Source organism: Xenopus laevis, chromosome 2L, assembly GCF_017654675.1.
Source record: "Xenopus laevis strain J_2021 chromosome 2L, Xenopus_laevis_v10.1, whole genome shotgun sequence".
Lineage (NCBI taxonomy): Eukaryota > Metazoa > Chordata > Amphibia > Anura > Pipidae > Xenopus > Xenopus laevis.
The window spans coordinates 153,798,085-153,870,173 of NC_054373.1; the positions used below are offsets into that span (position 1 = coordinate 153,798,085).

The 72,089-nt window shown below is 37.7% G+C and overlaps 1 protein-coding gene across 1 annotated transcript; it reads left to right on the top strand.

Moving 5' to 3' along the window:
* The first annotated feature begins 40,095 nt into the window (after positions 1-40,095).
* Positions 40,096-48,878, top strand: smug1.L (single-strand-selective monofunctional uracil-DNA glycosylase 1 L homeolog). The gene is made up of 3 exons (XM_018244926.2): positions 40,096-40,337; positions 43,939-44,228; positions 45,933-48,878. The coding sequence occupies exons 1-3, from the start codon at positions 40,310-40,312 to the stop codon at positions 46,458-46,460; spliced, it is 846 nt and encodes a 281-aa protein (XP_018100415.1). The 5' UTR covers positions 40,096-40,309; the 3' UTR covers positions 46,461-48,878.
* The last annotated feature ends 23,211 nt before the right edge of the window (positions 48,879-72,089 follow it).

A 72,089-nucleotide genomic window follows, 5' to 3' on the forward strand; every position in this document is an offset into this window, starting at 1 on the left:
ACACTTGCTTCTTAATATCGTCACCTGGATCTTTGCAGACACATGCTTCTTAAAGCATCCAACTAGGTGGTTATAAGTAATGATAGGCAAATTTATTCTGCAGGCATGAATTCGTGGCAAATTTCCACTGACGGTGAATGTTTTTGCGAAACTGCTGCGAAAATTCACCTTGGGAGAATTCGATGTGACAAAAAAATGTTTAGCTCGTCAAAATTGTCTCATGTCAAAATTATTTGGCGCCCATTGACTTTAATGCATTTGGACAAAAGAGTCGCGTATAAAAATGACTGCTTTGGTATGTGGATGGTCCCCAGACAAAGACTTTACACATATCAGGGTCTAAACAAGCTAGGAAATTTTTTGCTATGAAATAAATGGTGTAAATCCTACCTTTTGTCACTTGATCACCCTGTTATCAGTTTACTTGCTAATAAGGTTGTGTAATAATACAGACGGGGCGCTACTCCTATCTGTTGAGATCCATAGGCTGTAAAATATAATCAGCTCTTTTACTATGGACAGCAGATTCACTAAGGGGCAGATTTATCAAGGGTCGAATTGAAAATTCACATTTTTTTATGGTCAAAACTGTCAAATTTGACTAGGGAGTTATTCGAATTCGATTTTTGAGATTTATCATACTCTGGCCCTATAAGAATTTGTGTATTCAGCTATTCCCACCTAAAACCTGTCAAATTGCTGTTTGAGTCAATGGGAGAGGTCCAGGGTAGAGTCCTGCAGGGGGTCGGGTACCCGCAAAAAACCTGCGGTACCTTGCGGGTTGAGGGGAGAAGTTCTGGGTGCGGGTAAAGACGTGGGTCGGGCCATGGGTCTTCTCAATAGCGACATTTACTCCTTTTTTCTGGTCACGGCAACTTCCGATGACGTCACTTCCGGTTTACATTGACAGCACTTCCTGTTTTACTCCTCTTTTTCTGATCATGTCTACTTCCGATGATTTCACTTCCGGTTTACAATGACAGCACTTCCAGATTCTTGATGATTAGCAGGTCGCGGGTCTGGGTTGCAGATAAGGTACTTGCGGGTAGGGTCGGTAGCGGTTCCTAGTGGGTAAGAATGCGAGTTGCGGATTACAGGTTGCGGGTATGGGTCGGGTAAGGGTCCCAAAAAATGGACCCGCACATGACTCTACACCAGGGATCAATTTGGAGTTGTTTGCAGCCTTCCTGACATTCGAGTTTTCGGGTCGATTTAATTCATAAATTTATATTTAAATATATTAATTTAATATATTTAATAAATTTCAGTTGGTCGAATCTATGGAAGTTTAGGGGATTTTTTGATAAATGTAAAATGTAAAAGTTGGAAACAGACCTTTGATGGAGCGAAATAAGAACATGCAGCAGCTGCACAGCTGATGCTATAATTTAACCTTTTTCCTCAACTTAAGTGATTCTGGAGGAGCAACTTAATAAAGATTGACATAGCCATCCTCTTAAATTACCCACAAAATTAATTGACTCCTAAATGTCTCTCTTTTTTATAAGTCTCTTCACAGTGGGAATTCCTATATCCTTCTGCCCCCTCTGTACAGCCAAGAAACTCCTCTGGACACTGTGCAGACCCACACGGAGCCCCCGCCCATGAGTTCATCCCACGTGGCCAGATAATGGAAACCAGTTAAATTTTACAGAGCAATAAAGTGTTATGAAGACACTAAACATCAGTTTATTGTTAAAGATCAGAGAAGAAGAATAAATTGCAGTTTAACGAAAGGCTAGAGACCGACAGAGACCAGAGAGGTGACCAAAGGGGAATTGAGATGACCCATATAATATACACAGTGGAAATCACTCTGTGGATACTGGAGGGACGGCCATAGCAGATTGGAAGTTGAATACAGACTTTCTTCAAGGTCCTGCCACTGTATATTAGAAAATATAGATGCCGTTTCAAATATATTGAAACCATAATAACATATATCGGTTTAAGTGATATTTACTTCACAACATTTTTGAGAGGTCAAATTAAGCTTCTGTCCATCGATATGGCACCAGATTCTGGGGGCTGAGTAAACAACCATCTATCTGTATTTCTCCGTGTGTGCAGTTCAAGGGAAAGTTCAATGGAAATGTAACTTTTAGTGTGTTTATTATAAAACGTAATCTGTATTATAGAAATATGGCCAAGCTTTACAGAGACATTTAAGGTGCACCCTATGATGCAAGGGTGGTCCCACAGTATGTTCAAATATCCAGGACAAGGACATCCCTATGCAAATGCATACAGTTTAAAAAAATTTAGATTTTAGATACAAATTTCTATACAACTCCTAAGCCACCATACCCACGTCCAGGCCCCATATGATGGGTGTAACTATTTACATTTGGACATATTACTCATAGGCCGCTACCACTCTGCCTGTTTGCATTATTATTTCATTGACCAATGTCTATTACTGAACAGTGGTTTCTGTAATCCCTGGATAATGATAAGTCTATATGTACAGTATATACATATACACACACACTCATAATATATAGAGCCAGCTTGCAGCACTTTACAGAGATTAATCCTCATTTACATTTAGTTACTGCCCCAAAGGAGTTTACAATCTGTCACACATACACTTGGGTCCACAACTTAACTAGGCCTGTAAATTGCTGGAACGAGGGAGGAAACCAGAACAAGGGGAGAAATGATAAATTCTATGCGGATGAGGTCAAATGGCTCCCACAGTCTAACAATAACATCATTAAATATCTGTATTTGCCACAATTTTACACAGTGGTGTAAAATGTAGATCAAACGCAACCAAGATAAATATAAAAGATTTTTATATAAGGGGAATCTCTATTTTGAGTATTTCAGAAACCTGAGACCTGCCTAAAGGCCTTTGCTGAGAAGAAGATACCATCGTTTGAAACAAAGGTTTGTATGAAAGTGTGGGGAGTAGAGTTGCCAACTTTTCACCGCTGAGAACTCTGGGAGAGGGGCGGGCCAATTATGTAGTGGGGCAGAGCGACAATGCTGTGGGCGGGGTGATGACTTCACGTGGGTGGGTCAGAGCTACGACGTGACGATTGGCCAATCACCGGGTCAATCTAAGGGAATCCTGCCCGGTTTTCCAAATTAGTTTTGACCCGGACAGCCCTCCCAAGACCGGGGCAAAACAAGACAGTTGCCAACCCTAGTTGCCTATAATTGAAAGTTTTGATTGATCCACCGCACTCCTGCTGTTTACCTCACTGCAATGGTGGTGCTGGTCATCCATCTACCCGGCAAGGCCACTCCGCAACAGCAATCTCGTTTAAGGATCCGCACACACACTATTTATATACAGTATGTTCAAATTTATTTCAAATACACCACTGTATCAACGTTTCGGGGGGATTTAAGCTCCCTTCATCAGGCAACCCTAGTTGCTTGACATGGGCTAATAATAATATCTCTCCATGTATTGCCTGATGATATTAGTGGGAGACTGTCACTAGTATTTGTTGGACATAACTTTCATATTATTGTTGTCTATCAATTAATGGCCTGAGCATCGTGTTATTTGTTCTCTTTACTAATTTATATTAATCTGAATGGCTAATTGCAGGTCGGAAGAAGTTCATTTGTCTGACATAAGATAATAATCTGTACGTCTATGGCCAGTTTAAGGGAAGCGGAGCAGTGTATAGTATCTGGGAATTAATCCCATCGTTCTCTATGCATTGGGCAGTCATTTTCAGGCACTTTGCTATGAGTGGATTTTGAAAGAAGGCATTTCGTGTCACTTGCCTTTGTTCATATAACTCTACAAACCTTGCATTACCTTGACAACGGGTATTTTATGTACGTCTGTGATGTCACGTAGAGGGAATTGCCAGAGAAACTGAAATACCGTCTCCGGCTGCGTGTATTTGGGTTGCCTGGAAACGCTTGCAAGAGAATTTACATCTGGTTTTGAGCTCGGCATTTTGTGCCACTGGCGATTTTCTGCAGGTGTTTGGTGTCACTGAAGAGAAATTTGTACAACATGCCATTACTAGCTGTACACATGTGGAGCCATGGAGACTAGTGTTACACAGACACATGCACGGCAATTCAAATACAACACAAGCTATGCCAGCAATGCATGTAACTGATATTGAAGCTTCTCCCAATTCAGCATGCCAAGTGCAGAACAGATGGGTGAAGGGCAGAGCATCCCGTGTACTGCACAATTATACACAACCTGTATGCAAGTGGGAACACGGGCAGCTTCTATATTAACTATCGTATAGGGAGATTTAGCTGCACTTAGGTAAATTCATGAACAGAGATACAATGTAGCATTTGGTTTTTTAGATGGAGTCAGTGACCCCCCATTTGAAAGCTGGAAAGAGTCAGAAAAAGGCAAATCATTTATAAACTATAGAGAATAAATAGTGGAGGCGAACTGCTTAGAACTGACCATTGTATAACATAATAAAAGTTAACTTAAAGGTGAACCACCCCTTTCAGTAAGGACTTCATTTAACATCAGCTGTGAAGTTGGCAGGCACTATTGCCCTGTATATCGTCTTTAGCTTAAACTAGACCAGACAAGACTAGTCAATATATGATTTTGAAAGGCTGCTGCCATATATCTTAATAAATTCATCTGGATAGCAACATAGATTATATGAAATGTATTATGTGCACATTCTCTTGACTCCAGTGCACTTCGTGCTGTTAGACAACAGCTCCTTCTCAGCTGTTGCCGCTCCAGGGGTCGGTTCCCGGCAAATACATATTAGGGGTCTTTGGGAAGCTGCATAGTTTAAATTAATCACACCAGCTTTCAATATCATATAGACCTGCAATTTGATTTTTCAATTAAAGGGGTTGCTCACCTTTCAAACACTTTTTTCAGTTTAGTTGTTTTCAGATTGTTCCCCAGAAATAAAGACTTTTTTTCAATTACTTTCCATTATTTATTTTTTACCATTTTTCCAAAATCTAAGTTTAAAGTTTAATGTCCCAGTCTCTGTTGTTTGAGTCACTATTAACTGTTAGAATTTTGCAACATTTAGTTGATACATTTAGTAGCATGTCTGGAGTATTAGCAACTATTGTATTCATTCTAGCAGCTGCCTGTAATGAAACCCAGGGATTCTGCTCAGCAAGGACAAAGATAAGAAATGTATCAACTAAATGTATCAATTTAGAACAGTTTACAGGGTCGGCGACCCCCCTTACTGAGCTGCTTATGAAGGTGAAAAACGACATTGTACACTTCAATATTAGAAAAATGGTGATACATAGAAAATAGAAAGTAATTGGAAAAAGTCATTATTTCTGGTGATCTACCAGAAAACAAATAGTTGTTTGAAGGCGAACAACCTCTTTAATGTGAACAATAAATGCCCTTTAATATACAAACCAATATTGTGCTGAGAGGAATCTCCAGTATATTCAATCCCTTTTCTTTCTCTAGGAACGCAATCAGTCCTCTGTATTTGTTTCGATCCCCAACAAAAAGGCACCACCAGGGCAGAATAAAACCCTGCATTAAATGTCAGAAACCCGATTCATATGCTTCTTGCATTTGACACAGCCAAGAGCATAAAATAAAAGAAAATTATGCTAATAAGAAGTCTAGTGAACGCTGTTCAGTATCTTTTCCATTAGAGAATGGTAACAGCTATTGCCATCTAGGGAATAATCACACACCAGGTAGTGCACAGTTAACAAACCACTGAATTTTGTTCAAGGGAACAACCATTACTTTGCTGTTAAATTTATGTCTCTTTTAACTGTATTGGGGGGGAAAACGAATTACTCTGAATATGCTTAGTGCAGGTATGAATACTTTAACAGCTAGGCATACCTAATAATACTTCATACAGCAGTACAATGTATTATTGCTTAATATATATAGTATATAAAGGCTCCAACATGATCCACAGTGCTGTACAAAAGGTGAAATCACTAACATACAGGCTGGTAGTCAAATGCAGTGAATTATAATTATTTAGGCATCCTGTTGAGAAATGAAGCTCATTTGCTGCACAATTTGGTTTTGCTGAAAGCTTAGCTAAAATGATCCGTTGGTGCATAATGTTTGGTCCTGGTCGACACATGTGAAGAGTTCAGAGCTGTCAGAGAACTATATGTTATGTGTTTCTCTTTCCCCCTCACTCACCTCTGCTCAATAACCTAATGCAGACAAGCAAAGTCAGGCACCATGCAATACAGATGAGCTTCAATGGAGGTGGATGGATACAACTGATAAAGAAAAAGGATCTGATCCATACACTGCAGTAAGAGTGATTCAAGAGAAATGAGTTAAAAATAAATCACCTACAATCAGTACTTGTTTTGTTAATAAATAAATCAATATATAGGTAACTGTGGGATCCATTTTCCAGAAACCCGTTATCCAGAAAGCTCTGAATTATAGAAAGGCTTTCTCCCATAGACTCCATTTTATCCAAGCAATCCAAGTTTTTAAAAATGATTTCCTTTTTCTCTGTAATAATAATACAGGTCCTTGTACTTGATCTTAAGATTTAATTAATCTTTATTGGAAGCAAAACCAGCCTATTAGGTTTATTTAATGTTTACATGATTTTCTAGTAGACTTAAAGGATCAGTAACACCAAAAATTAAAGTGTATAAAATTAATGAAAATATCATGTAGTGTTGTCCTGCACTGTTAAAACTGATGTATTTGCTTCCCTATAGTTCATATAAACAAGCTGCTGTGTAGCAATGGCGGAAATTGAAAAAAAAGGCTATATGGCACATAGCAGGCTATATTGCTACACAGCAGCTTATTTATATAAACAATAGTAGTGTTTCTGAAGCAAACACAGCAGTTTTACTAGTGCAGGGCAACGCTGCATTATATATTTATTACTTTAAAACAATTTCATTCTTTGATGTTCCTGTTCCTTTATGGTAGGGAGATCCAAATTATGAAAAGATCCGTTATCTGGAAAACCCCAGATCCAGAGCATTCTGGATAGCAGGTCCCATACCTGTACTAAACAATGATTTCAAAATTAAATAAACGAAATAAGATTGTTTTACCTCCAATAAGGATTACTTATTTCTTATTTGAGATCAAGTTCAAGGTAATATATTAAATCAATTTAATAAAATTACAGAGAAAAAGGAAATCATTTTCAAAAATGTGAATTATTTGATTAAAATGGAGTCTATGGGAGATGAACTTCCTGGTAATTCGCAGCTTTCATAATCTAGATGGATTTGGAAAGTCACTGGCAGTACATAGCATTATGAACTACTTTTTACATGCATAATGCAGCTATAATGTAGCAATATACATGCCCATGAATACCCATACAGGTAGCTGGATTTCACCGACAAGACATCCATAGTATAAAAAGATTGTTTAACCACCAGGGGGCAGCAAGTACCATGTTTGCCCAGAAAAAGTTCACGTTTAAAGAAATTAATGCCTACATCTTTTTTAAAAATGTGAGAATTGTATATATTTCTTGTTATATACATATAAGAGCCTAAAATCTATATTTACACTCAGGGCACTGATTAAGTACCAGTATGACATTTTTTTTTTTTTACCAAAAAGAGATAAGACGAGAAAGGAAATTTCCTGTGCTGTTGTATGATGCCACATATAGCATCAAATTACAAGCATAACAGAAGCAGAATAATGTTTTACTAGCATAACTTCCAACTTCCTCATATGACAATGAGATGCTTGTGCAGAAATATGAGTGGAGCCTTGGCAGACTAAATTACATTAAGCATAAATGCATTTTGGCTGTGCACCTATCCTTGTTGCCCTACTGCTTCTATAGCAGTTGATGTTGTGGTCTCCCCTTTTTCTTGAGCAGTTGATATGGTGTGACTCTGTCTCTGTAACATCTAATGCAGGGGTCCCCAACCTTTTTGTACCAATTAGCCACATTGAATTCTAAAAAAGAGTTGGGGGCAACACAACCATGAAAAACGTTACTGGAGCTGCCATAAAGGGCTGTGATTGGCTATTGGTAGCCCCTATGTGGACTGGCAGCCCACAGGAGTCTCCATTTGGCAGTACACCTGGTTTTTATGCAATCAAAACTTGCCTCTAAGCCAGAAATTCAAAAACAAACATTTATTTTATAGTCACTGGGAGCAACATCCAAGGGGTTGGTGAGCAACATGTTGCTCGCGAGCTACTGGTTGGGGACCACTGATCTAATGTGATGACTCTCCTTTGTCTCAGTAGCATTTGATGTTGTACTTGGTCCCTGTCTCTGTATAACAGTTGATATGATGTGCCTCCTCTGCCTCTGTTGCAGTTGATATGGTGTGCCTCCTTTATCTGTTGCAGTTGATATAGTGTGCATCCTCTCCATATATTGCAGTTGATATTATGTGCCTCCTTTATCTGTCACATTTGATATGATGTGCATCCTTTATCTGTCACATTTAATATGGTGTGCCTCCTTTCTCTGTCGCAGCTGAAGTTGATATGGTTATCCTACTCCTCTGCCTCTGTTGCATTTGATATGGTGCGTCTCCTTTATCTGTCGCACTTGATATGGAGTGCCTCCTCCTCTGCCTTTGTTGCAGTTGATATGGTGTGCCTCCTTTCTCTGTTTCAGTTGATATGGTGTGCCTCCACGTCTGCCTCTGTTGCAGTTGATATGGTGTGCCTCCACGTCTGCCTCTGTTGCAGTTGATATGGTGTGCCTCCACGTCTGCCTCTGTTGCAGCTGATATGGTGTGCCTCCACGTCTGCCTCTGTTGCAGTTGATATGGTGTGCCTCCACGTCTGCCTCTGTTGCAGCTGATATGGTGTGCCTCCACGTCTGCCTCTGTTGCAGTTGATATGGTGTGCCTCCTTTATCTGTCGCAGTTAATATGATGTGCATCCTTTATCTGTCGCAGTTCATATGGTGTGCCTCCTCTGCCTTTGTTGCAGTTTATATGGAGTGCCTTTTTCTCTGCCTCTATTGCAGTTGATATGGTGTACCTCCTCTCCATTTATTGCAGTTGATAAGATGTGCCTTCTTTATCTGTCGCACTTGATATGGTGTGCCTCCTCTCCATATATTGCAGTTGATATGATGTGCGTCCTTTGCCTCTCTTGCATTTGATATGGTGTTCCTTCCATGCCTCTTTGGTAGTGATGTTGTGTGCCACTGTTTCTGTATCAGTTTAATGCAATGAACTGTCTTAATTTGAGCTGAAATCTTCTCAGACCAAATGAACTGATACAGAAACAGTTTAGGGTCTCCACACCACTGCTTCTGCTCACAAATGAACTGATACAGAAACAGCGGAGGGTCTGCACATCACTGCTCCTGCGAGTCAACTCTACCCATCTCTTTTTGCCATTTGAAAGCAATTTCACCCTATCTCAATCTATCAACCATGCACAAAGGTATCTTTCTCAGAGTTATATTTGTGCCCTGCAGCACTGCGTGATTACACACTCAAATGTGAACTTGAACACTGCTGTGCCATTTTTTTTCATTTGTTACATAACCAGTGAGCAATTAAGATGCAATTACATTGACATGTCAAAGGCAAAAAGATGATAATGAGTAATTACCAGCTATGTTTTGTAATCCTCCAAGCTCGATGAAGCTTAAGTGATGATGAGATCAAATAAGTGCTATTGACATAAATATATAGTAGTTTCCCCACTAATAAGAATGCCAAGGCTGACTCTTTTCTTGTCTGAGAAGATTTTGGCTCAATTTAAGACTGTTCATAGCATACTAAAAGCATGAAGATTACTCAGAGCTGGAACTAATCTAAGGCTTGTTCTATTAGAGGTTTCACCCCAGATGAGGTCTCTTCCTTGTGCTTCCCAGATGGGCACCCTCCCTAGTTATCTACCAGGGTCCTCTCTCTATGCTGGAAGAGAAGATAAAGCCGCACATTCTCCTCATCCATCTGGACTACCAAGTCTTGTGCTGACTTTGGTACATTTGTTTGATCACCGACTTTGTGGTCCACTAACACAGAGTTTACTTTAACTAAAAAAATAGAAGGATGTCTGCAGCTGTGGCAGGGCTGGGAGATGGTCCAGGCTGTGCTTGCTGCTGTCTTGCATGACTTTTTTGGAATTTGTAAATTAAACCCAATAAACTCACAATAAGGGAAAAATGGAAAACTGGATTATCATTTCTAGCAATAATCTCATCGTTCAAATCAGTTACATGCATTCTTCAACCTTAAAGAGAGACGAATAATTTGATATTTCTTCCTAAACAGCTTTTCCACATGTAGAATTTATGATACTGTTCAGTACATTTTGCTGGTTACAATCTTCAAAACTGATCTTTGGTGACCTTGGATTCTCAATAGTGACTTTGTAGCTGTGACTTAGTTGCAGCAAGGTTTTGGAGCGGTGACAAACTACAGATGTAAACACTAGTTACACAAGCTTATGTTTTCAATGCAAAGCCAAAATTTCTTATGGTAATAAAAAGGCTAATGCGTACATCCAAACATTTCCACTGTAAAAATCAGGATATTTTTGTCAAAAACCCATAACCAATCAGATCAGACCAAGCCAAGTACCTCATCTTGCCCCTGATCTGCACTAAAACTCTACTGGCCTTCATTTTTTCTTTTGTATAGATAGTTTTTCAATTATTTGCTTACTTCTGACTCTTTCCAGCTTTCAAATGGCCCCATCTAAAAATAAATGCTCTGTAAGGCTACAAATGTATTGTTATTGCTACTTTTTATCACTCACCTTTCTGTTGAGGCCTCTCCTATTCATATTCCAGTCTCTCGTTCAAATCGGTGCATGGTTGCGAGGGTAATTTGGACCCTAGCAACCAGCTGAAATTGCAAACTGAAGAACTGCTGAATAAAAAGAAAAATAATTCAAAAACCACAAATAATAAAAAAATGAAAACCAATTGCAAATAACACTCTCTACATCATACTGAAATATAATTTAAATTATAATTTAAAGGCGAACAACCTCTTTAAGGGGAACATCTACGTACACGTATGGGATCCAGTTTCTTGAAACCCAGCAAGGCTTTTATTAAATAATTCTAATTTCTAAATTCTAAATGATTTCCTTTTTCTCTGTAGTAATAAAACAGTACCTTGCACTGGATCCTAACTAAGATATAATTTATCTTTGTGGGTGTAAAAACAATCCTATTGGGATTATTTTGTATTTAAATATTTTTTTTAATACAGCAGACATAAGGTATGGAGTTCCAAATTATCCAAAAAAAAACCCTGTTCCCAGGCATTTTGTATATAAGGTCCCAGAGACGTATTAGGCATTTTCAATAAGAGAATAACCTGCAGGAAAAGAGACAGATTGTTCTGAACAATAGCACAAACTGCACATATTCACCTATAAATGATCATCATATAGTTCTCTTTTGTATTTCCCATAACTGTTTTCTAGACAAGGGAAAACAGAGAAAGGAAATAAAATTTAACTTTTATTGTTTGTATTTGTAATGTAGCTTCCAAATAGGCAGTTTATGTAGATTTCCCATAAAGACACATTTCCATATTTGCCACGTTTATGATTTTTCTCCTCCAGAAATATACATACATATAGCAAGATTGATCCAAAGAAGTGTTTTTAAGCCTTGCAGTTCTTACTCTACAATAAAATAATTGAGCTAATTTAATTAAATAATCACATAATGCCACATTCCTTGAGATCCAGTTGCATGAGCTCACAGTAAAAGTACAGGGTGCGTTTAGCAACAGACATGCTCAAAAACTCCATTGTATACACTGCTTAAATAATGTTTATCAAAGGGAAAGAACTGCTTAAATAATATTAATCAAGTAGGACATGTTCTGGCACAGCAGTAACAGTCTGTACATCAATGTGCTAGATATATTTGGCCAAATCTGCGTATTTGTAACACAGAAATACATTTGTCTGAATAAGGAGCCATAAAAGCTATTAAATATTTTCAATATTGTGTAAAGTGCATTATCATCGAACATAATTTACTTTATTTAATTCGAAAAATAATGAAAAATCTCAATTATCTTTACATATTTGTTACTTCTCCTTTGTTTGCCGAAATTGCTGTGAGATTTCACAGAAGACAATAGCAATGTTGTTTCTCCCTGTCATATTGCACATGCAGTTTCGAATTTTTATTTCCAAGCATATATGAGTTGTTATGGGCATGCTAAATATAAAAGTTTTCTAGCTGTGATTCCTTTCTTGTGATGATGATGTTCCTGTCCATTCCTGCTGCTGAGCATCACCCTTACTTTTTATTCCCTAGGCTACCTAACAAAGCCTGCTTCTTTTTGTGATTGTTCGTTTGGTCCTTTGACTTTCAGCTCCTGTTAACTTTCTGCTCCAACCTGTTTCCCATGACCCCAGCTACAAGCCTGCTCCTGTAATTTGACTGCTTTGTTCATATCTTTTTCTACCCAACTTTAAGGGGCCCATTGAATAAGCTCGAGTGAAGGAATAGAGGAAAATAGAGGGGGAAAAAATCGATTTTCAAATGTTTTTTCGGCTACTTCGACCATCGAATTGGCTACTTCGACCTTCGACTACGACCTTCGACTTCGAACGTTTCGAACTAAAAATCGTTCGAATATTCGACCATTCGATAATCGAAGTACTGTCTCTTTAAAAATTTCTTCGACCCCCTAGTTCGCCACCTAAAACCTACAGAGGCCAATGTTAGCCTATGGGGAAGGTCCCCATAGGCTTTCCAAGGTTTTTGTGATCGAAGGATAATCCTTCGATCGATGGATTAAAATCCTTCGAATCAACGATTCGAAGGATTTAATCGTTCGATCGAACGATTATTCCTTCGATCGTTCAATCGAACGAATTGCGCAAAATCCTTCGACTTCAATATTCGAAGTCTAAGGATTTTAATTCGGCATTCGAATATCGAGGGTTAATTAACCCCTAGTTCTTCTACATCCCTTTCTGCCCTTTTCTTCCTTATTATTTATATTAAACTTGCCAGCTATTGTAGGAGTGAAAGATCATCAAGCATCTGGGTAGCTGGGTGCTTCTTCTGAAAGGTGGCTGTTACAGGCTGGAAACCTTGATGCTTCCAATGGGTTCATGTAGCCTTCATTGACTTTAATGCATTTGGACAAAAAAGGCGCCATAAGAAAAATGCCCATTGACTTTAATGCATTTGGGCAAAAAAGTCGCAGAGACAAAAAAGATGCCACAAGAAAAAAATGGCCTTGACTTTAATGCATTTGGAGAGAGAAAAATTGATGCTCGCATAAAAAATTGTCGTTCATAAAAAAAAAAATGACCCGCTTTGACTCCCGCCATTCAGCAATTTTTTTCTCATTTTCGCAAATTTTTTGGCAAAACGTGACAGATTCATCACTAGAGACGGCCTTTCCTTAATTCGGAGCTTTCTGGATTATAGGCTTCCAGATAACGGATCTCATACCTGTATTTGTATTTGCAACACACTCCTTGCACTTCTGTATAGCTGCATTGAGCAGAATTGTGCCAGTCCCGCCTCTTCCAATTAATAAAATGTGGGACGACCCTGGAGCTACCACAAGTGTTACTAATGCAGAAGTAGTTGGACCAGAACTGCGTCCAGTGAACTGGATGCTAACGCTATTATCAACATGTGCTCCAGAAGTAATACAATAGAAACACTGAAGACAGTAGACACACCTTGCACCCAATTCGCAGGGTTATGCGCTTGCAAATGCGTCATCCCATTTACTGCATTAATGCTGTAATTCTGAGTAAAAAAGCTACATTGTGGGTAAACAAAGATGGCATACATCATCCAAAAAATGGACTATGAACAGTCGCTGCTGCAGATAAGTAAATGCCCCTTCTGTTTTACTGTCAATAGATAAGCGGATTTTGAATGGGAAAAAGATTGGTTGTATTTTAGCACGCATGCCCACAGCATTGCCCATTAATGATGTCTTGTGCCAGTTGTGCAGGATGTGTAAACGATCAACATTTTGCAAATGGTTTTGAACAGTTCCAATAAATTGGATTGCAATAACATCTAGTTATTTCCCTTTAATGTAAGCATTGCAATAAAGAGTATGCTAATACCGCGCTGCTTCAGTGTTATAGAATATGTCCCATAGAGAGAACTGACTGAAAACACAGTTAACAGTGACTTAATATTGCAAAAAAATGGGTAACAGTTCATTAACTTCCACTCAGAGCTGCAGGCTGCAAGTTGTATGCAAAATAATGTTTTCTTTTTTCCTATTGTTAAGCTGCATCTGATTTGTTACAAATGGCAAATAATCACTGGCCATCTGACTTCTAGGAACATCTACCAATTTCAGATTTAATTCATTACTCCGGTTGTGTTAATTGTCCTCTTTGTCACACTCCATAGGTTACAAACTGGTAGGCCAGGGAAACAGGCCTGACATGAGACTTAAATTCAGATGATATGTGTGTACTTTCCACACGCAAAAGCTGCAATAAAGACTAGAGCAATGAACTGAACAGGCTTCTAAGAAGGTCTGAGGCTATAAAGGAGGCTTTTACACAGTAGACACAACTTCCAACAGTTTTTCATGGGTTACTGATGCATCGAGCAGCAAATAAGGGCAACCAGAAAAGGGGCAACATTAGGTATATCAGACCTGATTGAAAAACAGCAAGGATCCAGTTTGAAGGACTTTCATTATCCAATCTTGAGTGTAGAAGGTATACAGTGCCAAAATACCACATTTTTCAAAATACTATCTAGAATGCTTGGGACCTGGGGTTTTCCGGATCTTTCTGTAATTTGGATCTTCGTACCTTAAGTATACAAGAAAATCCTTAACATTCAATAAACCCAATAGGCTGGTTTTGCTTCCAATAAGGGTATCCGAGTTGGGATCAAGTACCAGGTACTCTTTTATTATTACAGAGAAAAGGATAATCATTTTTCAAAATTTGGATTATTTGGATAAAATCGAGTCTATGGGAGACGCCTTTCCGTAATTCAGAGTTTTTTGGATTACTATGTTTAAATTATTTTCATTGATCCGTCACATTTAGCCAACCAAATTCAGTGATCCCTATAGGCCAAAAGTGCTGCACTCCACACCCATGTATGGGCAGATATGAATACTGAATGGCCTACAAGAAAATACACAGAGAACAAAGATTAAATATTAACCGAGCCTCATGCCTGCTTATTTATCACTCTTTCCATTTCTTGTCTATGTAAGAGCACACACTGGACGCTCTCTTTACCCTGGTCGACGGCTCTTTGATGAAGCAGCACTTGTATCCACTTCACCACTCAATATGTTGCTAATGAGGACATTTAATTCATCTTTTGTCTGATCAGCAGAGCAGAAAAAGAATGAGAAATGAGGCATTTATACAAGCATTTCTCTAGTTTCCCAGTTGCTGTTTGTATTCACATACTGTCGTAATCTATCTACATATGTTTGCACCTTTGCATGTGCCTAATCACGCCTATTCACATTCTGTGCCACGTCTGAATTTATTAGACCCTGGACCATTACTGTGTAGTGGGAGTTTATTTAATTCTAAACAACACTGATTGGGTCTGATCTGTTGTGTAGAGTTCTTGGACAATTATAACCCAACATTTATCACCCATTTACTCTTTACTAAAAAGTCCATACAGCAGAGCAAAAGAGCATTTCATGTGTACAGAAAATTATTTTTCTGCCGCTTTGAATTTATACACTAAGCAGCCGATTCACTAACTTCGAGTGAAGGATTCGAAGTAAAAAAACCTTGAATTTCGAAGTATTTTTTGGGCTACTTCGACCATTGAATGGGCTACTTCGACCTTCGACTACGACTTCCAATCGAAGGATTCGAACTAAAAATCGTTCGACTATTCGACCATTCGATAGTCGAAGTACTGTCTCTTTAAAAAAAACTTCGACCCCCTAGTTCGCCATCTAAAAGCTACCGAAGTCAATGTTAGCCTATGGGGAAGGTCCCCATAGGCTTGGCTAACTTTTTTTGATCGAAGGATATTCCTTCGATCGTTGGATTAGGAATAATCCTTCGATCGTACGATCGCACTATTTGCGCTAAATCCTTCGACTTCGATATTCGAAGTCAAAGGACTTCAATTCCCAGTCGAATATCGAGGGTTAATTAACCCTCGATATTCGACCCATAGTGAATCAGCCCCTAAGCTTCCATATTGCTGTCCTCCTTAAGCATAATCTCAACAGCATCCATTAAAGGTCTGTAAAGAACGCATTCAATGGGGTAAGCAAGATAAACATTTCTCATTTCACAAACACAGTCCTGGCATCAAAACACAATTTCCAAAATTCATGAGTCTAAAAATATTTATATTTTATGTAATGCATTCTCAGACAGAAAGTGATTTAACGTGCTTTTTGAGGGGCCTGCTGAAAATCACAGTCTGAGAATTAGCCCCTACTCCGGGGCCAGGTGCACCTAGACTCAATAGTTCAGGGTGTAGGAGCTGAGCTGGGGAGAGTTTTTTTTCTAAAGTCAGAATTTATTTTTTAAATAAAAGAACATGACCAAACTCTAATATCTGATTTTACCTTATTTATTATTAAAAAAGCTTGATTTAATTGGTTCGGGTAAAAACCTCAATAAAATTAAGCAAAAACCCGAATCAAACCCGAGGTTTTTCCTAAATTTCATTTTCCCGAAAAGCACAACATTTTCAGAATTTTGGCCGAAAAGGTTGGATTTTCAGGTTAATTCCAGTGCAGACCACAGAAGCTTCAAAATAAGATAGGGACCTCTGCCATTGACTTATAAACTACCCCAGCAGATCTGAGATGGCAGATGTTTGGATTCAGGTTTTTTGCTGCACCTGGCTTTAATAAATCTCGAAAAAATGTGGGGGTTTTTTTTTAAAAAAAACCCCTGAAAATTTCGAATTTTGTCCCAGAAAGCCAGACTGGAGTTAAGTAAAAAAAAACCCTAAATGTTCATGACAACACCAATAAAACTTTGCAGTGCTTAGATTCTGCTACTATAGAGATTAGTTTGTGTTCATGGATGTATACAATTAATTCTCCCACTGTGCATGAATTAGTGTATATTCAAAGAGCATATCAACCTCAAAATTTCAGTACTTTAGTTTTTAAACACCTGCATTGAAAATTGAACTGCAGATGCTTAGAGATAATATATGTACAGTTAATAGAATGCCGGGGGTGTATAGTTATAATTACATTAATAGTTGAATTACAAGTTACTAAGACATGTCAGAGCATGGTTGAATGGATTCTAGGGAACCTGGGAGTGTTCAGTGGCAAAGATATTTGGCAGATATGGAGAGCAGGGCAGTCACAGGTGTGGTGAGATGATGGGGCAAATTTACTAAAGGGCTGGAGTAAAATTCAACAGCTTGAACTTCGCTGATTTACTAATGGTTGCTGGCGTAACTTCGCTAGCGAAGGAGATAGACTCTAGCAGTACTTCGCTTCCTAACGCCAGGCGAATTTGCGCTCTGGAGAATGGGCGTAACTATGCAAATTCACTAAGATGCGGATTTAACTGAACGTTGCCTCTTGTGCCAGACTTGCCTTCGCCACCTCAGACCAGGCGAAGTGCAATAGAGTAGATAGGAGTTCCTTAAAAAATAGTTGAAAAGTCCCAAAAAACACTAGCGTCTTTTCCTTTTTTCAGGGTAATAGGCTGCAAAAGATCGAAACATTTTTTTGGAGTAACCGGCTTCCCCCCTACATTTCCTAACATACGGCACATAAACTATATACTGGGCTCATGTGTAGGGCAATATAACAACTTTATTTTATTTTATTAAGGTTTCCTGGGTTTGTGTAGTGTAATGTATTTGCTGCAACATATACGTCTATTGTACTTTAACTTGCAAATGAGGCAACGCTAGCGCAACTTAGTTTCGCTTGCCGCAGTAACGTTAGCGCAACTTTGCCAGCGTTCGGCGCCCTGGATGCAAATTCGCATTTTAGTGAATTAGCTTTGTCCTGGCAAATCTACGCCTGGTGAATTGTTGCTATGTGAGCAAAGCCATCGCTGGCAAATTTTCGGAGGTTAGTAAATTTGCCCTGATGTCTTTGCTCTCTACCAAATTGTACCAATTCTTTGCTCATCCCGTTGCAGCAAATGTTTCAGTGACATCTGTAATCATTGTGTGTCAAAAACCTGCAAAGATCACCATGTTTTTTTTTGTCTACATTACATTTTTAGCCCCACTTTTCTCAGGGCAGATGTTTAGCATGGGGTTACTTGCATCACTGAGTGGTGCAATCTGCACTGCGTTTTTAATCTGGTGCAGACTCAAAACATATGGAATCTGTCACTAACTATTCTTAGTAACATGTACAGGTATATGCCGTGTTTACTTCTTTCTGCCCTCTTTGCTCCTCTCTGAACTAAATAAGGAATTGTGGTCATCCACCTAATCTCCTCTACTGCAAAAGTGGTGCAGGGATATTTTAGCTCAATTATTTTATTCCTGCAAAAATGTTATACATTTTTAATTCTATAGTAAATGGACAAGGAAACCCTAATTCCCTGTAAAGTCTTCATTAACTTAATCAGTAGTTAGGGACAGTATTATAAATTTACCGGCAATGGGGTATATTTATCAAAGAATGAAGTAAATAGTGAAGTTCCGCCACTAGAGTGAAATTTCGCCACTTCCCATTCATTTCTATTGGGTTTTTAAAGGCGTATTTATCAAAGGGTGAAATTTCACTTTCACACATTGATAAATACGCCTTTCAAAATCCCATAGAAATGAATAGAGAGCTGCGGAATTTCACTCTAGTGGCGGAACTTCACTCTTTGATAAATTTACCCCAATGTGTTTGTTGGTAAATACCCTGTGCATTCCTGCACATTCCCCTAATCTGCCTATTCCCTGCCCCGTGTGACATCAGACACGCTATGACATCACTACCCCAGACCCCCTCCTGTAAGCTGGTATTACTTCCAGGCTTCCCAGCACAGACATACATTAAAGTAAAATCCCAAAATTTTACATATAGAAAATTTCAGTTACAGTATACACAAATCTGTAGGTAGAGCATCCTCCAAAAATATCAGTAGCGTTTTTGCGTGCACAGATTGTTTGGTAAATGCTTTATTTATATTGCTTCATTGTGATAGTAATGTACAAAGCAAAATGTCATTCCCTGGAAGCAGCATAAACAGAGAGAAAAAAAACCATTATACAATTGCGGGTCTTTGTTGTGTGGAATCCTTCAACATTTGGGGGTAATTTATTTGGTGCAAATTGCTATCCCTCCATATTGTGGTGAATGCAACTTGGTGTGATCCCGCAATGAAACTGGAACTCTGGGAGAAAAAAAAAATTGTTTTGCGTCGAAAACTGCACTTTGCACACTGCAATGAGGCTTATTCTGCACACAATGATTTTTTAACTCATGTGACCACTAACAAGCATGAGGCCAGATAATATTAGAGGTATGAGCAAATGACAAAAAGATCACAGCCTGAACTTATTCTTACAGTATTTCTACTGCATTTATTGATGTGTTTTATTTACACTGCCAAGTTCTTTCATATTTTACAAGTGACAAAACAGTATACTTATATTTAAATTAGATTAGAATAATCACACTGACAAGCAGCATAAACATTCCTGTTTTATTTGTGCTCCTTAGAAAAGTGAAAAGCCTGAATTATTAGTCATCTGAATTTCCAAACTGTGCCCATGTAGACTGGGGGTGGGTATATTTAACAAATTAGACGTTAAAATGCTCATATTACTTACACCAGGCAACATAGTATATTATTTGTTTCTATTAAGGATCCAAAATATTCATTAAACTGTCTCTATGTTTTTGTCTTTGATGGATATGTTTTTTGTTAGTTCACATAAGTTTTAAATAAAAAAAAAATGTGTTGTATTTAAACTAACCAAACAACAACTAGCTTTAACAGTTGTAGTTTGATATCCCATTGTCAGTAAAGTCATATAACAAATGTTACATATTCTACCAATTGTCTGACACCATCCAAAATCTTAGCCTGGCAACGCACAGGCAGGTCTGGTCCTTTATTGCCCTATAAAAGAATAACTTTTGCCTTGTAAATGTGGTGCCAAATCATTCATTCCTTGCTCTTTTGCAGATGACCAAACATTCGGATTAGCCAATGACTGGCCATACGTGGGCTGTTACATTCACTGGAGCAATAGATTCCCCAATATGTCAGAAATCATATTGCATCTGAGCAATTTTGGGCCTTTAGCACAAAGACAAATATTGAGCCAGAAATACTTTTGCTGATCAAAACATGGTGAGCACTATTCACTGATCTCAAATTTTAACAAAGGGGTAAAGTGCTTTCGTTTTGAAAAATTCCTCACACATACATCTTTATTGGTTTGGACTTTTGAAGGTAAAAAAAGAAAAGTCGCCATTGTTTTTTTAACTTTTTTTTTTTAACTTGAATGCATTTCCAGCATACAGGATATGATGTCACTGACATAAGATTGAGCAAGCTTCATTTTGTCAGTTGGCCTGGTCTGAGATGGAGAAAGAGGTAACTTTCAGTAAAATAGTGTATTAGTGGAGTCCCGACCATTCGCCAGAGTGGAACGACGCCTGGCAATAGGGTGTGAACGAACGCTATTGGCGGTCTCGTTCGCTAGCGAATTGTCCTCTACGCTTGTTAGTGAATTGGCGATGCCCCTGCGGATGAGATTTCTGGCGAATTGTCGCTAGTGACGGCCACTTTGCACTTTAGTGAATCTGCCCCACTGAGTTTCATTCTAAACATAAGCATCTCAAGTATTCTGATCCTATGCATTCTCCTGCTTGAACAGTAGAGGGGGGTATCAGAATTGAAAAAACACATTAACCCTTTTCATACTAGCCAAATAAAAAGCACACATAATGCAAGGGCCACATCATCACCAGATGTGCTAGTTTTGCTATTAGTGATCGAGGATAGTATAACATACAACTAGCAGTATGTGTATATTTATACAAACCCATTCACAGGTGCCAAGACAAACATAACCAACGATTATTTTACTTTATAAAGCATCATCACGTTGGATTTATGCGAGAGAAATGACATCTGTTTTGCAGTCTCAATTATCTATTTCAGTAGCAGGGAACGCTGCACATCTTGTTAAACTTTGTGAGAACAACATGTCAGCTCTAGTCTGAGATGAGTCCATTCTAGTGTGATCGGTGGGTAAAACTGTGGCCAGTGCTTTAAACTGTCAATACAAATGCCAGATTTATATTTTACCTAAATTCCTTCAATGAGAAAGTAATCTTCCAATGCTATAGGCATATAATCTGAATGTGTAGTGGGAGGCATATTAGCATTTACATTTTTAGAGGCTGGGTCTTCTTCACTATTTCTGTGGCAATGGATTGTTTGAATGCCCCTACAATACATTATATGAAGCAGTTACACCAAACTGGCGTTGGTAGCTGCATGTGTCCCCACCTTTTCTTCGTTGTGGCCTTCATACACTACTTTTAATTACACATGGCCCCTAAAGATTTACACTGTCCTGTCATAAATATTTTTTTACATTCTTTAAAGCCCAAAAATACAGTTGGGGTTGTTCATATAATTTAGTCCATGATCAACAAAGTCAAAAATATCCCCTTATATACTATAGTATTTCTTTACCACTCTGTATGCAGCTATTCCTTGCTGCCCTATACCCACTCAGTCTGAAATGCCTACTACTGAGCAAGAGAATACATTGGCACTTTATAAATGCTTAACAATAATGGCGACAATAAAATGTAGACAAATGTAGGAAGTGTCATGCCCACTCCATAGGACATGATCTGGGCACAGTGCTGCATAGGGGAGATGTATATTTAGTCTACTTCTATGGGGCACCATGGCTGACATGCTGATCGAGAAGCACATATGGAGACTGTCAATAAATTCTATTTATCTTTAAATATATTGAAATACAAATGGTAAAACTGAAGTCTTTTCTGATTTGAATTTTTACATTTATGGATTACTCAAATCTATTCTTATAAAAATCACAATCTCTGATGCAATAAAACCGCCTGTGGACGCAACGCACAACCGCAGCTTGCGGAAGATGCCACACATGATATAAAACAATATTATTCTACGATTTTGCAACTTCCAGTTGGAACCCTGGAAGCTGATTACAATATATTCTTATCTATTGCTATTAATCTATGAATTATTAAGAAAATGCTTGCAGATAAAATAATGAAAATATACCAAAATCATAGATAGATTGGAGTTGACTTTTTATTCAGCCGACGCATTACTGTTCGGCATTACTTGAGATAGCCAGAAAATGGAAGCAACACATTTAGGATCATAGTGGAACAAGGAAATCTGGAAGCAATACTGGGTACATTTGCACCTGCTCTTCTTATTTGAAACCAAAATATCATAATGCTTATTATAAATCAACCAATTATGAGACCTATACAGTAGTCAGTAGTGATTATACCACACTAGAAACATATGATTGCTTAGTTCAGGTGGATTACATAGACCAAGAATGATCTAGATATATGGTGTACAAAGTATTTCCCCTACATCTGTTGGTAATTCGACATTCTAGTCAAGGACTATCTAAAACCAGTCTGAGCCAATACCAATAAAATCCTTAACTCTGTTCTTTGACAGGTTATAGTAGCTGTTTGTCGCAGTGATATTAGTCTTTTTCCATTATGGATCTAATTAACTACATGCTAATCGTCAATGTTGATCGTTAGATGTTATTTTAGTGGGCTCGCCATTTAAAAAACACTATCGGTTACCTAGTATTTACTTCAATATCCTTGTACTCGTCTGCCTGAACTCACCATAATTCACGTTCTCCATTTCCCTAGCTCTAAGAAATTTGTTCTCATTGTCCTTAATCTGTTTGCTTGTTTATTGGGAACGCTTCCATCTCTTGTCTATTAGGTCTCGATCATTCCTTCTGACCTCCAGATGAACCCGTGGCCAGGGTCAGAGGTCAGCCCTGGGGAAGAATTCATGGGAGAGGTGCAGAGACCTGACATGCACCGTCACTCGCAAAATGAAGTCCCAGGCAAGGCAAGGGTTAAGGAAATCATACGGATAACATTTATAGGAAAGATGCTAATGCTTCCGCTGGTTTTTTTCCCCCTCTTTTTATTTTCTTGAAAATAAAAGGGGTTAATAAAGTGCAAGAAGGTGCTCCTATCTGCGGCAACCATACAGTTAACGCAACGCCAAGCAATTCTAAAAACCAGGTCAGCTGTATACAACATGCTTCCCAGTAATGATTCGATGATCTCAAAGCAAACTTGCCTCACTGGATATGCAATTCTAAGGAAATGACGCAAACAAAAACAAAATATGATCAGAAAAATGGTCACAAATTGTTAACAAAAATGCTTGTTCTTGACAACCTGTTAGTTGAAGTGTAACAGCTTTGTGTAGGTGCTGGGAGCTGCAGATCACAATAGCTAAAGGGCTACAAGTTTAACATCCCTGCTTAAGTTTAAAAGAAAAAGGGGGGGGATTTGGAATCTGAGAAATTCAGTTGCAATATCTGTGTAGTTGAACTCCTTTTACTGACAAGGATCATGCACAACTTCAATAGAGCTTTAATCCTACAGGTCAAAAAGTGCAGAATCTCACTGGGAGCTTGACAGCTTGTAAGTGGCAAATCTCCTAACATCCCTAATTGGCCCGGTGTCTGTAGCAAGGCGGCAGAGGATTTTCATTTTCTGCTTGTGACCGCTACACTTACAAGCTTCACGTTAATTGGATTTCTTACGCTGAATGCTGGGCACTGCCGTATCACACGCATCATACTCTGCTAATCCCTTGGAGTAGTCAAGTGGAGGAAAATATATTAAAACCATCATAAAAACAACACAAATTAATATCTAACCTCACCAAACACAATACTGTCAATGCCAATTCCCTTTAACTGCTGCTTAGAAATATCCAGTGCTTAATGGTAAATTGCATTCATTCCTTGATGGTTTTTAATTCATACAATTTACCATTCAAATAATATTCTAACAACTCTAACATTCTTATAACTTAAATCTAAAAAAATACACTTTTTTTAGGAAATGTTTACTTGTTATGCAAACCTGTATGAGCTGAATGTTGTATATATACCAGAGAACACCACAGCTTCATTGTAATCAGCTTGAAAAAGGAACTAAAATGTTCTGAAAGCTTTCTATGATTATATTAGTTAGCCAATAAAGGTATCACCTTTATACCACTTTTATTATTTTTTTTTATTTCAAAAGGGTTGCCCTGTAACATTTTTTCTGGCTAACAGGTACAGCAACTTTACCTGCAATTACAAATGGTTCCTAAGACATTTAATACTTGGAAAATGAAAATCAAACAACAGATTCTTAGAAGGACCTGATATAAATAGCTTATGCAAAACCATAACATGAGACTGTTTAAAAGCTTGCAAAAATAGACGTATATGGCTAAGGCATGCAAATGTCATTTCACAGGGGAAAACTGGCATTAGGTAATGACAAAGATATTGGGTCTGTTTGAACTTTCTGCTGAAATCTAACGCGTGCTCAAACAATACGGCACATCACTCTGTCTGGGAAAACACTGCAGGACTAGTGGTTCATTCTATTAATAGTGGATTCTTAATAGTGGATTTTATTGTTATGTAACATTTTTTATATTCAAGTTTAAATAATTATACATGAAAATTGTACGAAACATTTCCTGTGCTTTTCATGTATTTTAATTCTTATTTTTACAACCAGTCCAAGATTTTGTTAGTTTATTTTAGTTAATGAATTTTAGATTTTTAATTGATTTTATGTTTAATTAACCCAAATGTCTTCTTCTAACTTACCTATTTATCATTTAGAGAAAGAACAGCTTCGATATAGCACAAATACATATAGGGGGGGAGTCTGAATTTATATGAAAAAGGAAAATAGACTTTAAAAAAGTAATAAATATGACAGATGAATAAAGCTGGCAATTCTACCCTGTTCATAGTTGATTGTGGTATAACTGGATAGACAATAGTAGGTGCAAGGGATAATGAAGTAGAGTAATAACCAAATACCTTGAAGGCAACTTTAAGTGGAGGTTATTAATTAAAGGTCGAGTTTCTGAGGTTTGTTTCTTCCTCGAATAAACTTACAATTTAAACAAACTCGAATGTTTGCTTATTTATGAAAAATCTGAATGTAAGAAAGAACTCAAATGCCTCAAATTTAGTAAGTTTTTAAGCTAAAAAGCCTCGAATACTTTAAATTTTTTGAGCTTTTGAGCAAAAACCAGTGTAAAACACTGGAAAATCATGAAGGCAAAAAACATCTTCTGCCAATGACTTTTACATGAATTTGACAGGTTTTAGCTGGAATATTTTCAGACTCTAACTTATAGCAGCTTCGGGGCATAATAAATCTCGAGAAATCCAAGTTTCTTAGTAAAACTAACCTCGAACAACGTGAATTTTTTTAGAAAACACAACTCAACTTTTAATAATTAACCCCCTTAATTTATAGCAATAATGGACACATTTTTAAAATGTTATAATTGTAAATAATGCTTGCCATTTTAGAAAATCCATGTGTTTCTTCCTGTTAAATATTTTTTTACTATTACTTGTAATATCAACATATTCTACAAGGGAGAACAAATGAAATAAAAATGGATCACGGAACACTAAAACCAGTACTCGCTTGTGTTCATTGTAAGTCTTTTCTGTGTTCAGCACTAATTTCAGGACTCAGTGAGACGCAACAACATAAGAAGAGGAAATATTTATAGCAGAATTAAAAGAACACACCACGAATCAGGAAAATGTTTGGAAAATCACAGGAAACAGAACCAAACAGTCAGAAATAAAACAGAGACCATTTTTGCCATATATTCACCATTATAATTGGGCTCTGAATTGGGGCACTGGGGGACTTAAGACATAGAGTTCAAAGTGCTAACTTACTAGTAGGAAAGTATAATAATAATTTGGTTAAAAAAAAATATTAAAAACAATGTCACAGCCGTAAAATAAATCAACGTCAACGTGTAACAGTTTTAAAACTGTCATATTTAAATGGTTTCAACTTGTAAAAGAAAATGGGAAGGAGATTTGCTTAGAAAATGACTATCAAGAAGTGTTTTATGAGAAAGCCCACCACAAAATCGTTAAGCATCCGATGTATGTGATCCAGATGACTGCTGCAATGTATAAGCATGTAATTCATCTCATACTTCCAGAACAGAGTATATCCATAGTGCCTTGTCTGTTTTATACCTGCAGTAGGAACGTTCATTTCTTTCTGTCTAAGGGGATGAGTACAGCCATACAGTATGTTCATATATGGAAAGTGTGCACTAATGGAAGCGGGCAAGTCCTAAAATAAAGTTATACCACAAAGTAAAAAGCAGGTATTTATTTTTAAAAAATATTTTTTTATTTTAAATTCTGCAGTTTCAAAATCTTTTGCTAAATTCCACAATATTCTTATAACTATCTTTTTATTATGAAATATACATCAAAAACTATCAGCGCTATCACTCTGTTAAAAAAAAATACACTCTGAAAAGATAAGCATGACAAATAATTGTTTATACTAAACAAATAATTAATCGTTATATTGGGTAACAATTTCTAAACTTGGAATTTGTCTCCTTCATATTTTGCCAGTATATATACATACATATATACAGTTCGAGAAAGATCCCAGGGTAAAATTATACCAGCCGAGACGACTTTGGGAGTCGGTTTATAATTTATATCAGTAATGTCCATGTTACAATTCTGTTCTTTTTGAACCTGAACATCCAACATCCTTGCACAGCTAAAACATTTCTAGGGTTTCTGGGAGTTGTAGTTTGCCAAAAACTGCTGGATTACAGATTTAGTTATCATATGAAATAATAAACATTACAAAGCCCTGTTTCCTATGAAACACAGTAAGAAATCTCACTATAGAACAAATGTATTTAAATCTACACAGGGAATATTTATAATAGCAAATAAAAAATAGTATCAGGGCAGTTAATAAATCGCTGAAATCCAAATAGTTGCAGAGATTCTACCTTCAATGTAATGTTACAAAATGGCCATCAGCAAGGGATTTTCAGAAAGTATATTGTCTTATACAGTAGCTATACAGAGGTTGTTTAATTGGGTCACTAGAAGAAATATTTGCATAAGGTCATTGAAGGGTTTTTTGCTTACATTGTACTCTGTAGAAGTGTATGACTAAAGCTGAACGATCCTCATGTCTGGTTGCCTGCTTATCACAGCTTAGGTGTAATAACTAACTTCAAGTTGTAAGCTCTGCAGGGGAGAGAGCTGTTATTTTTGTTTGCATAACTGAGCTACGCCTTTCCTGACCATCAAGGATCACTGAACTTGGATCATTTACACCATCACAGCCAAACAAGGGGATATGTTTAGATGGAAGTTAAAATAAACATGAGACAAAGCAACAAAAAGATTAAACAATAAACAACGTCACACCAAGTTTTTGCATTTGTATTCCAGAATATATACAGTATAATATGAACATTGTAGTTTGTCACCATACGTTAAAAGAAAGAAAAAAAAAACAGAGAGAAAACTGAAATAGGATAATGACTTTACTAGTCCACAGGAAAATAATTTTAGCCATATAACTGTACAGGTCCACCCTGATATGCAGCATTTAATTATAATAAACATAGCCCTCTCTCTATATTAAAATTAAATATTAAGATGCAGGAGAAAAACAAGGCAACAAAGCAAAGCCATTTCCATTTAATTTAAGTATCCTAACCAATTTCAACATTGCAGAAAAGCTTTGATAAGCAGTAGGCTACTTGTACCATATTCCCTGATAATGAGCACTTTAACTTGGTGCCACTCAAATGCATTGTACCTCCACCTACTACTGATGTTATCAGTGCAAAATAATCATATGAAAGTAAGTTAAAAGAGAAGAGAAGACAGAAGAAAAGAAGCATAACTAACCCCTTGTCTTTTAGGGTACATAATTATATCTCTAATTAACCCCTGCAGGTAAAGCTTCTCCACAGATGCTCACAGCATTGTATGAGAACCACAACACTTGTTCCTTACTCATTCCCCCTCCCCTCTCATCCTCACTGCAGGAATAAACCCCTCCAGGGGCAAAGAAAAAGACAAATGAGGAGAAGATAGAAGTAGGAGTGATGGGTCCCTTTTCCACTCACTTATCTTCCGTCGGTTCAAGAGTTCAGTCATGGCCTCAACGCAGAGAGACCTGTTCCTCTCCACTGAGGAAAATCATGGGCGCGTACAGCAAGAGGGGACACCAGGGCAAGGGGAGCAGGGAATCTAAGGAAATGGAATCTGGGGAGCACAAGAAAGAACTGGGAAAACGTCAGAAAAAGAAGACGAAGGTGAAGCACAAATAAAGTAATTTGGAGAATAGGAAACCAACTTACAGGAGGAGCAGAGAGAAAGACCAGCAACAAGAAGGGAGGGTGTCCTCAGGCAAATAAATAGACAATAATAACGCAGAGAGGTACGCTCACAATGTCACATTAAAAAGCAAAGGGATATCAACATTCTCTGAAGGATAAATGTAAGAGAATAATTACTACTGCAAATAGATTTCTATAAGGGCAGGTAGCCAAATCAAGTGCATTTTACAAAAACGTGGATGTCGAAGACACAGAAATAGGGTTTGGCTTCACCCCAATAACAGCAATAGAAAGTCTCATGGGAATCTCCTGCAGCTAACTACCACTTTTCCTAAGAAGACAGATAGAAGCCGGCGCTCAGACACAGCAGAAATCTCAACGGGGGGTGACCCAAGTTTTATTCATATTAATGCTACCGAGGAAAAACAATGAGAGTAAATAATTGCATTATGACAGTTATTTTAGGGCTCATTGATAATATGATGTCTTAAATAAAAAAATGTATCCTGTTAATTTCTCCTTGCTTTTTCCTTCTTCTTCTATTTAACTTACACATTTCCTATTCCCGTGTGATATTTTACAGACTATGCATGATTGCTGAGTAGGCTTACATGAAAATACACTCCTGAATAATAAAAAACATCCATGGGTTCTTAGTTGTTATTTCTAATATTTGGGCTCAGGACAATTTACATACCTTGCTTCATTCCCTAAGACTGCGTTCAGACTTCCTAGCCATTTCAGACTATTGGAGTATACTGCCCCCCAAAGCACAATAGGGACTAGAAATTATATTGACAAGGGACCACGGAGACATCCAAAGGCCACAAAGCATCCCAATAAGTTAATTAAAAGATTGCGCCATCGCTCTGGCAACGTTATGAAATCAAAAGTCAGTTTGCAATCCTCAACCTTTCGCCCCAGGAAACTGCACTTACACAAATACATTTTGCATGCCTTTAGGTGTTATTGAGACAGACTGTAATAACTCTATGAAACAAGATGAATAATTAACAAATATAAAAAGCACATGATACATATGCTTCTTTTTTAGAGAGCAAGTGCATCTCACTGTTGTTTGCATTTCTGGCAAACAGATTTTTTATTAATTTCATGTTTGAGTTTAATATATAATAATAAATCGTTTACACTGTACATTAAGGCAAAGCTTGGAATAAAAGCTGCCCAGATGGGCAAGGAAACAAGTGAATGATTTCATCCGTGGCCTTAAAAACATAGAAACCTTAAGAATCAAGGTGAAGAAAGGGTACAGTGTGCCCCTAAACTTGTGACAGTGTCCAGGGGTAGACTAAGCAGCGGATCTGTTCCCTCCACCCTCTGCGATATAAATGAGATTTGGAGGTAGGGGAGCAGCACCTCAGGGAAGCACAGGGACGTGTGTTGACTGATGAATCCTTCATAACTTCCTCCGTGTTGCCGGGCGGGTTCATCTGCAGGACAAAGCTATCCATCTCTTCTCCGCTCTCCCTGCAGCACTTGCCCCCCTCCTCTGCTTTCCTCCTCACATCTCTTCTGTTTTCCTCCTTTTTCTGATAGCACTCATCTCTCCCTCTGTATCTTTCTATCTACAGTCTCCATTTCTTCAATTCTTCCCCAATTTTCTTCACTTAAACCCAATCCATCATTCCATCTTTCTCTGTAGCTTTGGTGAGGGATTCTCTATGTTGCAGTCAACGACTAAAGATTAGCAGAGCAATGCTCTGCAATTTAATGCCTGGGAATTGGTTATCAGTGCAGTGCACTGTATTTTACCTTTTAGAGGTTAGGGGGACATGTATAGTCTGGAATATCCATTAAATACATGTATTTCATTCTGTATATGAGACATGAAACACATTTCAGGGATCTGATCCACTATAAAAAAAATTGAGAGATAGGCAATTTTTATAGGCCCCAATTCCCAATTGTACTCAAGAAGACGAACGCTAATTATACACAGCTTACCTGTGTTAAGCTGGCCATACACTTGAAAATCCACTCATTTGGCGAGGTCGCTAAACACACAGATCTTTCCCCAATATGCCAACCATGAGGTTGGCGACATCAGGCTGGTCAGATCATTCAGCCCTAGGACCCAACAATCAGATTGCAACAAAGGAGATATAGGTTGTCGGAGCAAAGACTGCATCAACAAGCCAAAATGGTCCTTGATTCAACTGGATTTTAAAGTTGTCTGATTGATATCTGCCCGATTTTCGGCCAAATATCAGTCGGAGAAGCTTAAAGGAAGGCTCCATGTACAGGCCTATAAGCTGCCGTCAAAAACTTTTATCGGCCCATGAATGGTTACATTAAGCCATACACTTTTCAGTCATTTTACATTTCCATCTACTGCCAAAGTATACATGCCTCTCATAAGAAAAATTGATTACTATGGCAAAATTAACAGGTGGATAATGGAAATTTGGCTGACACGGGGTTTTGGCCTGATTACAGTTGTGGTTACAAAGCATGCCATACAAAATTCACTGTGGGAATTCACAGACGTTTATACATAAATATCTTGTTTACACAAACTTTTTAATTGATCAGGTTTTGCTTAGTAATAAGTCGATAAAGGTAAGTAAATATAATTACAATGCAAATAAGTAGGTATAATCCATTTATATACAGTATCATGGAGCCCTTATATAAAAGCTTTCCATTGTGCATTCCATTGACTGAATGCATTTAATTTAAATGCCAAAAAGTGAATTTTTCTATTGTATTGTATTATGAACACAATACAATTGCACAAAATGCAAACTGTTTCACTTAAAAAACTGTCTGCATTCTAAAATGCAGACTTAAATGCTCACGCTCACCTTGTCTCTCGTGCACAGCATCTTACGAGGTATTATAACAAACTAAAGAATTTTTTGTTGGCCACCAGAGGGCTCTGTTTTATTAGAGCCATTGGATGAGATGTACTCATCGCAGCAACCATTGCTGCTCTTGCTTACATGAATAATAACTAATATACAGAATAAATAAGTAAAACTTAAAGCTAGCAGAGGTTAGAATTGCTGCCTTGTACCACTGGGGTTTTGGGTCTGATCCTTACAAGGGTACTATTTGCATGGACTTTTTATGTACTCCCTATTTGTTTGTAGTTTTCATCTGACTACTCTGAATTGCTCCCACAAGCAGGGCTAATTGTCTACTGTTGAAATAGACCCTAGTGTGGGTTCAACAGGAAGGACCTTGGACTGTAAGCCCCACAAGAGCAGGGGCAGTCTCTGTAAAGTGTTAAATGAAGTTGACGCTATTTAAAGTATGATAATAAAGCTTAATTATATGCTTATAAATGGGGTGTAATTTCCCTTTAAATAATTTCCCTTAAATATCTAGAGGTACCTTAGGTAGACAATGGAATATGTAGGGCTGCCATCAGTCTCCGGCACTCAAGCTACTTTCCAAATAAGATTCAATAATATTTGTCAGTAGTTTTATAGTTATTTGTAAATATAGTTCCAATTGAAACCAATGATTATTAACCCCATTTCTGTTCTCTGGCTGTAATTTTTGAAACAATGTAGCAGATGTCAGCTCTTCTCAAGTTCTGTTTATCAGCTGACCTATGCTACGTTATCTTAAGGTGTCAGAACCAGGAATGCCAATAATAAGACAATATAATAGATAATAATGCCAAAGGTTTTTGGCTGAAGATCACCTCTGACAAATCTTCTACACAGAGGCAAATCTTTCTCTAGTTAAAACTTTTAAAACCAAAAGGGTAATTTATGAATGCACTCACAAGTGTAGGTGCTCCATAATGGATCCAATGGAGATCTCACATTGAATTTGGAAGTAGCCATAGCAGGTTTTGTCACTTGGAGAACCCAACTTGTGCCCAATGAATCAGATGCAAACTACATTTTGAACATGGCAATTAGCATCTGAAAAAGGCTTACTGTATTAATCTTTCACATGAATTCAAACACTTATATATTCTTCAGGGATTTCCCAAAATTCGGGATTTGATTGAATCCCAGCAATTTTTCCAAGATCTTGATTCTAATCAAACTAAAAACCCTTGATCTCACATTCTTTTGTGGAGCATTCAGTACTGACCTGTAGCTCATTTTCTGAGAAAAATAAAAGCAGGGTCATTGTCGGCGTTCATTTCCAACAATCGCGTGAGCTCAGGCAATACATCTGGCAATGGACAGGTTAATATTAAGATCTTTAAATCATAATCTTTGGCTTGATAATGATGATAAACCGTTTAATCTTCTCTGACCTATTGCAGCTTTGCAGGGAGTAACTCCAGGGGAGATGCATATTGAGCACATTTGCATAGCAGAATATGATTTGCATATCTAATTCCACAGCTTTAGATCAAGGCAGATGTGCATTTTGCTACCTGTCAGTATTACTTACTATTGTTTTTTTTTAATCTCATCTTCTACATTTAAGTTGTCACACTTATCCCAGTTACAGCCCTCTTGAACAGCTCCTCTGTTTCCTTGAATTTAGCTTTCTATCCCTTGGGAATGTCTCGTGGGTTTTGAGAGTGCTTTGGGCATGCAGACACTGGTAAAAGTGGGGAGAACCAGAGACAGGCTCCATATGAGAGGGCAGCAAAGATGAATGGCTGGGGACAGATACACATACAATCTTCTGTCGTCTCAGGCAGAGTCTCTTTCATCTCACTGATCTATCGGATTCCATCCTGTGTTGGCACAATGCCACAATCCCTCCCTAATCGCCATCACATGGTGCTTAATGCATAGGGCGGGACCCAAGGAGGGAGTCGAGCAGAGACCATGCATTAGCACTTGAAATCATGAGCAGAAGGAGATGGGCAGATTTCACACTTCACAGAGAGCTGGGAGGATGCTCTGGGCAGCGGGTGATTCAGGGAAAGTAGCAGTGCAAGCCTCCTACACCTGCAAATACAAACTTGCCAAGATCTAGCTACTTCATAGTGTCATACATACACACACTCACTAACATCAAAATAAATAATGGCACAAGCTACTCTACAAGTCCTGGCTATACTGTGTATATATTGTTATTAATACGTGCACATATATATATAGTCAAGGATTATGGTAATATCCTGATAACCATTAACCATTTACCATTTCCTCTCTTCCCATAAAACATTTATATATATGGTTTTTTTTAATCTACTAAAATATTATCAATGTTTTTGCTGTATTTTATGGAATCACACATTCTTATCTGTGAACCATTAGACTTGCTGTGTCGAGAAATTTAGGTCATTCTCATGCAAAAGTGACGGCTTCATTATTAGAGCCAGACTCTCCAAAAGGGAATGCAGACAAGCACAGTACTAGGTTTCACATACCAGATTTACAGGTGATCAATAGATGGCGCTCTATGCACAATGCAGGGTTTTTGCATCTATAGAATCAATGTGTGTAAGTATTGCGGTGGGGGAGGGGGATCTGTATTCGGCCCTTTTAAAATTTCATAACCCCTTCCGCAAAATGCAATGTATATTTAACTATTCCACTTTATATTTTTTGCTTCCTCTGTAGTTATGCCCCTGACCTCAACATTTTTCAATTTTAAGGAAATCAAGGCAGCTTTGTTCCTGTTGTAATTCACCTTGGTCACGCCTTGATACACCAATCGCTGAGTCGCTTGTCCTTTCATGTATGCCAATTTTCTTTTCCATTGTGGCCCTGCAATGACAGGACAACTGAATATCTTGGAAATTATATCCTTATAAACGGTGAGTACTGATGTCATCAGTTATAAACGGTAGTAGTGATATAATTTCACATGACTCACTGAAACTTGTGTATTATAATAAAGTACCCCTGTTGCAAAATATGAGGATATTATAAGTTACCTCGGAGTTCCATGACCCGTAAGTTTTATATGGTAACTTATAATATAGTGAATAAAGTACCCCCCTCTTGTAAATTATAAGGATATTATAAGTTACAGTCATGACATATAAAAACTCGAGGCCAAAGGCAGAGTGTTTTTATACATGTCATGGAACTCCTCAGTAACTTTTAATATCCTCATATTTTACAACTGGGGGTACTTTATTTATTATAATACACAAATTTCAGTGAGTCATGCGAGTCATGTGAACATCAGAACTCACCATTTATAACTGATGACATCAGAACTCACCATTTATAAGGATATAATTTACAAGATATTCATAGCTTTTGTGTATTATATCCTTATAATACACAAAAGCCATGAATATCCTGTAAATTATATCCTTATAAACGGTGAGTAGTGATGTCATTAGTTATAAACGGTGAGTGGTGATGTAATTTCTGTCACATGACTCACTAAAATTTGTGTATTATAATAAATAAAGTACCCCCAATTGTAAAATATGAGGATATTATAAGTTACCTCGGAGTTCCATGACCTGTATAAAAACACTCGGCCTCGTGTTTTTATATGGTCATGAAACTCCTCGGTAACTTATAATATCCTTATATTTTACAAGAGGGGGTACTTTATTCACTATATAATACACAAAAGCCATGAATATCCTGTAAATTATATCCTTATAAACGGTGAGTAATGATGTAGTCAGTTATAAACGGTAGTAGTGATATAATTTCACATGACTCAATGAAACTTGTGTATTATAATAAATAAAGTACCCCCAGTTGCAAAATATGAGGATATTAGAAGTTACCTTCGGCCTCGTGTTTTTATATGGTCATAAAACTCCTCGGTAACTTACAATATCCTTATATTTTACAAGAGAGGGTACTTTATTCACTATATAATACACAAGAGCCATGAATATCCTGTAAATTAAGAATGCAGTAAGTGCATAAACCAATAACTTGTTTCTACAGAGGTCATGATACATTTTCAGTGTATTATTTCTAGGAACAATATAATGTGCTTTCCAGATGGAAGGGCAGCTTTGTCGCACTAAACAAAAGTCATAGAGAATATCAAGTCAATTTAAGAATATCAAGTTACAGCAACATCAATTCGAGTTGGGCAAATCATCCACAAAATATTCAAACAAATGTGTGAACTGAACTCTAATGTGCATATTTACATGCTATGGGAAGAAATTATAAATTTGAAAGAATAAAATTGTGGCTGTCCAGAGATATATAGTCACATGACTTTAAAGGGGTTGTTCACCTTTGATTTAATGTTTAGTATGATGTAGAAAGTGATATTCTGAGACAATTTGCAAATATTTGTAGCTTTTCATAACACTTTTTATTAGATGGGGTTAGTGACCCCCATTTGAAAGATGGAAAGAGTCAGACGAAAAAGGCAAATAATTAGAAAACAAAATTACATTATGATGACTAATTAAAAAGTTGTTTAGAATTGGCTATTCTAATAATATATTATAAGTAAATTTAAAGGTGAACCACCCCTTTAAGGGTTTGCATTTAGTGCTGAACATTTATGCTGGCCATAGATGTTGAGATTTTTAAAAGATCCGATCGTCATCGTGAGACCACGATTATCTCGGAACAATCGTATGATCGTACGAATTGTCCATCAACTAAAAAGACCAATTTGCCAGGAAAACAAAGGGGAGCTGCCTGCTTGGCCCTGCAAACATAGATTACACTGAGACCAACAAAGATTTTTTAACCTGGCCGAAAAATCGTAAGATGTTCGATCGTTCGAATCGCACTAACCGCACGATAATTTCGAAGGATTGGTCGGACTTCGCTAAAATCATTTGTTCGGCAAGAGAAATCTTTGCGTCTATGGGGACCTTTAGGATTCGGCTGAATCTGAATCCTGTAACAATTGCTAGGGATTCACCAAACTGAAGATTTGGAGAATCCCTAGTTTCCATACCATTCCATAAAAGGAGATGAGATTATAGAGCCGACTGGTTGGATAAAGCCAAAGGAGCATACAATGTTCAAAAAGGCATCTAGCTGCCATAACAAAATAATATCTGTCCATGATTCAGCTAACTGGATTTAAGTTGCAATACATTTAAACCCATTAAATTCATAAATCCTGCAATTTTAAAAAAAATACAGGTCTCTGTCTTAAGGGCATACTATTCGTTGGCTGGTTTCAGTTAAAAGTGCAAGCCTTTGAGATTTACATCTCTTCATCATTTCATCATGCATAAAAGCTTAAGTATATTAACATTTATGAACCCTTATATGTCTAATTGTGAAGTTTACTAGCAGCTATTTTGCAATAAAATATTAGTATTCTTGATACGCAAAAGGAAACACCCACATAAGCAACATTTTTGTGTTTTGCTGCTATTTTATAATATTCGCTGGAATTATTCCATCTTCAAAATGTGCTAGAATAAAACTTCTTTGCATAGGAGGCAGCTTTCTTGTGCCATTCATTACTCTCAGTTAAAACAAGCAATGTTTTACTAATATCCCAGAATTACAAAAAGCTGCCAGTCCATGTACTTCTGTTAAAATAATCTGAGGAATGAAATGTCTGGAAGTCCTGAACAGGGCAGGTGTAAAGGAATCAAAGCATAAGATCTCTTTTAACAATTCACTGTTTATCTGCTCATTTGACAGATATCGAGTGGCTACCAGTCTCCCTTGTCTCGGATGTCTCCTAGCCTTCCCAGTGTCACTGGCAGATATGCCAGTTAACCTCCCTATCACAAAATAAACATGTTATCTTCTGGAACAGATTGGTCTAGTGCAGAGGTTCTGTAAACCCTGCAGATGAGAATGACAGCGTCACAGGGGTGATATGTAAACTTTGAAACTCACAGTCCTTTAGGAGATTAGTGTAGTGCCCATACACACTTCAGTGAGTGGACAGCAACTTCTGCTTATTCCTCTGATACTTTAAGTAATGCCTTTTGGGGGGAAAAATACATTGTTTACAGCCTTAAAGCTGGCCATAGATGCAAAGATCCGATCGTACGAATCATTGTACGATCGGACTTCCCCATCTCCTGCTGCCACTAACCATTCAGATCAAATAAAGTACAAAATAACAGATCAGCCGATGTTCTGCCCCTGACAGCAATCGTACCAAAGTTATATCCGACAAAAGCTAGTGACAGTCTCCCTCTGAAAATCGTATGATGGGCAATACACACAGAGATATTATCGGCAGCCGACAGAAATCTTTTAACCTGTCTAATCGACCAAATGACCATTCTCCGCTGGACTAAAAATGACGGGACTCTCCACATGCGGTTCGAAAATCGTACGAATCCTCGATTCATATGATCAGATCTTTGCGTCTATGGCCAGCTTAAGGGTCTGGCCACACGAGCAGATTCGGGGAGATTAGTCGCCCCAGCGACAAATCTCCTCTTCTTCTGGGCAACAATCTCCCTGAACTGCCTTTCCCCTGCCCTCCGCCAGCTAAAATGAAAATCGCCTTCGGCAATGCACACCTAGCGATTCGTTTTCCGAAGTCACCCGAAGTTGCCTCATCAGGAAACTTCGGGCAACGTCGGAAAACTAAACGCCGCGTGTGCATTGCCTCAGGCGATTTTCATTTTAGCCGGCGGAGGGCAGACGACTAATCTCCCAGAATCTGCTCATGTGGCCAGACCCTTAGGGGTAAGGTCACACTGGGAGATTTGGGGAGATTTAGTCGCCCGGCGTCTAATCGCCCCTTCTTTGGGGAGCCTAATCTCCCCGAACTGCTTCCCCGTCTTCCGCCTGCTAGAATGAAAAATTGCCTCCGGCATGGCACTCGCATTTTAGTATATTATTACTGGTACTATGGTTGATTATACTATAATACTAATGTACATGCACAGCAACAGAAATAAACAAGATTTGTTTATAAAAATAGAACCCCCTGCACTTGGAACAGGAAAGTTCTAATGATTGCTTTGCTTATAGGAACCTAAATGTCAGGGATTACTAGGGAAAGGAGGGAGTCGATAAAGAGAACTAAAGCCTAAATGAAGAAGTAGGCTAGAAATGTATGGGCTTCTGTACCAGCCGAAGGCAATCACAGCCCTTTAGCAGTAAAGATCTATGTCTCCAAAGATGCCCCAGTAGCTCCCCATCTTCTTTTCTACTGATTCACTGTACATGCTCTGTGCTGCTTTCACTTACTGAGCTTAGGGACCCACTCACAATATAAAGTACACATAGAGGCAGATTTATCAAGGGTCGAATTTCGAATTGAAAAAACTTTGATTTCAAAAAAACCAACCGAAATTAAGTCTAAGGTTTTTTTGGGTCAAATAGGTCCGTTTTCGATCCAATAGGTCCTTATTCGGCCGAATTCAAATCGATCAAATCGAAGGAATAGCGCATTTGATTGAATTTGATTAGAATTATTATACTTTATTAATATAGTACTACATATTTATAGAGACTGTTACCATTCACATCAGTCCATGTCTGAAGTGCCATACAGTACACGCCCCTTACACACACTAGTGTTAATTTCACCAGGAACCAACAAAACTGCCTGTATGTTTTGATTCTATGGAATTAAAATTCATGTTACAACACAGTGTAAAATTGGAGACATGTTTGTGAAGAGTAAGCCACAGGGCATTACTCCAAAATGTTGCTAAGTAGGGTGGTGTTATTTATTTAATAAGCAGGTGTTATTTATTTAATAAGCAGGATACCACTAGTTGTGATGCAATATTGTTGCCTGGAAAAAAGAACAGAAGCGTGTTATCAGTTGTTATCTTTGGTTCATCATCATGACCATTTTTATTAGGTCCCAGCTCTGGCTTCATACTGAATAAAGGACTCATTATTCACAATTGCTCTATGCACAGTTTTTGGGTATGCTGCCAAACAAAACATTCAGACTGATTCTGTAGATTAGCCTTAAATGTTTACTAGACCTGCTAAGGGCTCTTACAGAGGAGCGTTTCTTCCCCTGCAGTGGAACACATAAAAGACCCACTGCAGGGGGATACTGAAAAAAAAACCTCTTTGTAAGAGGCCTTAGACCTCTACCCAGCATACCTTATTTAGATCATACTTCTACTTTCCCTAGGGCTAAATTTATTACAAGGAATGTTTCCTCGTGCAATCACTTTTTGATGAATCCGTAGCACTTTTAGGGACGTTTATTCACTACGCTTGGTTTCTTAAAATTGGGCTTGGGACCCATTACTCTGACACTGTATGAAAATGTTTATGGCACAAAGTATGCAATTTTTTTTTAAGAAAAAGTTCTCCAGTGACCTGAATTTGGAAATGGAGTGCTTTGCGGTCGAAGAGAACTTGCTGTGCTCTGCAGGAGTGGGAGCAATGCCACCTTTTCTGGAAAAAATACAGGACTTCCTATATATTTATCTTTTTTCCCTATTAATAACATTGGGATCAACCTTTATTTTTACCGGCCAGGCCAGTAAAATAACGGCCAGGTGGCAACCCTACTAAAGACTCAAGTTTTTTGTGCAACAAAGGATAGTAAATAGCCTTTTCTGGAAAAAAAATACCTGCCTTCTTATATTCTTACAGTTTTTTTCCTATTAATGACATTGGCATCAAGCATCATTTTTACCTGCCAATCCTAATAGTAAATGGAACATACATTTGTACTGAATAGAATGTTCCATTCATAAATATAATCCCCCAAGACAAAGCATGTTTGGTGGGTATGATGATTTACTACAGCTTTCAGGGATATGGCACATTTTAATCTCTACTATTATTGGCACTACCACATACTGACTCCAAAAAGTTCTTATTTAAATATGAATCTACAGCCAAACCTACCTATAGGTCATGTTGACCATTTTCTCCTGAAAGTTCTGTTTCTCTAAATAAATCCAATTGAAGATCCCGTACCCGACTGTCAAAAGGAGTACGTCATAAACTAGGAGGAGCCTAACCTTCAACTTGCAGTTTCTTTAATAAGGGGCTCTCCCTCCCCACACAGAGAACTTGAGCTGTCCGGTACCTGCCTGCTTCAAATGGCTCTCCCTCCCTCTCCCCCAACCACCTCCTCGCACAGAAAACAAGATAGAAGGCAGGCTTGAGCTTTCTCATGCCTGCCTGCTTCTAAGATTTCTACTTCAGCTCGCACAGAGAACTTCACGAAGTATCGGCATAGAAACAACCCGGAAGAGGAACAAGACGAACGGAAGTCACGTGACGGACATGTCCCGGAACGCTAGAAATGGCTGCGGAAGCTTGCGTGCCGGCAGGTATGTCCATTGTTCCGCTGTGAAGAATAACAGCTTGCTTGTGGCTTCTTTGGGTTTTCAAGGGGCGTTAAACGATGTTAAGTTTTATGCATTTATTTTACTCATGTGGGGACCACTCTGCATTTTACTTGCTACTTAGTGGAGTATGAATAGGAGAGGGACTGAAGAGACAGATGAGTAATAGAAAGTAGCATTGACTATACATTTGTAGCTTTATAGAGCATTTGTTTTTTAGATGGGGTCAGTGACCCCTGTTTGAAAACTGGAAAGAAATATTACAAATAATGGATTGCACACCCAATTCCAAAAATAATGAATTTATTACAAAAAAACTAAAAACAAGAAAAAATTATAAAAAAAAATATACAAATATTATATAAAGAGGTGAGCTCAATGCGTTTCAACCGTAAGGGTCTTCTTCAGGGGCACAAATAGACAAAAGAAAAAAGGCAGTCTGCCTTTTTTCTTCTTCTTTTCTTCTTTTTTTGTCTATTTGTGCCCCTGAGGAAGACCCTTAAGGTCGAAACGCATTGAGCTCACCTCTTTATATAATTTTTGTATATTTTTTTTATAATTTTTTCTTGTTTTTAGTTTTTTTGTAATAAATTCATTATTTTTGGAATTGGGTGTGCAATCCATTATTTGTAATCCCTCATGGGGAGTCTCCTATGGATTAGCACCCCACAATTTTGTGCCTTCTTTATTCTATTTTAATCTAGGCAAATAATTCAAAAACTATATAAAAGAACACATGAAGACCAATGATTAGTTGCTTAAAATTAGCCATTTTGTAACATACTAAAAGTTAACTTAAAGGTGAAGCACCTCTTTAATAAAGAAGTAGGCTAGAAATGCTGCACATTATGTTTTGGGGTTCTAGGTGTCCTAGCTTGTTAACAGTGAAGATTTGTGCCCCTCCTTTTCTTCAGATCCAAACTGCATCCTCTATGCTGCTGTTCGTTACCTGCGCTTAGGAAACCAATTCACAATATACTGTTACATAGAATGTGAAAGTTATGATATGAGGCCGATTAGTAATTAATTAGGTTCTCATTACATGGTAGCTCAGAAACTAGTGCAGTTTGAATTGCAATTTAATAAACAGCCATGTAGCATTAGCTACCTCAAACTTCTTTTTCTACTTGATGATTTATGACGACCCCTAAGTGTAGCTTGTCAACAGCTGTTCAGAACACACTGAGCATGTGCGGTGTCACTGACACTCCTAACAAAATCAAAGATGGTGAGCCCATAACGTTATAGAGATGCTGAATTCTTAGGATGGTGCAGTATATAAAATACTACATTTCTTGCTATCTGCTTTAATATGGAAGAGTGTTCATTATAATAGAGCACCCATGTTCTCAATAGGATCTTCTTACTAAAACTACTGATTTTTATGTCATGTCTTGATGTTGCCATCACAATACTTTTAATACTTCCCTATTTTTAAGGGAACATTGGCCCATTTCTTGCCCAGTCTTTGAATGTGGCATATATGACGGGTCCCCAGGAAAACTGTATAGTTGTGAAAGTACCAATCAGGTGGAGGACTTCTTGCTTTGGTGAGGGTGGGGGTTGTGCCAGTGGCCAGATTGGCTAAAAAAAACTTAATATTTTTTTAAATATAAAGTTATTGAATATGTTTAATAGTAGTTTTTTGTTGTCGTATGTATCTGTGTGAAATTTTAAATATAGTGTGCTGCCATCAAGAATGGATGTTTAACAGTATTTTGAATAAAAGTGGAATGGCCCACACTTGCCCTGCTTTATCCAGACTCCAGCAAGTTATAGACTTTAATTGTTTAACTTGTCGATAATGCTACATGTTCTGCAAAAAGCTTTTAAAGCTTTACTGTTGTAGTGTAGTTTTGTTGTACTCTTAAATTAGAACAAAAGCATTTTGGCCGCTCAAGACTCACCCCCTGTATGCTCAATTTAGTACTGCTCCATTATCGTACACCGGGTGCTCAGCCATCAGCGTTCCCACTGTAATCTAATGTTCAAAAGGATGGAAAGGCATGTTTCACACTTGACAAAGGGCTCCGCCCGAAACATGTTGTGTAACTCTACCTCCCAATAAAAAGTATTGCAGTCAACTTGCTGCCTTGGGTTTGTTCTACAACCAACTACATTATTGATACATTGATTTGGGATATCGAACACAGGATAACCCGTGGAATTAAACCAACAAAGACTTTTGGTGAGCCGCACCTATTCCTTTATTTGAAGGCATGCTCAGATAGTTGCCATCCAGTTTGCATCAGCTGCAAGAAGCAGTAGCTCACCCACTGTAGTGGTGTCAGCAGGTCTAAGCATTTTTATTGGGAGAACCAACTTGCAGTCTGACTAAATTTCAGTATGCTTGCACTCTATGGGAAATAACAAACATGCATCACCATTTACATTGCAGCCAATGGCGAGCCATTTTTGCCATTTTGTCGTCCACACTTTAATGCCTACAACAAAGCAACCTGTGTGTTAGTGCCCTTAAAGTAGACTTACTGAAAATCAAACTATTTCAGTAGCAAGGTAACCTTTCATAAACAACAAATACAAATGATTACAACACACTACATACATTATGAATGCATTCCATTGTCATGTGTACAGGTACAAACTATATACCTAAATGATTTCTAAATTATTCTTATGTTCTGAAATAACGTTATTACCAAGGGTGAGTTGTTGCTGCCCCTGGTAAAATGCCAGGGGCAAAGTTTTCACCATATCTCATGGCAGAAGCACCCCTGGTTTTACTTAATGATCTCCATTGCATTTTCTAGTGAATTTATTGTACATATTTCCCATAAAAATGCTATTGTAACTTGGTGAAAAGGCAGTGTCCATAGCCTTTTCAATTTGTATACAACAATTGTGCCCTTGTTAGCATAGGCCGGATATCTAAACTCTCAAATAGCAGGTGAGTTTTTTGCTGATACTATGTATGTTTAGATATATTGAAAACCCTGTTACATATTTTTAAAATACTTGGTTGGGGTTTGTTTTTTTCCCAAAGCAAAAGTTTTAAAATGTTTAAAGTATCTAATGTGTCCATTGCTGATTACCTGAAAGTAGAAGGTTGCTGTTTCACAAATGCAGGAGTATGTGGCAAAACAATGTCTCCTTAAACCAGCTATCTTGTAACAAGGGTTTCATTTACAATAACAACCAGGCAGAGGTTTAAATGAGAGAAGTCTTAAAAACTAACAATAAAATTGTAGCTTTTTGACTGCCTGCACCAGTGACCACCCATTTAAAACTGAAAGGGGAAGTGGAGGAAGACAAAATGTAGTGTTCATCCTGTGCCTTACCCAGCATGTTTTCCTCACTGCCTGGCTTCCCTATGGTCTTCATCGTATGGGCTGCATTAGAATAAAAAGTCCTATTAGCTTCTCCAAAAACTGCTCTAATATGATGTTTTTATTTATTTTTTCCCCTGTCAACTGAATTTTCTCCCAGCCCACCACTTTTTGTTTTCTTGCACATATGACAAACAGCATGCCTAAATGCACAGATAATACCTGCTTACTCTGTTTTATCATTATTTCCTCTGTAATGTATCTGAAAAATAATGATCCCGCTTTGATTTCTCAAACAGAGTTTAGCAAAGATGAAAAAAATGGATCAATTCTTTCTGCATTTTGTTCTGATATACCCGACATCACTTCTTCTACTGAGAGTCCAGCCGACAGTTTCCTGAAAGTGGAACTGGAACTGAACTTGAAACTGTCAAATCTGGTTTTCCAGGACCCCGTACAATATGTGTACAATCCTTTGGTATATGCGTGGGCACCTCATGAGAATTATGTGCAGACATACTGCAAGTCCAAAAAGGAGGTCTTGTTTTTGGGTATGAACCCAGGGCCATTTGGCATGGCACAAACAGGGGTAAGATGAATTGCATTGATTCATTTTAGGCTATATTATGTCTTGTTGTAAAGTTAATTTAAAGAAACCGTAACGCCAAAAAATGAAAGTCTTTTTATTGTAATGTCAATATAATGTACTGTTGCCCTGCCCTGGTAAAACGGGTGTATTTGCTTTAGATACTCTATAATAGTTTATATAAACAAGCTGCTGTGTAGCCATGGGGGCAGCCATTACTGACTGAAAAAGGAGAAAAGGCACAGAATACACAGCAGATAACTGATGAACTCTGTAGTATACAATGGGATTCTTCAGAATTTATCTGTTATCTAGTGTGTAACCTGTGCTTGAATGGCTGCCCCCATTACTACACAGCAGCTTGTTTATATGAACTATAGTAGTCTTACTAAAGCAAATGCACCCATTTTGCCAGGGCAGGGCAACAGTACATTAAATTGTCATTCCATTAAAACAATTGTATTTTTTGGTGTTACTGTTACTTAAACCTCCTGTTAGCATACATATTTTTTCTTTCAATGTATGTACTGAATTTTGTACCATTAACTTATCTTGTTCATTCGTTTTATTCCTGTAATAAATCAGCTGTTGTTTGCTCTATTAAACAGTACTTACTATAAACCTATAGTGCACTGCTCTGCCGAATGATAATAGTCAATCAGCATTCCATAGCTCAGGTTTATTAATATACTATCCCTGAATAAGCGCCTGTAGCTTGGAACAATTAGGAAAAAACTTAATGGCAGATGGAGAAGCTGACTGGAAATAGGAGTGACACTGCAGGAAAAGGTCAGACAGCCTAGCTGGCTGTGATAATTGGTTACACCTCTAGGACCTACTGCTTCATTACAGTCTCTGATAATATAAGGCTATGCCAAACTCCATCGAGCCGAGAAAAACACTTGCATGACTGTATAGTTTAAACCTTGCTTAAAATATACGACCCTTACTCTGCTATCTGTGCTGTAATTAACCTGGGACTATCCAGCTAATCTGATTTTTTTTCTTTTGTTTTCTAAAATGATAAAACAGAAATGGAGTTATAATTTCCCAGACAAACACAGGCGCCGGTTAAATTAAAGCCTAAATGATTTTGCTAGTCTTGGATGCCAGAGAATGTTTATTTATTTGCTTATACGGGTATGGGACCTGTTATTCAGAATGCTGGGGACCCTGGGTCTTCCGGATAACAGATCTTCCCATAATTTGGATCTTCATACCTTAAGTCTACTAGAAAATTCTTTAAACATTAAATAAACCCAATAGGATTGTTTTGCTTCCAATAAGGATTAATGATATCTTAGTTTGGATCAACTACAAGGCCCTGTTTCATTATTACAGGGAAAAGGGAAATCATTTTTTAAAATTTGGATTATTTGGATAAAACGGAGTCTATGGAAGGTGGCAATTCCTTAATTCGGGCGCTCTCTAAATAACTGGTTTCACAATAATGAATCCCATACCTGTACAGCTAGTTTCCAGAAAACATATTTAAAAAACATATTTCCTTTTTTTTTAAATAATAAAACAGTACCAGAGGAAAACAATCCTATTGGTTTTAAATTATTTTTTGGTAGACAAATTATGGAAAGATCGGTTATCTAGAAAATCTCGGACAGGCCCAAGTATTCTGGATACCAGTATTGTCCTATTGCTCTTTTTTTGCTCCCTTTCTATCTGTCTCTTTTTTATATTTTCATTAAATAGGTTCCCTTTGGGGAGGTTAATCATGTACGTGACTGGTTGCAGATTGAAGGGCCTGTATCAAAGCCAGAAGTAGAGCATCCAAAAAGGCGAATACGTGGGTTTGAATGTCCTCAGAGTGAAGTGAGTGGTGCTCGATTCTGGAGTTTGTTCAAGTCACTGTGTGGTCAACCTGAGACTTTTTTCAAGCACTGCTTTGTACACAACCACTGTCCTCTTATCTTCATGAACCATTCAGGCAAGAATCTGACCCCAACAGACCTTCCTAAGGCACAGCGGGACACCTTGCTGGAGATATGTGATGAAGCCCTTTGCCAAGCTGTTAGGGTACTTGGAGTAAAATTGGTTATTGGAGTTGGAAGGTTCTCTGAGCAACGTGCAAGAAAAGCCCTAATGGCAGAAGGAATTGATGTTACTGTAAAAGGAATAATGCATCCTTCTCCCAGGAACCCACAGGCTAACAAAGGCTGGGAAGGCATAGTTAGGGGCCAGTTGCTGGAACTCGGAGTTTTATCTTTACTAACTGGCTGATAGTTTACACATATTGTTAGGCCAAATAACTACAAACATGCCGAACATTACAGATGGCGTTCATGAGCACACTTTGAATTTGGCTTCATTTACATATAAAATACTTTTCTTTAATGTACAACTAGGGTTGCCACCTGGCCGGTATTTTACCGGCCTGGCCGGTAAAAATGATGGTTGATCCCAAAAAAAGATAAATATATATAGGAAGGCCGGTATTTTTAATCAGAAAAGGTGGCAACCCTACTTACAACTAACATTGATAATATAGGCTGTGGTCACAGATGATCTGTGGTGCTAATACAGTGATTATTATTGCATTCATAATATTGTAACATCATAAGTTATGTTGAAAACAGACGCATGTCCATTGGGTTCAACTTTAAGTCTGTATATAACCTGCCTACCTGCTACTTGATCCAGAGGAAGGCAAAAAAACCCATTTGAAACCTCTCCAAAAAAATCCTTCCTGATTCCAAGATGGCAATTGGACCAGTCCCTGGATCAACTTGTACTATAAGCTATCTTCCATAACCCTGTATTCCCTCACTTGCTAAGGGAATACAACTGCTGGGGTTGTATGGGGGTTGTAACCAGTTATGACTTTCATTCCATGCTAGATGGATATGTAGGTACATTGTTATTTGATGTGTTATTTAAATTTAGATTTTGTATATGTCTGGGGGGAAATCGTCTGTGCATTGAGGTGAAAATACGTATATGTATCCGTGAACACCAAAACATCTATGAATCTTGAAAGCCAAAAATGAGTTAAAGACCAATTTTCTGAATTTAGCTTTTGTACAGTATTCCAGGGTGTATTCTGTTATAAAGAGCATATCTGCCGAGTGACAGAGAGGCTGTATTAACCATGGCGAAATCATTATCTCACAATTGCTAGTGTGGAAGAAAAGTTACTTCTTTCTCTGTACATTCTGGAAAGGTGTCTGGTTCTGGCCTCCTACTGACTTTTGAAAAATACAGCATAAATGGGTCTGGCCATTGCAAAAGCAGAATGTTTGTTGGTGCGCATTCATGAAAACTTCCAACTATTCATGTTACAGGTCATATTCTAACAGTATTGCTCTATGTGAAAAGAGAAATAGAGCAACATCAACAAAACAGGATAGAATTTACAGGTACTGTATATTTCTTCAAAAAAAATTAAAAAAAATCTTTCCTTTAAGAGAAGGCTGCACAGGCAAGACTTCGCATCTGTCTGGTGGAGGAGCAATTGGCTTTTTGACATGCAGTTATTTTTTAATGGCCTGCATTTTTTTTTCCAAATAAGCTGACATTTTCTCCTTACTACGGTACAAACTTTACATAGAAATATATGTAAGACTACCTTGGCTGCTTTATTTTGTTACTCATTGTCCACGAAAGACCATCGTATTCTAAGGGTTATGATTAACTTGCTGATAGGTAGCTATTTACAGCAGTAACCACTCTGCTGCTACAGTAACAACCACTGTGTGGTGGGAGAGACTCACTCTTGGGTAGCAGGTGCTGTCGTCTCTACTGCCATATGCTAAGCTGTTAGCATGTTCTTCTTTAGAACCTGGTGCTTACAGTGGAGAACTTGCTGGTAATAAGACAAGGTGAACGGCTCATTACAAGTTCTAATGTATGTCTGGAAGGTGCAGCGAGGCAAGGGGCATGCACAGACTGCTTTATAGCGTTCATAAAGTAGCCCATCTTGTCTCATTGCTTATGTAAACTATTCCCTCCTAATTAACAGGAGGAAAAATTGCCAGCTTAGATTTGTTTTCTGCTTGCCAACAGGACCAAGATTTCAAGTTATAAAAAAAAGACCTACAGTGTTTGACTTGGAAAATTAAAATGTTTAATGCCTGTTATAGGTAAAGTGTGTATCTATTTGGTTGCATTTTAATAAGGACCAAGTAAGACAGAATAGTAATGAGATAGTGTAGATCACTCTTAATCATGCATTAAGCCCTTTGTAAAATGATCATAGGGTAAATATACCCTATTTGTATGTAGTGTTAGTTCCAATGCATGTTCCTTCAAATAGCAAAATATTTAAAATGTCTTATATTAATCGAACACGTTTCCACTGTATATTTGCCTTCACTCATGTTAATGCCTGTGGAACATGGAGTCCTCCTTGACTCTCTGAAAATGCTGACTGAGTGGACTCCCTGTGCACCATAGGCCTAAAGAGAGCTGCAATTTATTTGCTGCTGCCATTATTACCTGCTGTTCTTGTCTTAGCCAAGACAACATTTTCCATTGATTTATAACAGAAATATGTAGAGAAGGAATGTGTCTAGTTATTTGTGCTGTAATGTTTTCTTTTTATAATCACACTACTGCTACTCTACCATTTGTTTTCCTTTTTTTAAAAAATATTACTAGATTAATATATCAACCTGTAGAATAAAAACTTGATTTAATAAAGCTGTTTATGACTCTGGTTTGTATGTTGTCTTTCAAAGAAATCCATTTTTATTGTTCATAATCCTAAAATTCCCTTATTGTCTCCTAACGCCCTCATGCCATGTCTTCATTGCATGAAAGTAATTTACCAATAAGCCATTTTGGGGCCATGAAAGAGAGACATGACTTAATTTGGTCATGTGGTCAGGACCAAAAAGGGTAAAATTTTAATATTTCCATTGTAATTAACGAAATTAAAGTAATCTATAACTATATAAAGAACAAAAAATGCCAGCACCAAGGGTCTTGTGTCCAAAAAACTTGTATTAAGACATGGTATGTAAAAACCAACGTTTCGGTCCCAAGAGGGACTAAGACATGGTATGTAAAAACCAACGTTTCGGTCCCTCTTGGGACCGAAACATTGGTTTTTACATACCATGTCTTAATACAAGTTTTTTGGACACAAGACCCTTGGTGCTGGCATTTTTTGTTCTTTATTGTACCTGCAATTGGATCCATGCACAGGGGCAGATATAATCAAGCTGCTGGGAATGAGGTGCTGTCCATATAGATATATAGATAGATATAGATATGTGTATAATTGATAAAACAAATGATAACATAGGTTCTAGTATGTTAATTCATACATGTGCACACACTAAATAAAAAGAAAAGTTATAAAAAAAAAAAATGGAGTATACTTTTCTTATCAGCTACTCCCTTATCTGCTACTCCCTTACACAACCGCACTACCTATTTGTAAAGTTTTTCAATAAAATTACATTTAAAAGCTTTAGTAATGGGCATGTTTGTGGTAGACCTATGAAAGCAAGTATGATGCTGTTTTAGCACACAGAACCTTTTGAGCAGTAAGGTCATTTATGAACAAAAGTTCAAATCACCATGTTTTTTTTTACCCATAATGCAGTTTTTCTCAATCCTTTGTCACTTCCGGAGCACATATTCAAAACAGTGTTTGAACTGATTTACTTGGTGCAAGTTTGTTGTGGCTATTGACACAGCCTGCTTGTGAAATACTATGGGGCAAATTCACTAAGCCAAGTAAACTTTGGAGAAGCCGCACACTCCCAAAGGTTCTTATCCTGGTGCCCAGTGATAGAGGAATCGGCCGCCTCACAACAAGGGTAAGAAGAATTTCACCGGCACACAGGAGTTGCAGTAGCAGGGCAAGCCCTTGCAATTTTATTATGCAGTAGTGCAACGTTTCGGGGTCACGCCCCTTTGTCAAGCATCAAATTCACTAAGCGCCTAACGCTAGCGTGAATTCGCCAGCGTTGGGCATTTTCGTTACTTTGCCGATTCACTAACGGACGCTGGCGTAACTTCGCTAGTGTTACTTCGCACCCTTACGCCTGGCGAATTTGCGCAACGGATGTAACTACGCAAATTCACTAACGCGCGCATTGTTCTGAACGCTACCTATTACGCCAGACTTCCTTCACCACCTCAGAGCAGGCGAAGAGCAATAGAGTAGATAGGGATTGCTTCAAAAAAAGTTAAAATTTTTTCTAAGTCCCAAAAAACGCTAGTGTTTTTTCTTTATTATGGGTGATAGGCTGAAAAAGATCGAAAAATTTTTTGGGGCTCCCCTCCTTCCCCCCTACATTTCCTAACTCATGGCAACTTAACTATACAGTGGGCACATGTGTAGGGCAAAATAAAAAATTTATTTGCTGTTTTGAAGGTTTCCCAGGCTTGTGTAGTTCTGCAAAAGAGTAACAGCTCACGCACACCTGTCTGTGTAGATGAATCCAAATTCCCTTGGTGCACAGTGATAGAGGTAACCGGCAACCTCAAATCTAATACTAAGAAAAGGCACACTGGCACACAAGCTGTGAATGCAGGTGAACACCTTGCAAAGTTTTATTACCGGAAGTGCCCTTTTCTTTGTGTAGTTCTGCTACATATACCTCCATTGTAACTTGAATTTGGCGCCGTATGCAAATTAACCATCACTAGCGTAACTTCGCTTTGCTTGGCGAATTAATGCTAGCGCAACTTCGCAACCTTACGCTACCCCTGAGCGCAACTTCGGATTTTAGTGAATTTGCGGAGCGCTGGCAAAAGTACGCCTGGCGAAGCAGCGCAACTACGATTCTTAGTGAATGTCCCACCATATATCTACTGCCAGGTCCAGTGTCAATAGGTGCTGTTACCCAGCATTCATCAGAAGAGGCAGGATGGACAAGCTTAAAACCCTGTGGAAGTACAGGCGCATGCCTGGATGCAAGCACCTTAAAGAATGGTATCAACATGCACTCTCCATTTTGTACATTTTAGAGCACCTGCACTTGCGGCTGCATTTGTAAACGACCCGTTACATCTTTAAAAAGAAGAAATTAGATTGATGTTTGATGTACAACTGATTGTCAGTAACATTCTCTTCAAGCAGTGATATATATACATCTCTTAGGGAGATACAAATGAAATGAATTGAAGCAGATCAAAATATTACAGTTGTCTTTATGTCGTAGGCATTATTATCTTTTTCCATTTTTTTTTTTTGACAGTTGATTTACTCATTCCATTCGATTTCCAGTGAGATTTAGCTTCTGTTGTTTAGAATGTTGATAGGAGGAATGTAAATAAAAATCTTCAAGTCACAGTGCTTCCTTTTACTTTTGTCTTCCTGCTGCTTAATTCTTTAGCTTTTTGTCTTTTGCACAGCATATCCAATGTGCAGAGCAGCGGGATCTCTTGAAGGTAACTTTGCATCCACATGAATATTCAACAGAGCTAACAAGGTGCTGCCACAGAACCAAGTCATACTGTTTAAGAGTCTTCAAGGGGGAAGTATGATAAATAATGAATGCTTGCTATGTAGTGTTTTCTCTTAGGGGAATTCATATATGAGCTGCTGGCTTCACTTAAGCTTTAATAAATGCTTTGCAAATAATGAGTATGCATTTTAAGACATACTGACATGTTGGGCACCTTAGTAAGTGAGGCATGGGTAGCCACTCTTAAAGAAGCAGTTCGATAATTAGTGGGTGTGCGCAGCCTGTTAGATAATTGAATTACCCATGCACAGATAACCTCTTTGTAGAACAGACTTTTGCTTATCTAAACAGCTAAAACAGTCACTGTTCATACAGAGTGGATTTCACCCAGAAAACTACTGTGTAGTGAAAGGCAGTTCCAGACCTGTCAATGTGCTCACATAATGGACAGAGGGGGCTGATTAAGCATTTTTATACTAAGGAGAAAATATGGTATGTGCATTAAGCCTTAATCATGCTTGATTAAGTGTGAAAGCAAAACAGTTCATTATTAATGTTTTATTATTATAATAATAATATAGGCCAAAAACCGAATTCTAACTGGAGACTGTATACTGAGACAGAGGATGAGATAGTATATCCTATGTATGGTTTTTTAAGGATTAATATATCTTGATATCTATGCCATGCAAAAAGAAACAGCTGTTGCACATGCTCCAAAAATCTTACATGACCAACAATTTAATATATTTTTACACACCAGTATAATAGACAAGGATCAGAAAAGGCATCTTGAAAAGACTGAGGACTTTAGATTTCTGTAAGAGAGGAGTCCCTTCATTCTACAGAACTGTTTGTTGTTGTTTTTGCTTTTACAATTTAGGACCCAACTTCAGCATATCCCACTGGCAATTAATAAATGGGATTAGTGGACCTGAAGAGAATAGGGGTTCTAGATAGAGACTTGCGTCATTTACAAACCAAATGGACCTACTCAGAAATTTGGGGCAGGTATACTTATAATGGGATCAGTGGACCTGAAGAGAATAGGGGTTCTAGATAGAGACTTAGGTCATTTACAAACCAAATGGACCTACTCAGAAATTTGTGTCACTTACAGTATACTTATAGTACCCCCAACCTCAGTTCTCTTGGGTTAAGATAGCTACAAGATGTGTGCATATAAATATATTTTCGTCAATGATCCTGAAGATTTAAATAATATCCAGGTAAAGGCAAATCAAAACCAAGTGGTATGGGAGCATATCTGGCACATTTCAAGTGCTGATGCCGTCAAGATGCCATCCTAATCATATTCAGCATATGGACTATATAGCAATACTGATTTCTGAAGCACCAGTTCAGTACATGATCACTGTCCAGAACACAAGATATTTCTCCTGCAGTGACAGAGTTCACCTTGTTGAAATGAAATGAATTAAGGCCAGCAAAGCAAGGCCGAGCCACGGGATATACAATAAAAGGTTGTCTCTGATGCTATTGCTTGGTCTCCTTTTGCTCTCACAAAGAAATCAGGTGCCTTTGTTGTTAACAAACCTTTTGTCTGTTGGAAGGAACTGTACATCTTATTGCTTAATAGTATGATGTGAGAAGTAATGTTGCAGACAGCCTAAGTGCTGCTGCACTGCTATTTCTGCCAGTCAGAGTGCTGTCAGGAGACATGATGGATGGCCTTTGGTGCCTTGTGCTGGTCAGAAGCAATCAGCAACCCCTGCTAACTTAATTCACTGCTTCATAATCTGCCACAGATCCACCAGGAATTGACTTAACCCTCTAGAATCTATTGTCTATGTACAATTTCCTTAACACCTCAAGCAACCACGCTAGTACTTTACACATGATGTACACTCCGCAGACTGCAGTCCGCAGACTAAAGTGCTTTGTTGGTTGCTCAAATGCCCACATCAAACAAGGCAGTTCTAAATCTAATAACCGCTTTCATCATAATGGCTTAATTCCTTTTTTATCGGAGGGTCACAGAAAGGAGAATATAGATTGTAATCTTGGAAGAAAAGTTACTTATCCTTATAGAACTCAACTGCATGGTGCAAGGTGTATACTCTTATATAAGATGTTTATATGTTTGTATATACAGTATGTATGAAGTGATGTTTTATGCAAAAAAAAACTAAAATTTAAGCATGAAAATCAAACAAATACAATTTGTTCCTTGTAACACATGCTCATTATTCTCTTGCACACGTATGTTATATTTTGTATTTCTTATTAATTATGGAGATATATCCCCATTTTAATTAATTTGTTTTGTTAAGGTCAAGTAATGATACAGGTGTAGTGAACACAATGCCTATTGAAATTTTTGTTGTTTATACCCATCTCTTATGCCCCTTCAGTACAACATTTTATTTTATTGTTAGGCCAATACAAACTGGGGGCAATGATCTAATCCAAGGAGGGTATTTTTTGTGACATATTCTGAAGCATGGGATACAATTGTGGATCATTTTTCAACAATGGAAGATGTTGGAAAAAAAGATTCTTGTAATGCTTTAAATATTGATATCCCAGTCATATTTTTGTTATACCCATGTGGAAGAAGATCCAAAGCTGCTTTCCATGACCAAGGAAATTTCTTCACCTCCTTTGGTATGAGCATGAGGCAGCTAGAGGCTTTTTATAATATATTCCTGACTGTTGTTAATAGATGTTGACAAATTTTCAGTCAACGAAGAGTACGTATAGAGTCGAATTTAAATTTGAATTATTTGGATTAAGTACAACCATCAACTTTATGTAGTCGTATATTGCAATTATATAAACCCAGTAAATTATGGAGCTTCTGCTGTGCCTTGGTGCACTTGCACCCCTTTCCCCCATGATCATTACCACACTGCCCAGGTGCAGGATTTTATTCTGACCCGCATTTTACGGGAGACTGATGAAAAGCTTCATTTTTGTTTCAGAGTCCCTATAGCTATATGGGCCCAAATATACAGAAATTACTGCCCAGACAGGGTTAGAAAACCTGAACTTTTTAAATTTTCATCATCAAATTGCCTTTTAATTAACACCATCAACCAGAAGGAAGATACTGTACATCCGAAATGGGTATTGTTATTATTTTATATGTTATGTTTAGACTTTCTATCATTCATATTCCAGAATGCCATTCAACTTCTGCCTGGTTACTAGGGTAAGTGGGATCTGAGTAACTAGTTAACAGTTTAAATTACAAAATGAAGAGCTGCAGAACAAAAAGTTACATCATTCCAAAAACAGAATAAAAAATAAAGACCAATTGCAGAAGTTAATTTCAAGGTGAATTACCCTTTTAACATCAAGCAAACATCTTGCAGATGTTTGCTTCAATTATATTGTAATTGCCATGCAGCAACCAATCACATTTTTACTCTGCAGTTGGTTGGTGGAAGAAATCATGTATATGGGAACTCAAATGTTTGAACTTTATTGAGCACACAAAACTTGTAAACTCAAATTAAAAATTGCAAACTAAAACTTCAAGTTGAAGTAGAAGTCAATGGAAGTCGTATTTACAAAATTCAAGCCATTTTTCAATTCCATTTTTTAAGATGAATCAAAAATCTGGCCCACTCATTGATAATGAAGGGTAGAATCTGTTTTCACTGTGGTTTTTCTTTTAAATATCTTTTTATTGAGGTTTTCTCTTATTTCACAATACAGTAATGTACAATAGCTACATCCTTTCATCTTTAAACATACATTAGTCAGTTAATATGATTGTGTGAAGGAGAAACAAGTACTGTATGACTATTGTATTTTTAATTTTATATATGTTAAACATAATAAACTTACTTTAAACTAAACTGGTTTGCCCACATTTCTTTTCTTATGTTTGATGTTCTCTGTTTATTTATATAACATTAGTCAACAAAGGAACAGTTGCTAGCTAATAGTAAGATATTCCTTCATCAAGACTCCACATGTCAATATTATGTACTCTATTAGTATGTCACACTTATGTAGTGGTTATCGATGTTATGTTGAGAGAGAGGACACATCTAGTCCTTGAGTAGTTGCCCAGGGTTGCCATATTTGTAGGAATTTATTGTGTGTTCCTGAAAGAAGAGAAGTCAATATTTCATTTATCATTATTTCTGTTATTCGGGCTTTTAGTTTCTGGATCGAAAGGAATGGTGTCCGCCACGATTTAGCAATCAACTGTTTAGCTGCTGTAAATATAAATGTTATTAGTTTTCTGGATTTACTATTAATGTTAGGTATCCATTGATTAAACAGGGCAACCCAGGGATCCTTTCGAATATGTATATGGGTGATAGAGTCAATCATTGCAAAAACCCTTGACCAGTACCTTTGCACTAAGGAACATTGCCACCATATGTGAGCCATCGTTCCTTTCCCCCAGCAGTTTCTGAAGCAGGCCTTAGATTGAGATGGAAATATCCTATGTAGACACATAGGAGTCAAATACCAACGGGTAAGTATTTTATAGGAAGTTTCTATTTGATTGGTACATTTGTTTGTACCTTCCCACATCCTCTTCCACGCCTTTGGATCCATGGTTTGGCGTAATTCCTGTTTCCAAGTTTTTATACAGGATGGAAGAATGATATTAGTTTGCATCAGTAAGGACTGATATAACAAAGAGATTAAACCCTTTGAGTGTCTCAAATGCAGAGCAGGAAGACAAACCCGGAGTTTGGTGTGTTGAATGTAAGTAATGACTAACTTGTAGAAAATTGAATTTTTCTTCACTGTGTTTTTAAGATGAATCAAAAATCTGGCCCACTCATTGATAATGAAGGATAGAATGTGTTTTCACTGTGTTTGAGTTTTTCATAAATAGCATTAAAGATTTTCAAATTCACAAAATTTGATAAATCTGCCCTGATATAATTTTTATCACTGTAATCACACATATTGTCTAGTTGGTTGATGTCTAGGTGGTTGTTTACTTCTAGCCTGATCGAATAAAAGGGAATATTAAAGTCAGTTTATAGAATTGGTACTGCCTTTATCTTTTCCTATAAATGTGTGTTGGGTACCTGACAACACAGACATTGATTAGCTGTGGAATCGTCTAAGCATACAAAATGCCTTATTGAACCTTTACACGGCAGGCTACCGCAGATCTGGAGGAATGCAGCTTGAGTGTAAGTTTAGCCTGTCCTCATAACTTATTTCAAATTATTTGTTTGTCATTTATGAAATATACAATAAAAGGAAAGCATCCTCCTCCTATCATTTCATTTGACAGATTCTTTACTAAATCAATATAAATAGCATGTTTGGAAGGAAGTTGTCACCTTGGGAATCAGAGCAAGGCTGCCTGTAAAATGTGTTGCAAGACTATATTTATGGTAACAGAATAATCCCAAATATAACTATTATGTTGCAGATCAGTGCATCTGAAGTTATTGGAAGAACAAAATCACTGATGCATGAAAATTACACTTGTAACTGACTTTGTTAAATGAGATTTCGCTCATTTCACCAAAGTCCTTGCAAGTAATTGAAAATTAAACGTAAAAATAGAAGTTAATGTTTGTCAAAAAAGATTTGTAAATACCCAGTTGCCACTTACTAGTGTTTGCCAGTCTACTGAATTCCTATTGTTTTTTTGAGTCATACAGAATCTAATGCAAAATGCTTTATTTTCTGCCCGTATTAGAGCTGCATCATTGTCACTTGGATGTATTTTCATCAGATCTGTGAAAGTGCTGAAAAGAGATGAAATGATTTTAGAAAAATCACTCTGGATTTCGGTTACAAGATGCCAAATGGACAACATTCGGTGTACTTGGACTTCAACCCCCAACATGCTTCTTAAGCTGAGCCTATGGGTGGCCTCAGCAACACTGAAAAGTTGCAAATTTCATATCTTTCTGGTTGCACTGAATTTGGTATGAAAAAATGTCAAAATTCCATTGGGTATATTTATCAAAGAGTGAAGTTAGAGATCGCCACAGTCCACTAGCGTGAAATACCACCTCTCTCCATTAATTTCTGAGACGTTATTTTATATCTGATCAAAGTTTTTGATAGCTAGCTATGCGTTTTTGTATTAACTTATTTTGTGTTCAGGTTTCAATTTCCACTGCTTTCTGCCACTTAGGGGAAAAGAAAATGTAGGCTGAAAATATACTAAAGAAAAAATTATGGAATAGACAAAATTTACCCAAGTGTGAAAAATAAAGAAACAGAATTGAGATGATAGAATAAAGTGAGAATAAACAGGTAAAAATGAGTGCTGCTGGGGAAGCATGAATTACACCAAAAATGGTAGATATAAAATCCTTGAAACCTAGAGCTGGCAGTTGTGCATAGCCACAAACTTCAAAGAGAAGCCCTTACTTGTTAATCGTTTATATGAAAAGAGTTTCATGGTAGATTTATATTTCATTGCCTCTAGGTTTGATATTTTGCTGGTCCCAATGCCCTCTTGTCTGCTAGAGGAAAATATAATCTTGGAATGCACACAATGTGGGCAATTCAAGGATTAGGAGGCAATCCTAAAAACCACTGATATAATGGCAGTCCATAAAGAACTAAAGCTGTTCTGCAGACCCAGTATAGCACAATGGTATATTTGCTTGAATTATTATTGACACCCTAGACTTAATATTTGGTAACACAACCTTTGGAAAGAATAATTGAAATCAAGCACTTCCTATAGCCACAAATTGCCTTTCTACAAATTTCTTCTGACAGTTTGGGCCACTCTTTATTTTGTAAACTGCTCCAGTCCTTCTAGATGTGAAGGATTGATTGTCCGGCAGGAAGACCCATGATTTGCAACTGAGTCCCAGTTTTCTGGGTTCAGTATATTGTGCTCCTAAATGCTTTGGCAATCTCCTAATTTTATGATATCACGCAGAGAATCAAGGCAACCCCAAAATACCTCCTCCGTAAGGATGTTTTTTTTTTCTTGAAGACTTTTTCATTGTTAAGCTTCTCTGTCAGCAGAGGGGTCTCCTGCAATAAATCCCCCTTTTCACTGAGTTGGTGACTTGAACCTGTTGTACTTTGTGTCTGAAGGTCAGCTTGAATGTGTCTTGCAGTTGCTCACGGTTCTTTCACTACAATGCAAACAATCCTCTGCTATCTTTGATAATTATTTATCTTGCATCCACATCGAAGGAGATTGACAACGGTTCCACATCCCTTAATCTTCTTGATTACATTTTAAAACTTGGACACGAGCATTAAGGTCTCTGGAGATAGACTTGCCATTGTCCATGAATGTGTGCTTCTTATGTTGCAGACACCTGCGATTCATTACAGGTAAATTTACTTATAAATTAAAGGAGAATCACCTGCTTGACATCCAAATACTTTTTGCTTCTAAAAGGTGCAAATCATTTTTTATTGTGCATTTTAGGCTTTCTGCGTGGAATTAGATAACAGTTAATATTTTTTTGTTGTGTGGTGTTTTACTAAAAAACAATAGAAACACGTGAATACTATGGCATTGTTATTTTCAACAATTCTCTTTATTGAATACAGTGCAAAGGTGCCAATATCTGTGGCCATGACTACTTCCTGGTGCTTTCATCATCAGTGACCGTGGCAACCAGCTAGCAGTTTAAATGCAGTTTAAATGCCTTTAAATGCCTAGCAATGAAGGGATATGTCTATCACAAAAAAAAATCAAAAAGAATTGTTTTATTTGCTACTGTTCATTATTCTTGTTCTGTCTAATTTTCTGACAGGGTTTTTAAGGGTAAAAACAAACAGTAATTACTACGCAGATTGCTGATGGTTACAAGGCGGTGTGGGGTTCAAGGACTGTTAGTATGATGCCTCCAACTCAAGACTGAAGGAGAGCTATGATGCAGAGCCTGTGTGAAAAATGGTTGCTGGAGGAAGACATACACCATTCCGGCCCACACTATTAAATGTCTCTTTATTAATGAAAGACTTGGCAGAGCAATACATGTTTGGAGAGGTGCGATATGGGAGTTTAATGTGCAGCTACTCTCTGTGTAAACAAAGACCCTAAATAAATGTAATTCAGCCTGCATTCCAAGTACTTGATATGAAAATAAAAGAGAATTCTGGGATGTGCCAGTAACACAGAGCGCAGAGTGTCTGGCAGCTGCTTTCAGAGGTCTTGCTTAGCATGCATCTCACCTCCTCTCTGACTCGTTTGGAAGCAATGTCTCTACAGAAGGAGTGTGCACTGAATTTCATAGGTACGGGGTGAAACGCAGGTCACAAGCAGCTATTCCCCTTCCTTGCCAGAAGAGACTCTAATGCTCTGTTCTTTGATATTTTGCAAAAATACTCTGAAGTCGCTAACCCCTTCACTACTGGAAAGGAACGCATATCTCCTATGCTCAGCCTTACACTAATTCATCAAGACTGAACCAAATGCAATTACATCCAGCAGGTTTCTGTAGTGGAATTAAATTAATTTTCTGCTCTTATTTAGATATATTCAAGTCGACGACACATACACGACAGACATTTTTTTCTAACACCAAAAGGGTTAATAATCATGATGTATTGACTGCCTGTACATACATCCCTTTATGTGTGATGCCAGTATGCATGTATATGCCACGGTTATAGAATATTGATCATTTTTTTATTGGTAATGAGACGCCACAGAGCCTTGTCACTTTATCCCAGCTATCTCATAGACTTCAATGAATCCTCATTCTATTGAAGTCAGAGTGCTTCCATTAAAATGTCATTTTATTAGCGGGACTTCAAAATCTCATTCATTTGGCCACTGGATCTTGTCAGCCCTGTCTAAGAATAAAATCAGTATAATTAATGAAGCAGTGCTCTGTGGATGCCTCTTTAGCAGGTGAAATCATGAATGCTCTGCTCTTCTTTCACATGGACGGGTTAAACTGGGGCGTCTGTGCTGCTAGGCAAGCGCTTTGCCAAGGAAGGGTTAATGTGGAGCTGAAATAAAACCTGATCACAGATGAAAGCGCAGAGCTGGCAGTGGCGGGTCGGTCTGCAATCTGTACCGTGGCTCGTTACATGTTTACAATTAACATCCAAGCTGTCTCTGCAAATGAATATGCAAATTCCAGAACTACGGTTTTTAACCATTGACAGCTAAAGCGTTCTTAGAGCAGATGAGCTGCCTCAAAACCAAAAAAATTAAAGAATAGTCCTCCCTTAAGGAACTGCGGACAAAGACATGCAAATTCCTCCTCAGGTGTCTCTTCAGCTATCTATGCATCCAGAGCTGCCAGTAAAATATTCCACAAAGGCATAGCCATGTAACCCATGTTTTAGTCTTATGATGTCACCAGTATAACATAAAATAATATGGGTAATTGATAGGACTTGGTGAGTAACCAAACAGCATGTTCATCAAGTTTATTCATGTCAGGCTTGATAAAGGGCCTGGGTGGCCCGAAACGTTGCCTTTTTTCTGGATGTTTTGGGTCTAAATGACCTTAAACTACTTCAAATTTTTGGTGTGCTGCTGGCATTTTCTTCATCAAGTACATTCATGTATTATGAGATTTGCTTTATATCGTTCGCAAATTACTGTTTTGTATAACTCGCTGCCAAATCCGTTTGTAGTTCTGTTTAACCTTCTCTCTTTGTGTTGAGTGGTGCTACCTAATGTTACCTTATAGTTTTTCTCATTCACACATACTGTAGTTGTATCCACCAATTCTACCCATATTCATCTCTGATGGACTCTATAAATTTCTGGATCAATTGTATTATTTTCCTTTACATTTGATTATGCCTTCTACACCATACTGTGATAATTCTACACCCTATGGAGCCTTCATAGAGATACTGACACCAGAAAGGTTTTTACCCCTATCACAATAGTCTCTGCATGCTATTTATTACTTTTTTGTATAACTCACTGCCACATCCATGAAGATGCGCTAGCATTTTTTAATTTAAAGTTGAATGGACGTATATGTTGCAACAAATACATTAAATTACACAAGTCCAGGGAACCTTAATAAAGAAAATAGAGTTGTTATAATGCCCTACACATGAGCCCACTGTATAGTTAATGTTCAATTTAAGAAAATGTATGGGGGAACCTGGTTACCCAAAAAAATTTTTAAGGACTTTTGCAGGCTATCACTCTGAAAAAAGGAAAAGACGCTAGCGTTTTTTGGACTTAGCAGCCTTTTCCATTATAAAAATATGATGTAAGTAACAGAAGTCTGGTCTGAGCTGGCGAAAGCAAGCCTGGCGAAAGAGTTAATGCTCAGTAAAATCCGCAATACATCCATTTGCCAGAGTAACTATCTAATCCCCATGTTCCACTGTGAGGGGGCTGCCATAGTGCAGAAGTAGTCCATTTGCGTTAAAAACTCTGACAGGTTGAGAAGTGATAGTCAGGCTGGCAAAACAATCAGGTTTAGTAACAATTACTTACAAAAGCAGCTTTATCATTGAAAAATAATCAACATGCCCTATAGGTAACTTTTTATGTACATTAATATTTTGACCAATTAGGTAATTTACAGATCACACCAATTGCTACTAAGATGGTCAAGATTAATGCAAAACATGGGGCCAAGGAATGTACACTGTATGTGTATTATTCGTTTTTGTGATTGTTACACTGCTCATCTTCTAATGAGGAATGTAATATGCTTGTGGTTTGAAAAAAAATGTAGGTCTACTTGGGCCTGAGCTTTGGGAATCCTTAAAGCCTATGAATCTTAAAACAGTTAAATAACAAAAAGAGCCTATTAATCTAACACCTATTAATCTAACACCTTGCAACAAACTCTTCGTGTAATCTGAGCTATGAGTGAGCAGGGAAAGACTCTGGCAGGAAGTGATGTCACACCAAGCTAATATGGCAGCTACTATCCTAAACAAACAGAGAGAGCTTCTAGAGCTGTTTACTCAGGTATGGTAAAGCATTCTGCATTATAAATATAGTGTTCTAGCTTGCACTATTGTGGCTAATCTATTAGCAATAAACTGCTTTGTTAGCTTTCCTTCTCTTTCAAGCTCTTTGTGGTTGCCAACAGTCCCATTGAATTGCCATGGCTCCAAGCAATGTGTTTGTTCAGTGCCATCATTTCACAGCACCAAAAACGTGGAGTATACTTGAACCTTGAACCCTTTTATGGGTCTAGCCCTTTCCATGGGCTGTGACTCCAACCAATGGATTAAGGATGGGTCACTGTGTAATTGGCACCAGAGAACAGATTTTATTGAGATTATAAATTTGTCTGAGGAAGCCTTGAATAAAACAAAATGAATAGTACAGAAGTTTACTTTTAACAAGTGTTATGTTTATTGGTGTAAATAATGCTACATTATAGACAGCACAGCATAGTGGGCAGGTCCGGACTGAGAATTAAAATAGGCCCTGGCATTTCAGGTACACAGAGGCCCAAACAGCTCACACCAGCCCACTAAATACTGACTTTCTATGGGACCTTACAGCAGCCCCTCTGGCATTTGCCAGAACCCACAGATTGCCAGTCCGGGCCTGATAGTGGGGAATCACAGGAAGAAGCTAATGAGAGAAACAAGGATAGGCAAAAGTGGCACGTGCACCAGGGAGAGGGGGTGTTTTGCCCTGCCTGTTTGTCTATGGTGTTCAGGCGGACTGGCCCGGAACTGGTGAGAACAATGAAATTCACCTAAAAAAAATACTCTACTGTATTGACTGAGTTCAAAAGTCTCTTAGAATTGCTTTAAGGACTTTAATGTTATAAAATTTGGGGAAATGTTTTTAAGGAAGTCCAAATGCTTTAGATTTCGACCTACTAGATTCTGTCTATCATAACCTGGATGAATTAAAGTCTCCATAGGCAAAGCTTCCCATCTTAATATTTTTTTCCTATACAAGAAAGTATAAATGGCTCCTGTTAAAATTGACGTTGAATGAGGCACTGATGTGAATGATGTATAGTCACTGTGGGATATGTTGGTGCTATATAAATAAAGAATATCACAAAGGCATCTGTTGTCCACTACAGGAACCACATGTAAAGGGAATCAATGTTCATTGTAGGTCTCACACCTTAAAATACATTGATGTTGGTCTCAACTAAGTAGTTTTTCTCCAAAAGGCCAGAGATATATTTATAAATACAATAGGGTGATATCTAAGTAACTTGTATGCAAGTAAATAGATTTCTTCTTCAAAGCAAAGAACTGCTTCTAACGTAGTGAAATATCCGTGGTGGTTTACAGCATCTTCTTTTGCTTGGGTGTGCTACTGGTGTGCTCCAAGGGATCATAGCGATGAATGCAAGTAGTTAAGTATAAATACAATTCTGTTGTATTTATCCCCCGAGTGTAGTGCTACTTGCAGTCTTGGTCTGATTAAGTGCAGATGGTGGCTCTGAACATTGACCAGAGTGCATCAGGATTTTTTCTTATATGAAGTTGATTGCATTTTATTGCATAGTTTCGGCATTGCAATATCATGCAATAACGTTTCTATAAGGAAAGGAAAAAGATGAAGTGCCCTGGCTGATGTACAGCGCATGGAGGTATGTAGTTGGTATTCTGAATACTAATGTTTGCACCACAATTGCAGGGTACAGTCTGTAGCTGTTTGGGACAATCTGGGCCTCTCCATTCCAGCTTCTGTTCTGATTCTGTAAGATTAATGCATTCAAAATAGGCCTGTAATTTATTCCCATAAGCATTTATCTTTATCTATCCTTAGTTGAAATGAATGAGCAGCTTCTAGTACAAAGATGCACTAGCCTTATTGTCTGGGGATTGCATTTTCCATGACTCATACTTCTTGTTGTTTAAAGGGGAAGTAAAGAATAAGTTTTTTTTGTATTTTTTCGTTTGTTTTAATTGAAACTTGACACTGTTATTTGTCATTGAACCCAGCAACCTGGAAACAGATAGTTTTCTTTTAATTATTCCAACCTTGAAATTTCAGAACAAAAACGTAATTAAAAAAAAACCTAAAAATAAGACCAGTTACAACCAACACTGTCTACATTGTACTAATGTAGACAATGTAATTTAACTTCCTCTTTGTTTAGTAAAGCAACTAAAAATGGACTTTTGGGGTCTATTTATCATGCTGTGTAAAAAGTGGAGTGAAACATTACCGGTGATGTTGCAATCAGATCTTTGCTTTTGTTTTCTAACTGTTGAAATCTAATTGCTGATTGGTTGCTCTGAACAACATGACTGGTAATGCTTCACATAACTTTTTAAACAGCACGATAAATAATCCCCTTTGTCCCTTTCTACAATTAGTGGGGCTTTATACCCCTTATTCAACATGTGTTCAATAAATATGGCCAGGGTCGAGCCAGACCCCCATCTCGTGATCTCCTGGATCTACAAAAAAAAACAATTTGCAGAGCCGCACAGCACCGTTCATGCATGCGCACCGTGCCGCTCGGTTCGCAGTAGGGGGTCAGTGAGGGGGGCCCTGGGCCCCCCAGTCCAACCCTGAATAGGGCTTGCTCTGATCACATTTTGTGCATACTGTTTTAATCGAGAAAAATATATTATGTCTTGCGCTAAACAGGGAAGTTGAATCTACTCCATGTTTGGTACCTAGGTAGATAATTAGATTACCAGTGTACAGGTAAACCCCCTGCATAGTGAAGTTCTGCTTATATGTAAGCTAAAACAGTCACAACAAAGGGTGAAAGGGAGGAGGCTGTTAACTCTAGTTAAACTAACGCAGCTTAATTGTTAATAGAGGCTCAATCCCATTCAATGCACTGGAGAATCTTCCATTGTTTTTTCCAGTGCCTGCGATCATTATCAATATTGATTTAATGCACTTTCCTGGAAGTGCAGAAGGGCATTTCTAGCTTATCGATTAGAATTAGATTGATTCAGAATAAGTTCTTTTGACTTGTACTGATTCAGATCTTATTCAGTTGGATTTGATATTTGCCATAATAATTTGCAACATTGTTATGGATTAATTGGAATTAGATGTTTCATGATAATTATTGATGAATTCAGGGGTGCCATCACGTGAGTTAGCATGTATGACAGTTAGACGCCCAAGGCCAGGTGGTCAAAGAGAAGTAGAGGAGCAATTTGTAGGGGGTGACGGCTGTGGGTGGGCTTGACCAGAGCAAATCAATAGCATGACCATGCATGTGTGAGGATTTTTTTTTCATTGGGGCCACCTTCTACAGCAGGACCCACCATCAAGGGGGCCCAGGTGACCTATGAGCTAACGAGGGCCCCTGGAGCTGATTAAATGCCTTGGTGGGAAATTTCTATGGATATTTTTGGGCAAATACTTAAAATTGAGCAAATAAGACAAATACCAAACTAAATCAGAACCTTCACTGCTTATTAAACTTTCAGCAACACTTACAATATATTATGACGCATTTACTCAAAACCTTGTTACGTTTTCATCACAATCAAAAAGTGCTGGAATTCTGGTGAATCTCAAACCGAATCCCGGATTTAGTGCTCCTGTAACTGTTCTATAGTTGTTTTATGCTTCATCTTTTTTTTATTCTATGTGACCATTAGCAGCCTCACTTTTTGTCTGGGTTAGTGTAGGCAGTATAAAAAAACAAAAGACCCGGGCATCTGTTAACTAGCTAAACAGGAACATTTCAATGTTACTGGAATATAGGGAATATTAACAGAGAATTTATGTGTTTTCAGAACATTTTATGGAAGTCCATAAAAATGTGAAGATTTGAGAGCTACAATAATAGTAACAGCCAGAATAGATGAAAGTGAAATGAGATAAATGCATAAGTTAAACATTTGAGAACATTCCTGGATATTTTAAACTCCAGTCTAACTCCAGATGTTTAAATATGCACTTTGATCTAGGAAGCTTTTAAATCAATAAGAATGGTATCAGTGCACTAATATTGTTTCCTTAAAGTCATTTATGAAATATGAAGATAATACTGTTAAACGTTTACAGGTATGGGATCCCTTATCTGCAAATCTGTTTTCCAGAAAGCTCTGAATTACAGGAAGACCATATCCCATAGAGCTATTTTAAGCAAATAATTAATATTTTTAAAAAATGTTTTTCTTTTTTCTCTGTAATTCTAAAAATAGGACCTTGTACTTGATGGTAGCTATGCTGCATATATCCATGTTGGTGACAAAACAGTCCTGTTGGGTTTATATAATATTTAAATATTTTGCAGCAGACTTATGGCACGGAGATCCAAATTACAGAATGATCCATTTTCTGGAAAATCCCAGGGCCTAAGCATTTCAGATAACAGATCCCGTAACCTTATTTAATTTCCCTAAAAACGTTTTTCCTTATTTTTGGGAATCAGAAAGGAATTTTTACCCCCTCTGAGACAAACTGAAAAGGCTGCAAAAGGGTCTTTTTTGCCTTCCTCTGAATCAAATAGTAGAAGTAGGTTTCATTTAGACAAAAAGGTTGATCATGATGGACATGTGTCTGTTTTCAATCTCCTCTACTATGTTAGTCTATGGGTAGATTGCTAATGCAAGACACTCATGTGCACTAAACCCTAAAGGCAGAAGAGAAGGGATGTGCTGGAAGAATCCCAGAAAGTATGTTTTGGCTGACTGGGGGCTCATTTAACACAGTCTGTGTGAAAATGGTGAAAATTAATGTATATATTTAAACTTGACCATTTGGTTTCCCTTTTCACTGATTGAAATAAGTGTACAATACATTGAGGGCTTTGGGATTTCCATTCTGCAAACAAAGTAATACAATCATATGCATATCAAAAACGAAATTGGTGCTGCTAGATTCTTATGTAAAAGTAGAAGTTTACTTTAATGCTGTTTTTAATGATATGAGGCCCAATTGGTTGGATACATGCAGTGATTGAATCCTCACTTTATTTCACTTCATCCCCTTTTACAGTGCTAGGAAATATGGATACTAGTAAAAGAAGTAAATAGATTTATGGTTAGTGCACCCTGGGCATTCATGTGAGGTTTCAGTCTCTGCAACTAAATGTTGAACAAAATAATTCACGTGGCACACGCTACAGCTTTATTGCAATGGAAATAGTCACTGTGATTTATTTTCTCTTCAATATAAATTCAATTATTAGTGTTGTAATGGAACTTGAATTCTTTACTTGTCTGTGATGGATTTCTTATTACTAAATTGTTATTATTATCCTTTATTTATAGCGCCTGCATATTCCACAGCATTTTACAGAAATTTCATGGAAATCATTGGCAGCTTTCAAACTCTAAATTTGGCTTTTCCCACTATGCTTGCACTAATGGAAGACTGAGCCATGAGAATAATAGCATCATAGGAGCCTCATGAATAAACAGAGGGTGATGCTTGTTGGGTTTTGGGCCCAATTCCATGCATAATACCAAAGTACACTTTGCTTAATAAATGCAATGTCAGTTGTATAATACCCCAGAATCCATGACAATATAGATACAGTACCTATTTCATTTAGAACACATGGTAGGATAAATGTAATTACAATTCCATCCATAATGCCCCTGAAGACATGGCAGGAAAAATACAGTGCCATTTTAATGTATACTAACCCAAAACTAAGCCCAAAATTATGATGATGATGAAGCTTTCAGGACACCCTGGCAACCTATCCTCTGGCCAAATTGACCATTTGGGCGACTGCATTACAGTTCCAATAACTGAGCAACATTTTGAAATGCTGTAGGGGCAACAAATAGTTAAGAGCCAGGCAAATTATATATTGGTATACATGTGGAATTTGCCTGTTCATAAACCCCCGAGAATCTATAAAAGATAGGTATATAGAATATTTACTAGGGGATGCAATGAATCCAGGATTCGGTTCGGGATTCGGCCTTTTTCAGCAGGATTCGGATTCAGCAGAATGCTTCTGTCCGGCCGAACCGAATCCTAATTTGCATATGCAAATTAAGGTCGGGAAGAGAAATCACATGACTTTTTGTCACAAAACAAGGAAGTAAAAATTTTTTTCCCTTCCCACCCCTAATTTGCATATGCAAATTCAGATTCGGTTCGGTATTCGGCCGAATCTTTCATGAAGGATTCGGGGGTTCGGCCGAATCCAAAATAGTGGATTCGGTGCATCCCTAATATTTACCTTATGAAAAAGCTATTATAAAAGATATGCCCGTTGAGTGCAGAATCAATTTACAATATATGTGAAAATGATGCCCAGCCAAACAGCTTGCAATCCATTCTATACACACTAATGTGTAATAAGAAAATGATAAGGAAACCTTAGCAACAAGAGGTGAAAGGAGATTATACATATGAAGGGAATGACGATTTGGATAACGGAGAGAGAAAATATTGCAAATGGTTTATGTTTGGATGAAGAGCAAAAATTCTGTACATAATATTAGAGGATCCAAAACATGAGCTAAAAGCAGAAATAAATGGGAATCGGTGTGAATACAATGTAAAAGATTATTCAGAGGGGGAAAGGAAGCGACAAAGTGGCATGAATATAGAAAAAGTGAATATTTGATTGAGGCACATAGGAAAAGAACTGATGATACAGAACAGCAAAGGAAAATGGATGATATTGGAAAATAGGAGATAAAAATAAGATAACATCTAAATGGAAGAAGATAAAAAGCTGCAGGAATAGCAGGCATGGAAAGCTGCTCATAGAATCATTGTCTTTGTACATTTTCCATCTCATCCATAACTGCATCAAAATGCAAAGCTCAGCGGAATGGATCTGTGATTTATGCAAATGAGATGAAATGGCAGGCTCACGTAATATGCAAAGTTAGTTTTATTAGGGGATTTGGCGTATAGCCTCATTTGTCACTGGTATCTCCCTCCCCCACCCAGGGCCTCAACACCTTTTCTCTGCCGGGAACGAATGGTCAAGGAATGACATTATTGCCCCTCAACCCTCCAGTGTCATGCAAGTGTGCATCACTGTACTCTGTAATGGTCCCATGCAAACAATTTACTATTCCGATTGATTTTTGTTGTTTATAAGTCACAATTACATTTACCATCAAAGGTCATATTCAACAAGAAAGAGGCAGATTTAAGTTATTACCTAGGCCATATTTTTATATGACATGATTGTTACTGTGCTGGTTCCCAATTAGCTTTGTAGCTTAAACCTGCAACTAATTATTTTGGGATGCAACATTGTAGCCATGTTTCCACATTGACTCCCACAGACTTAATAGACTTTTATATCACAACTGTACTCTTACATCAGAGTATTTCTGAAAATGCCCCTGGCTTTCCACATATGTTCCACTATTGCTTCTTATATATAACTTGCTCTCACCTTCATCTTCAAGGCCTTTTTAGGCATGTATCCAACATTTTGAACTGTCCACCAAGAAAAATGCACCTGAGACTGAAGATAAGCATCTTGTGGTGTCAGTCATAGGAGCTTGCTAAACGGCCATATTGTTCTGCTAGTTCACTCTATCTCAGCCATTTTGATAATGGGACAATTATTGGATTAAGGGTTCAAATCTGGGGGTCAGAAAGAGAGAATTTCACTTACAAATATATAATTTTCTCAGTTGGTGAAGATCCACTAATGATAGTATCACTGGATAGACTGACACATTTTTTACTCTTCTTTCCAAGTTTATCTCTGCCTATAGGCTCTCTTTACATACATAAAGTAAGCAACCCAGAGAATTAAGATGACCAAAATCTGCAGCACTTGTACACTGGAAAGATGCAACTTTCAACAGAAAACCATTCTACAGGGTAGCGTGAAATTCACTTATCAATGAATTGAAATAACTATAGGACACTGCTGTGCAAAAGTGTTATATTTGATGGAGAGGGGAGTGCTATAATGGTTTGAATATGACAAATGTCTAACAGTTTTTCGAGTGCCATGAAGAGTACTTGACTTTGTAAAAAACAATATTAATATAAGTTTACAACATGTTGAGGAAGCTCTTCTCATAATCATGCATTTTGTTATTAGCCCTAAACAGTGAGGGGTCTCCCCAGAATCGAATATTGAAACGGCAAACAGTTCAGAACACCTGCTTTTATCCAGGTTTTTTACTTCATAGCTACTTTAGCAAAGAATGATTACAAAAACAGTAAGATAATTTCATGAGTAGGAGGTGCTTTAAACACCCAAAACAAGGAAAATGGACAACTCAACTGAAAACAAACCAGATGCTCTCCTCCTGTTTACCTTGACGAGCAAGTAGTAGCACCGGCTAGATGGAGGTGTATATCAAGGCAGGCCTTAAGAGTAAGGGTCCCTTGCACTATTAAGGTGCCCCTTAGTGTTCCAGCACTTAAATGGTACCCATTACAAATGAATCATATGGTTTCAGTTTGCAGAAATGAATAGCAGTTTTAGGAATTTTAATCACTTATTTAACCACTTTCTCCAATCACATTCATTTGAACAAATTAAATATTTTTAAAATTGAGGGGTTCCTCATCTAGTTATCTTATCTTTTCCACTTATATTGCTACGTTATAAAAGTCCACCCAATGCAACAGTGTAGTGAATGGGCCTTTAAGGTAAAGCGTAACTGACCCCACCTTGTGCCTTGTCAATCTATTGATGTGATTGGGTTTGTGTTTCGGATCCCTTTTCCAAGAATGTCATGCATGTTATTATCAATCGAAGTTTAATCTAATACCATATTTCATTTACAACAAAAAGTAATTTTTGGCACTGTTTCAAACATGCTCCTCTTACATGTTCCAGCCAATAACTGATGAATGTACTGGAACATGAGCTGGCTATGGACAGACTTGGGATTGGAAAGGAAGAGAAGGTTCCATTTGGTATGTTCTTAAGTACATACTGAAACTTAAGTCGTGGTGCATACAGACTCAGAAGCTTATGATTCCCTCTGACATTTATTAAAAATCTCTATCAGAGGTGAACTTCAGTCTCTAGTTGTTCAATGAAAAGCCCTGAACAGGGGGGTTGGATGGTACACATTAGTTCTGCCCTGATTAAAAGTTTTTACCGATTCAAGCATATCAGTGTAGGTTCTTAAAAACTAAAATAGGGGCACCATATGATAGAAAGCTCCCTACCCCCAATTCTCTCTGATGCAAGAAACTGATTCATGATACCAGGGCACATTTGCCATTAAAGTGAATGGGTTGCGGTTCCCCAATGTATTCTTCTTTTTTTTTATTGCTGGTCCTTAGAATGCAGTATTTACTTTCTCACCAGCTGCGTACCGGATGTTCAGTGTTATTTTATCCCTTTTCAGCTGTTGGTGTTAGTTTCCCTTTGAACAGTACATGTGGTTCACACATATAACAACCTTTCTCTGCCCTTAGTTTGGGATTTCCTAGCAATGGGTGGGCCTAGCCAGGAAACTGCAAACTATGCTAGCTGTAGTCCAGGTACATACGTCTTATTAATGATGGAAGCCTTTCCTAAGGCAGAATTAAACTCCTCTGTAACTGCCTCCTATTAGCATTGATCGATGGGTTTTTAAAGCACAGTGCTCAAATAATTTATAGATATAACCCAATTGAACATATGCATGTGCCAGTTCAAACAATGTCAGGTTTTAGTTAAATATTCAAAATGGCAAATTACATTATGAGTTGGAGACATGTTATTCTACATTTAAAAGGGACAGCCCACCCATAACAGAAAAAACA

Coding starts and splice junctions, on each gene's coding strand:
- smug1.L (XM_018244926.2), top strand. CDS start 40,310: ATGGCTGCGGAAGCTTGCGTGCCGGCAG. Junction 40,338..43,938: donor GGAAGCTTGCGTGCCGGCAG/GTATGTCCATTG, acceptor TTTCTCAAACAG/AGTTTAGCAAAGATGAAAAA. Junction 44,229..45,932: donor TTGGCATGGCACAAACAGGG/GTAAGATGAATT, acceptor TTCATTAAATAG/GTTCCCTTTGGGGAGGTTAA.